Here is a 60,948-nt window from a genome sequence, read left to right as displayed (position 1 = left end):
TACAGGTGTGCCACCACATCCAGCTAATTTTTCTGTTTAATGTAGAGACAGGGTTTCACCATGTTGGCCAGGCTGGTCTTGAACTCCAGGGCTCAAGTGACCCACCCGCCTTGGCCTCCCATACTACTGGGATTACAGACACGGCCAACCGTGCCCGGCCAGGTGTTTTTAAAAATTGTGTATTTCTCAGCCAGATGTGGTGGCTCATGCCTGTAGTAGCAGCACTTGGGAGGCTGAGGCAGGAGGATGGCTTCAGCTTAGAAGTTTGAGACCAGCCTGGGCAACATAGTGAGACACCATCTCTACAAAGAAGAGAAGAAAATTGGCTGGGTGTGGTGGCGCATGCCCATGGTCCCAGCTGCTCGGGTCCCAGGCTGAGGTGGGAGGATTGCTTGAGCCTGGGAGGTCGAGGCTGCCATGAGCAGTGACTGCACCACTGCACTCCATCCAGCCTAGGCAATGGAGTAGTATCTCATCTCAAAAAAAAAAAGAAAAAATTGTCTATTTCTAAAAAGCTGTGTTTAAACCTCGTCATTTCCCCTCAAACAAGTAGCTTGTATAAAACTACTCATAACATGAACATGCTAAAGAAATTATTTTGAATGATGAAAATTTGTTTTGTACATTATATTAAAATTTATTTTCTATGTATACCCAAATTTTCAAGTATTAGATTTACTTATACAATTGGCTGGAATTAACAGTTGCAATACAGTTATTCTAGCTTTTCATATTCAATTTGAATGATCAGGAAAGTGTATGAGTCACACAGAATTAAATATTTTAGATAGTAAGAATCTTACACTTTATTAGATAATAAAACATAATTAAATATCTGCTTAAGTAACAAAACAGTTAAGAAACTGTTTGGGTTATAAGCGAAGGAATGTAAGTGTAAAATGTGTAGAAAGATAAGTATTTTCCAAATAAAATTCTAATAAAAGGCTAAACATTCTCAAATATTTTACATACATGAAGAATAAATTATTTCAGGTTAACATGTTTTTGCCTTAATGCCAAAAAAGCCACAACCAATTTGATGAACTTAAAGTTTTCTAGACATGAATTCTATTATAACATCTCTATATTTGTTTAGAATTTTGCAAAATTCTTAGATCACATGTTAAGGTGGGGGAAGATAATTGCTTGCCAATACTGACATGGTTAATTAACAGACAGGCTTGAAAGGAGGAGGCTAGAAAAGAAGAGGGAAGATTATGTCACTAAGCATAGCTACAAAGGGAAAAGCCACATGGAAGCGGAGACAAAGGCTATCCCGGCACACAGAGGCATGTTTGCTGTGGCTCAGGCTTTCTGTTTTTCAAGTGTTCAGAGACGAATTCCAGCAAGACTTCTGGTTTGAGTCAAGCCTTTCAACTGAGCTGCTTGGCATACTTAACGGAAAAAGCGAGTACATTCAGATTTAGTTTTGCTAGATATTAAGCTAGAAAACTGGATGACAGTAAAACCAACACAGAAACAAAAAGTTGTGTTTCCAGTAAAGAACCGTGCACACAAGCAGGTTTTGCTTATTAATGCAGGAAAGCATGGAAATCGGAGTTCAGACTCTTTAGAAAAGATAAAAGGCAGGGGAGGGGAGAGAATAAAAGGGGGAATGCAGAGGAGCCCTCTAAGAATGACGAGTGATTCGTGCAGGAGAGGAAAATACAGACATTCTGTCCACATGAGGTGCTGCTTCAGGCATTGGACGTTGTTCCCTCCACCTGCACCTAGAAGGATATGTGTTCCGGATCTCGCTATGTCCCGCTGTGCTAGACATAGGTTGCTAGCTAGAAGTTTTGCCAGCCATCTTCCCTCTTCCTGGTGCTAATGCCTAATTTCCTAAAGTAATTCCTGAATCCTTATAAGCCAGGGTAGCTCAGGAGGTTCTATTTACTTATTTATTTCTTTATTTTGAGACAGAGTCTTACTCTGTCGCCCAGGCAGATCTCATCTGCGTGCGAGTCTCATTGCAGTGAGCGTTGCAGTGGTGCAATCTCGGCTCACTGCAACCTCTGCCTCCTGGGTTCATGCGATTCTCCTGCCTCAGCCTCCCAAGAAGCTGGGATTACAGGTGTGTGCCACCACGCCTGGCTAATTTTTGTATTTTTAGAAGAGAGAGAGTTTCATCATGTTGGCCAGGCTGGTCTCCGACTCCTGTCCTCAGGTGATCTGCCTCCCTTGGCCTCGCAAAGTGCTGGGATTATAAGCATGAGCCACCGCGCCCAGGCTCAGGAAGTTTTAATGTTACGTCTAGTCGGCTCACAGATGCTTGGGCCAGAAGTGGGAAGGGCACACTTGTATTTTGGGCTCAAATAGTTTTCAAATAGAATACATTTGACCAAATAAAGCGAAAACAGTCCTGAACCTTCCGCACTCCAGATATGCATGCAATCCACACCATCAAAAGAAGAGTTCACTGTTCCCAAGGCCAAAAAGCGGCTACGCTGTACTGCAGAGAACTCTACAGGAAAATCGAACACCCAAATTAGGTGCCAGAATGATGCAGCCCGCTATCATGAGGAAGAATGACACGTGAGAAAACTTTTAGCAGATGCAAAAACGTCACCCCACCATATGTTATTTTAAAAATGTTTTATCAGGAGACAAGGACACTTCAGTTTTTAACCTACACAAGGTTAGGTAATGTTTACCTTGATACATAATTGCATATGGCCCTTTATGCCACTCACCTGGGCCTTTGATAATGAGGGCAATTGCTAAGTGTGCAGTCTCTTCTGGGGACTTTTCTCTGAAAGGGGGACAATATATTGATAACGTATTTTACTGATCAGTTAAGAATTTTTTATCTACTTGGAAAAGACTTATAATATTTCGCTTTGAAACTGCTATTTTCTTGCAAAAGTACTTGATTTTCGTATCATATGGAGCTCAGAATCTTTGGACTACACAAACATTCTCTAAAAGGGCAATGATTTATATTTTCCAAAGTTTAGACATGACATCCAAAGGACAAAAGGTAACTACTTTTTTACCAATGTGACTGGAACAGTGACGAGTAATGTATTCACCAAACTAATCAAAAAATCTGCCTATGGCTCCTCCACTGTACCTGTGTGCATATGTGTGTATGCAGAGAAAGGCAGAAAAGGTTCTATCAATGTCATTGTCTCCAAAATGCTTATTCTTGCCCATGTGCCAGTAATTTGAATAAGATGAGAATGGGCCAGGGGCAGTGGCTCATGCCTGTGATCCTAGCACTTTGGGAGGCCAAGGCAGGCGAATCACGAGGTCAGGAGTTAGAGACCAGCCTGGCCAACATGGTGAAACCACGTCTCTACTAAAAATACAAAAATTAGCCAGGCATGGTGGTGGGCACCTGTAATCCCAGCTACTCAGGAGGCTGAGGCAGGAGAATCGCTTGAACCCGGGAAGCGGAGGTCGCAGTGAGCAGAGATCACACCAATGCACTCCAGCCCTGCGACAAGTGCGAGACTCCGTCTCAAAAAAAAAAAAAGAGAAGAGAATGTGCTTTTCCAGAATAACCCCAGCTGTATCTAGAATTTGTTTTCAATATAAAGGTAAGGTAGGTATGAGAATGTTTTTAACACCAGAATTAGTCAATCTAGATTAGGATGCTGTGTGGCATGACCATTCTCAAATTTTGAAAGCCTGAGCTGGTTGTGGGCAGGGGGATATTCATTAATGACGTAAATTTCATTTATGAAATATGTATCCATCATCTAGGTATCTTACACATGGAGAGCTGAGGGCATCCCTTGTATAAAAAGTAAATGAAGACCAGAAGGAAGCAGACTTTGTCCTGCAAACTGAAGCAGAGTTCCGTGCTAAGAATCAGCAGGTTTTCTAGGGAGGTAATAACACCAGTGCAGTATTATTACAGTTCGCAGACCATGAAGGAAAGAGGGAGGGAGGAGGGAAAATCTTGCATTATAAGAGGTAAAAGAGTCCCCATTACAATTGCAATGCTTCATTAGACAGCTGATTTTTCTGGCTGGAAGGCACATTAAAAATAACCCTAACAATAACTTACCAAGACAATGGAAATCAAAAGAAAAGAAGGTAGAGGTACAGCTGTCTTATTAACATAACCACCACCTACAGCTGAAACAATACTCTGGTACAGGGACTACCTCATGTTAGAGACTGGGTATTTAGATAAAGAGGATCTGGTGCTCTTGGTTTAGCTTCAGTGATTTTCCAGCACTTATTAAAGCCACTGTACCCTGAACATGGAGACCCTCAAATCCTCTATATGCCAAAGATTTAAGTTGTAGAGAATTACACCAATGTTTGCTGTTGGTGTGAACCACAGGCAAGACCAAGCTCCCTGGTCTGGCTGAGTGGAGTCTTCCATGCACTGTGCGCCGCTCAGTTAGAAAGTCAACTAAGCGGAAAGGAGATGAGGAATGGCTATGGAATACCTGACTACTTTATCTTGGTTAAGTGTCCATAATTCACTGTAGCCTCCACCTCCCGGGCTCAAGTGATTCTCCTGCCTTAGCCTCCCAAGTAGCTGGGATTACAGGCATGCGCCACCACACCCAGCTAATTTTTGTATTTTTAGTAGTGATGGGGTTTCACCATGTTGGCCAGGCTGGTCTCGAACTCCTGACCTCAGGTGATCCATCCACCTCGGCCTCCCAAAGTGCTGGGATTACAGGCGTAAGCCATCGTGCCTGGCCAACAATCTGGTATTCTTAAGGCAAAACAGTAGAAATCTCTTTAAATAGACACTTTATTAGATCCACAGGCGATAAAATCCCAGAGCTACTGTTAGGCATGTAAATATAGACCCTGTAAGAAAAAAACAATTGAGAGTACTATTAGTTCTATTAAGTTACTTGAGGGAACGTCTTTTTTTTAAGAAAACACACACTTATTCACTTATTTACCAAGAAAACCTAGAAACTTAGATTGCTCACTGATGTGCCATATTCTGTGAAACACCTGCCTACTGAAAAAACAAATCCCATACCCCTTATTTTATTTTCTTGTTTTAGAGACGCAGTCTCATCTGGCACCCAGGTGGTGTGTACCATGAAATGGTGTGATTACAGCTCACTGCGCCTCAAACTCCTGGGCTCAAGCGATCCTCCTGCCTCAGCCTCCCAAGAAGCTGAAGCTACAGGCGGATGACACCATGCCTGGCTAAATTGTTTTGTAGAGACTAGGTCTCACTGTGTTGCCTAGGCTAAGAAAATTTTTCAATAAACGTTTCGAATCACAAAAATTCTGTGGTCACAAGGTCTACGTATATGCACTATATAGACAGGGACACACAATTTAATATAAAGTACAACACTTCACTGTTAAATACTGCTGTGACCTTAAAATATTTCATTAATTCAAGATGCTAAATCTGACTTGAAATAATGGTTAATTTGGGTGCAGGGGTGGTACATGAATGTTCATTCTCTCTTTTGGATCAAAAAATCTCGAAAGTAAAGTAACTCCTTAAAAGGAGTGTCGCCAATTGAAGCAGAAAGATTACAACTGAAACACCTTCCATTTTATCCATAAAATATTTCCTGTCTTGAATCTCATTAAAATCCCTAATAACTATACTTCGATTACAGTATCTTATCAAATTTCCAATTCTATCAATTATAAAGTACACAATTATTTACTTCTAAGAAAGAAAAAGTGCCAATTAAAGTATGATACTTCATCTATTGGAAACTGTAAGATGCTTTCCGATTCCAGAGATGTTAAAATATTTCAGAAAGTGTTGGAATCAATGAAACAGTATCTGTCAATGACTTATTTTATAAATTTATTTTTTTTTCCGGTTGATTTAAATAGATATAAAATAGCTTACCTGCTAAATATTTAATATTATCAAGCTTGTGTGACTCAAGCATGGTTTTGAGGCCAGCAACCTCAGTTTCGATCTTCCTATCTGTCTGGGTAAGGGCCCGATCTTGCTGGGCATGCTTTTAAAATGAAGAGAGTCACAGCGTTAGACCACAGCATGTCCCCTCTGTTCACCATCCTATAGCTCATTCCCAATGGGGCGTAGTCACAGGGAAACCTGGGTAAGACTACGGAGGCCTGGGCTTTAGTCTCAGTGCGAAAATCCTAATGCTACGCTGCATTCGTCAGGACCCTTAACCTCTCTAGGCCTTAGTTTTCTTTTATTTGAAAAAATGAAAACAGAACAAAATGAAACAACCAAACCAGTGGCCCTGCCTTTACCTGGACTGTTTAGAGAATCAAATGTGATAATCTATGTGAAAAAGCATTTGTAAGCTCTAGGTTGCTATATAAATGATGTGGCATTATGAGGCCAGTCTGTTCTCAAAGGCAACAGCTACGGCTCATCCTTCTAAATCCTCCTTAGTCAAAGATATACAGTAAACTCAAAAATGTTTTCAAGAAATGGAGTCTTAGATAATGTAAAAGTGGCAGTGCTTGTCTTGAGCTATTTCTAGTCATATTTTTAAAAAACTTTCTTCTTCCATGTTCAAATATCAAGTGTTTCATTGCTATGAGGCTTGGTTACCCAGGGCCAATTTGTGTCCTTCCCCAAATACAATACAGTTAAACTGGATACATAATCAACCCTCAAAGGCAGTGGGTTTGGCTGACCTTATAGGGGGTTGTATAACCGCATTAATGCATAAAAACCGTGGGAATACTTCACTGAAATTCCTAGAGCAACGGAATCTACCAATTCAGGCAGAGAAAGAAAGCAATAAATGCCTGGATGAGTAGAAAATTATGCCAGAGAAATATCCCAGGATTCTGGAATTCTCTCATGAAAGCCTCTTGGGTGTTTCAGAGGCCCCAGGTTCCATACAGTATGGAAAAGGAGTAACATATGCTATAAATTAAAAATAGAATAACACTTCTCCATTCCTCACTATTCTTCAATTAGTGAGATTTAAACTTCCTTAGTAAAACTTTCGTTCAGAAAAACAAACTTTCAAGCAGGGTGTGGTGGTGCGCAACTGTGGTCCCAGCTACTCTAGAGGCTGAGGTGAAGGAGGGTGCAGTGGAACTGAGACTGCACCACTGCACTCCAGCCTGGGTGACAGAGCGAGACCCCATCTCAAAAAAAAAAAGAAGAAAAGAAAAGGAAACTTTCATTAAGAAAGTTAAATCTTTCATAGGATAACTATCTTCCATTAAGATAACCAAATATTTTGTGAAGTGCAAAAAAAATCCTGTGGCATTCCACTTCTGCATATATACCCAAAAGAACTGAAAGCAGGGGTCCCAACAGACATCTGTGCACCCATGCCCACTGCAGCACTATTCACAAAAGTCAACAGGTGGAAGCAACACAAGTGCCCTTGACAGATGAATAAAGAAAATGTGGTATATACATATAATGGAATACTAATCAGCATTAAAAACGAAGAAAGTCCTGTCATTGCAACAACATGGATGAACCTTCAGGACATTGTGTTAAGTGAAATAAGCCAGCCACAAAAAGACAAACACTATGGTTCTATTTATATAAGGTATGTAGAATAGTCAAATCCATAGACAGTAGAAAGGAGGTTGCCAGGGGTTGGAAAAGGGAATGTATAAAGGGTGCAGAGTTTCAGTTTTGCAAAATAAACAGTTCTGTGATAGACAGTGGTGATGGTTGCCCCAAAATGTGAACGTACTTAATACCACTGAACTGTACACTTAAAAATGGTTAAGATCATAATTTTTATGTTGTATTTTAGCACAATGTAAAAAGTTCCCATGACAGTAAACCTGCATATAAGTTCCTATTATCATTACAAACAACCATGCATGGGATGAAGCAAAGATGAATACTATGATAAAGAAAAATCAAAGTCTCATTTCTTACCAATGCCACTATTTCTGTTCGCAATTCCAGCAGCTTCTTTTCGTTCAATGAATACTGAAATAAACACGTAACATGGGTCAGATTCTGATCTACTCCTCTCTCTTCTCCTTCTCTGGTGCCTTAAATATTCTGGTCTCAGTAACTCCTAGAATATGTAACACCAGAAAGTCAACTCTGGGATGAAGTAGCCTACCTGCCTCTTTATATCTGTTATTTGAAGTTTCTTTTTTTTTTTTTTTCATAGAGATGGGGTTTTGCCATATTGCCCAGGCTGGTCTCAAACTTCCAAGCTTGAGTAATCTGCCCACCTTGGCCTCCCAAGGTGCTGGGATTATAGGCATGATCTACCATGCTGGCTAAAGTTTCTTATGTATACTTACTCATTCCTCCAATATCTGGATTTCCTTAGTCATCTATCACTTCTCCCTGCATCTTTCCTGTGACGGCTTTCGGTCCCTCCCACTGTTGCAGCAGCACTCTCTGGGGACCAATTTCCACGGATGCTGAGTCATATGGTTTTTAGTTTTGAGAGGGTTGAAAATGGAGACTCAACTCAATTTAGGAGCTATCCCATCATAACTAGTAGCACAACAAGTCACTATTTGAGTCTCAACACAAGACAGGAAAAGTATGAAGTTGGGGAAAAAACAGCGGCAAGGATTATTATTCTATGACAAAGACATTGTGCTGTGATTATAAAACACAATGTAAATACATTAATACACTAACTCACCACATGTTGGGGTTTTTTTGTTTGTTTTTTTGTTTTGAGATGGAGTCTCACTCTATTGCCCAGGCTGGGGTGCAGCGGCTTGATCTTGGCTCCCTGCAACCTCTGCCTCCCGGGTTCAAGCAATTCTGCCTTAGCCTCCTGCACATGTTGGTTTTAATAACAATAAAAAAACCCACTTGGGCATAGTCATAATTCAGTGTTACTAAAGGAACTAATTCTACCCAGAGTTAAAGTATCTCACCTTTGGTTATTAATGTCAGTGAAAAGATTTACTGCAGTTTTGGAGACAATAAGATTGAAATCAGACTTACCTCCTTAGGAGTGGGCAACAGGATTTAATTGAGCAAATGACAATGAGTAATTTAAATGAAGACTTTTAAGACCTACATTAACCTTGTTATACAGAGAAAAAGTTAATGCTTTGAAATATATATAAACTTTCTAGCTGTAAAATGTTCTCCTGGGACTACTGAGAACTTAGAAGTAAAAAAAAGATAAGAGAGAGAGAGAGAAAAACAAAACCAAACACAAAACCCCCAAACCCTAAGGCGAGGAGTAGGTTGTAAAACCAAGAACAAGGCTCTTTAAACCTCAGGGTTTCAGACCAGGAGAGCCCTATGCATCAGATCACCACTAGAGGGCGGCGTGGAACAAGATTTTGTGCATCACTAAACCTGTCTTCATTAACTCAACATCGACTCACACAAAAGCAAAGCCTAAATCTTGATGCTGCCATGGTTTTAAAAATAACATCTACGTAGCTATATATCCCCATGCGCAAAAACTTTATATGCCATACTGCTTTTGGAACTGGCTTTAAATATCATAGTTAATTTTCAATTTAATATTTAACATTATAACTTTACCAAAAGAATGAGAGCCAAAAAACTCATCTTCACCAATGCATGTAACAAACACACTAGCTTTATAACTTACTACTACTTTGTGCTTCAGAGTAATCTAAGTTTTTGATTACCAAGAACAACCTCCCAGTTAGGGTACTAAATCACATAAATTCACTGGCTTGATGGGAGCTAAGCTATGAGGATGCAAAGGCAAAAGGATGATACAGCGGACTTTGAGGACTGGGGGGAAAGGGTGGGAGGTGGGTGAGGGGCAAAAGACTACACACTGGGTACAGTGTACAATGCTAGGGTGATGGGGCCACCAAAATCTCAGAAACCACCTCTAAATAACTTCATGTAACCAAACACCACCTATTCCCCCAAAACCTATTGAAATTAAAATAATAATGAAACACTAAAAAAAGACTGTAAGAACAATTCATAGTCACAGTTACTGTTCAAATATACCACGAAGACACTTTTGTGTCATGTAGAAAAAGTTACTGTCATGATGGATAGGATTTAATTGAAACTCTGTGCATTGGTTGCTTCCTGGAGATTAAGGTCAGTATCGTCATTCCAGATAAAATAATTATATGTAAATTATATTTATCAGCATAGTTAACTAGTAAATTCAAGTAAAATAAAATCAGGTTAAGTATTTTGAGTGCTGTATTATCAAATCTGCAAAATATTGTAAGCTTTACTTTTCTTATAAGAACACTGAATGGATCCACTCTATATATCCAATAATTTAAAAATATGAGTATTTGAAAAATGAAATTTTTTTTTTTTTTTTTTTTTTGAGACAGGGTCTTGCTCTGTCACCCAGGCTGGAGTGCGGTGGTGTGATCTCGGCTCACTGTAATCTCTGCCTCCCGGGTTCGAATGATTCTTCTGCCTCAGTCTCCCACGTAGCTGATACTACAGGCAACTGCCATCAAGCCGGGCTAATTTTTGTATTTTTGGTAAAGACAGGGTTTCACCACGTTGGCCAGGCTGGCCTTGAACTCCTGACCTCAGGTGATCCACCCACCTCGGCCGCCCAAAGTGCTGGGATTACAGGTGTGAGCCACCATGGCCGGCAGAAATTTTTTCATTTTGGTTTAAAGACGAAAACTATAATTGTGAAAAAATTTTCTGGAAAATTTTTGTTTGCTGGATGATGTCACTAACTTAAAATGAGCAAAATCTAAATGTTACATGATTGAAAAATGTACATATGTATCAGCCTAGTTATGTTATTAAAATGACTCCACATAAAATTTTTTAAAAATTCACTGGCTTTCATCTACATTCATGCCCTGTATTTCCTGATGTCCTTGATGTCGTTTTTCTCAGGTTGGTTAGCTACATGCAGTCATTTTCCTACATCAAGTGAATTTGGTTTTTCTTGAGTACACAACCCATAAAGACAAAGATAATCAAAAGAGTTTCTCCTCTTCTGGACACCAGTGACATGCTATAGCCATTAACTATTTTAGTAATACTAGGTGATTTAATCTTTATGGGTGGAGACGTTGTTGTAAGACTAGAAAGACAGGTAACACAGCCTTAATAATTGTTTTGTATAATGAAGCTCGGATTAACTCTTGAAATCCAGTGGCAGTTCCAAAATACAAGTAGGTTACTTTTTTGAGTTGCAGTATTAGCTTCATTTATTATTACAGCACATTTTAATTAAAAGCAAATTGTCAAAAATGTGAAGACAACAAATAGCTGTGAGTACTCAGTTTCTGCATGTGTATTCAGTTTTGTGTTGGTGCAAGATGCTCTCTGTCCTGTTTCTCATTATGCGGAGAATAAAAAAGGCACCCGATGTTACCAAATTCAAATAAAGTCCGAGCAAAAAGACAGCTGAAGATTCAGACAGGGTTAAACATCACTAGAGGCAACCTGACACATATCTTTATTAAAACACCCTTAGGCCGGGCGCGGTGGCTCACTCCAGTAATCCCAGCACTTTGGGAGGACAAGGTGGGCAGATCACTTGAGGTTAGGAGTTTGAGACCAGCCTGGCCAACATGGTGAAACCCTGTCTCTACTAAAAATATAAGAACTAGCTGGGCGGGGTGGTGGCGCCTGTAATCCCAGCTACTCAGGAGGCCGAGGCAGGAGAACTGCTTGAACCCAGGAGACAGAGGCTGCAGTGGGCCGACATGGTGCCACTGCACTCCAGCCTCGGCAACAGAGTAAGACTCCGTCTCAAAAACACCAAAAACAAAACAAAACAAAATACCCTCATGAACTTCTCACTGCATTTAAAATACAACATAGAATTTTTTTTTTTTTTGAGACTGAGTTTTGCTCTTGTTGCCCAGGCTAGAGAGCAGTAGCATGATCTCAGCTCACTGCAACCTCTGCTTCCTAGGTTCAAGAGATTCTCCTGCCTCAGCCTCCTGAGTAGATGGGATTACAGGTGCCCGCCACCATGCCCGGCTAATTTTTTGTATTTTTAGTAGAGACAGGGTTTCACCATGTTGGGCAGGCAGGCTGGTCTCGAACTCCTGACCTCAGGTAATCTGCCCATCTTGGCCTCCCAAAGTGCTGGGATTACAGGCGTGAGCCACCGCGCCCAGCCAGAAATGTTTTAATCTTGAATTCCAGTGTATAATTAATATTACTTAATATTAATAATTTACTATTATTCAAGCCTGAGATAATCAACTTAACTTTTCCAAGATCAAGACCTATGAAGATTTAAGTCAGTATTAAATAGATTAAGATTGCATTTAATTTCTTTATGAATGTCTATGTAACACATATGTATAATTTCTGAAACAAAGATTCAAATTGACTAATTTGACTAGGATTTTAATTTTAATGTTACTTTTGAAAGCATCAAATTTAAGTCTAAATCCAAAATGAATATAATGGAGAAAATACAGCCTAACACTGATAAACAGATATTTAACAGTACCTATGACATGTATATAAACTTAGGCTTAACCAAGCATTCCACTCCAAAAATAAATTAATTCATAATGTATTTTTAGTAAAGGAACGTACCAATTCTTTTACTCTGCTCTTTTCTAGGTTGAAGTCTAATTTGGTATCTGTTCGGACTTTGATCATTTCATCCTAAACAACAAAGAAGGACAAATCCAAAGTAAGAAACCCGAACTCTCTGAGGACGTGACAGCGGGACCACTGCCCCCACTGTCCCTATCCTAGGGGAGGCAGCCCAGGGAAGGACAGAGCCAGGGGCTTCCAGAGAAATGGACCTAGGTCTCCTGGCATCAGGGAACTCTGGCCAAGCCACATCTGAAGCCCATCCCAGGACTTCCCAGTTAGACACAAATAACCCCCTTCTATACTTATGCCAGTCTAGAGTGGGTTGTTGATTTTTTTTTTTTTTTTTTGAGATGGAGTCTTGCTCTGTCATCCAGGCTGGAGTGCAATGGCGTGATCTCCACTCACTCCAACTTCTGCCTCCTGGGTTCAAGCAATTCTCCTGCATCAGCCTCCCAAGTAGCTGGGATTACAGGCGCATGCCACCACGCCCTGCTAATTTTTATATTTTTAGTAGAGATGGGGTTTCACCATGTTGGTCAGGCTGGTGTCGAACTCCTGACCTTGTGGTCCACCCACCTAGGCCTCCGAAAGTGCTGGATTACTGGCGTGAGCCTTCGCGCCCAGCCTGTTGCTGCTTTTAACCTCAAGACTCCTCATACAATCTCTGAATGGAACTTATGAATAAAGCTGATCTTAAACAACTTTGGAAAGCAAAGATGGACTCAAAGCAGCCAAATATTAAAATCTGGTTTACACAGAGCCTTTTCTCTGATACACATCAAAATCTTTTCTTTAACATCTATGTTTTTGCTATTTAAAAAAACATCAAATAGCTGGCACAGTAAGCATTTAAAAATCATGTGTGTTTCTCTAAAGACAGTCTAAGAGAATTTAAGGGTTCCTTCCATGCAGCTACTTTAGAAAAACTTTGACTTAAAAATGACTTAATTCCTCCTAGAACGCAATTTTTTTTTCTTTTCTTTTCTTTTTTTTTGAGACAGAGTTTTGTTCTTGTTGCCAAGGCTGGAGTGCAATGGCGCAATCTCGGCTCACTGCAACCTCCACTTCCCGGGTTCAAGTGATTCTCCTGCCTCAGTCTCCCAAGTAGCTGGGATTACAGGCGCCCGCCACCATGCCCAGCTAATTTTTGTATTTTTAGTAGAGACAGGGTTTCACTATGTTGGCCAAGACCTCAGGTGATCCACCCGCCTTGGAACCCCAAAGTGCTGGGATTACAGGCATTAGCCACCGTGCCCAGCCAAAATTTTCTTAATGAATATGGTTACACACAACAATAATTCATTCATTGGCTGTATTCTTAGCTAAATCTTCCAATGTGTACTTTTGAGGCATATTACACAAACATTTCACATAGAATTAAATTTCAAAAATATCCATTTCTAATATTATACTTATTAATAAGTTTATATAATTACAAACAAGCCAACAAACAGGAAAGTGAATCTTACCATTACTTGTTGTTTTAACTGATGTAGTTCGAGTTTTATTTTCTAAAAACACATTAAAAAAATAAGTCTTTAGAAAGAACAACATAAAATGCAGTAATCAACAAATATTACAATATGTATTTATGCACAAGTTCTTCAAGTTTTTCCTCCATTCAGAACACCGTATTGATTGCAGAATGGCATTACAACACATGTATCCTGAAAAAAGTTTGAATTCATATTGAAGGCTACGTAAAGTTAACTCAGCTGTGTTTGGCACACACATTTGCCTTCAGTGACTCTGCTTTATTTAGTATCTCCTTCAGTTTATCTTTTAACCAATTCGACCCTCAATTAACTGATTTCAAGGACAACCTAGAGAATCTGAAACTTTACCACTTTACTTTTTGCTAGATGGTTTCTTACAAGGCTAGGGTCAACAGGCAATAAATGGCCTTCCCTATGGGACTTTAAAAATGACTGAAAATAAAAGATGCAGCAAGAGCACTTATTTACATGCTGATCCCATATGCTGTATTTAAAGGAAAGCAAGAGATATTTTGCAGCAGCAATTATTCAAAATAACCAAAAACTGGAAATAATTCTAATTTACATTATAATAGAATGATGGGGCATATTCACGTAAGACTACAGACAATGAAAAAAATGATCTCTTGCTACAGGATACACAGCATGATACCATCAAATGGTTCTAGAATAGGCGAAACTAGTCAATGGTGTTATCAGCCAGGACAGAGTTTCCTCTGCGGCAGGGGCAACTGAGAGGCATGAGAAGGACTTCCGGGACACTGGTCAAGTTTTCCTGCTCGATCTGACTGGAAGTACACACTGTTTGAAAATTCACTGAGATGTACACTTATGTGAGATGTTTTATGTGTATATATTTTATCTCAATGTCTTAATATAATCAACTTTCTAAGTGTGAGTGGCTGTTTTACCTCATTTTCTGCTCTGAGGGCTGAAAATTCACTCTTCTCCAAAATAATCATATCCTTTTTCACATTCGCAATCTGAGACATTATTTGCTGAAAAGTGATTTCCTAGGAAAAGAAAAACAAAACACATAATCTAGTCTACCCTAAAAAGTCCACTTCCTATCATCTCCATGTGCTATCTTCTCATTGAGAAACCAGGAGAATGTAGACACAAGAAGAGGTTCAGTAAAGTCATCCTTTATTCCAAAACGGGAAAAGGAAAAGGAAAAAAACCCCCACATATCCGGCCAGGCAAGGTGGCTCACACCTGTAATCCCAATACTTTGGGACGCCAAGGCAGGAGGATTGCTTGAGCCAAGGAGTTCAAGACCAGCCTAAGCAACATGGTGAAACCCATCTCTACAAAAAGTACAAAAATTAGCCAGTTGTAGCAGTGCACACCTGTAGTCCCAGCTACTTGGGAGGATTGTTTGAACTGAGGAGGTCAAGGCTGCAGTGAGCTGAGACTGCACCACTGCACTCCAGCCTGGGTGAAAGAGTGAGACCCTGTCTCAAAAAGAAAACACAAAACACACAAAAAAAGACAAAAACCACATATCTGGTTATCGTTACCAAGTGAATCACAGCTAAAAGGGTGGTGATCTGAAGACTTGAGAACATGATGCTACAATACTGTAATTCAGGCCATGTCTCCATTTATTAAAGTATATTTCACTGGAATAATTTTGAACAGTGAGCTTTCAAGCATAACAATTCTACAACCGTTGACTAAATAGCTCTGAGTAAGTATTTTTTATGCCACTGTAATCTTTTGCCTCTTCATCATGGTAAAAGTTACTATATACTTTTCAACTGGGTATTATCTAAAAAATTACATTCAAACATTACTACAAACAATACCCCATCCTCACAGTCCTAATGTGCTAAGCCACCCGACAAGGCTAACCTGCTGCATCTTGGTGACCATATCTTTGTAGACGACATCCATGTTGGCTTCCAGGATCTTGACCAGTGCAGACACAATGATTTCTGCTTGTTGAGTAGCAAACCCTAAGCAAGTACACAGGCAAAAAAAAAATCATGCTCGGAGTTACAAAAGCCCACAGCAAATGCACACATTCATGTGAATGTCCGAATCCAGGAGCAGGGGTACAGCACAGTGTGGTAGCAGGCAGGGAGGAGGGCCGGGCCACAAACTACCACGTGCTGGTCACTCAGAGCAAGCACGAAACATAAGCTGGCTTCCCCAGGTACCGGTGGCTTTGCTGACTGATTTGTAAGTCCTTCCTAGCTATCAAAAGTCATGTTTTCAGAAACTATTTAATGACATAGACAATGCCGGCAAGTCAATGTCAAGCGAAAAAAGGCAAGACTCAAAATTACAGATGCAATTCTTGTTTTTATAATTTAACAAAGATTCATAGTAATTTTTGTTTTCTTCTTCATGTTTCTCTGCATTATGTAGATGTTCTATGGTGGACAATATTTCTTTAATTTTGTAATGTGTACTTTATTAAAAAATAATTTCCTTAAATAGGAAAGCTCAGCGGTTTTATGTCTAGCATAAGGCAGTCAAATCATTGACTATATAGTCATCCAGCTGTTGGCTAACTTAATGTTAAAAGACAAAATCCGTTCTTTCATTTTTCCTGCACAATTCTCTTCAGTAACTAGTCTGGGGGACCCAAAGTGGAAAAAATATGTTCTTTGGTAGTCAATATATGATACTGAATTGAATGATAGAGGATTCAATGCAGTACTTGTTTTTTTTGTTTTGGTTTTTTTTTTTTTTGAGACAGAGTTTTGCTCTTGTTGCCCAGGCTGGAGTGCAAAGGCATGATCTCAGCTCACAGCAACCTCCACCTGCCAGGTTCAAGACATTCTCCTGCCTCAGCCTCCAGAGTAGCTAGAATTACAGGCATGTGCCACCATGCCCAGCTAATTTTGTATTTTCATTAGAGATGAGGTTTCTCCATGTTGGTCAGGCTGTTCTCGAACTCCCGACCTCAGGTGATCCGCCCGCCTTGGCCTCCCAAAGTGCTGGGATTATAGGTGTCAGCCACCACGCCTGGCCAGTACTTGGTACTGTTTTTAAAAACGTTGGATAGTAACTCATATTTCACATAAATTCTAATTAAATGCTTAAAACTGAGTGCCTGGGAAACAGTTCTATTAAATGCTTCTAGCTATAAGAATTTCAGAAGAATCTATTGATTCCTGTAATTAATTGTGTATTAGAATAAAGTAGTACTTAATTAATGGAATTTGTTTGGATGAGATGAAGCATCGGACTATAATGAACAAAAAAACCAAAGACACAGATTTAAAGGAGAAGGAAAAAACCTCCAAAGACCTATTGCCATCACTTTCATCAAAATCCTTTAATTTTTCAACATGTGCGTTGTGCACATGTCTAGGAAAAAAAAAAATAAAAGGTTACCCACCAAAATGTTAATATTGTTTAGCTCTGAATCTGTTTTCTTTTTTCTAGTCTGTCTTCCTAGTTTTTAAAAACTCAACCTAAACTTTTGTAAATTTTAAAGCTTTATTAAGAGGAGTTCACTGGCTGGGTGTGGTGGCTCATGCCTGTAATCCTAACACTTTGGGAGGCCAAGGCAGGAGGACCTTTGAGCCCAAGAGTTTAAAAAACCAGCATGGGCAACATAGTAAGATCCCATCTCCATTTTAATGTAAATAAAATTTAAATTTTTTTTTAATTTTTAAAAAAAGAGTTCATGTTTAAACATAATTAGTTTTGGCGACTGGACACAGTGGTTCATGCCTGTAATCCCAGCACTTTGGAAGGCCAAGGAGGGTGGATCACTTGAGGTCAGGAGTTTGAGACCAGCCTGGCCTACATGGTGAAACCCCGTCTCTACTAAAAATACAGAAAAATTATGCAGGTGTGGTGGTGTAAGCTCGTAATCCCAGTAACTCAGGAGGACGAGGTGGGAGGATCGCTTGAAACCAGGAGGCGGGGGTTGCAGTAGGCAGGACTGCACCACTGCATGTCCAGCCTGGGCGAAAGAGTGAGACTCTGTCTCAAAAAAAAAAGAAAAAGGAAAAGAAAAATAAAGGTAGAAAGAGAACTTATGTTGATTGTAAAACAAACTCTAAAGCCATATACTTTATAACCACTTGTGGGAGGAGAAAGGGATAAGAAAAAGTGGAAATCTGAAAACCTACTGAGTTATGAGGCAGAAATTAATTTTTTGTAGACACGAGGGAATAGGACAGAACCAGGGTCAGTGAGATCAGAGGCATATGAGAAATTCTGTTAATCTGAAGACACAGGTCTGGATAAAGAAAGGGTAGAATACGCCTTAAAAAGTCCTTCCTGGCCTCCTACTCAGCCAGTCATCTCAGACACCCGCCCCACTCATCCATGTTGGATTGAACAGCCCCTCCACACCACGTACTGCAGCGCGGTCCTCACACCACAGTCTTGAAAGATGCAAATAATCATGGGTTAAGGTTTAAAATCAAGAAAACTAGGAAGACTTCTGCTTATCAATTTTTTTGTTTGTTTGTTTGTTTTGTTTTGGTACAGACAGGCTCTCACTATGTTACACAGACTGGCCTTGAACTCATGGGCTCAAGCGATCCTCCCGCCTCAGCCTCCTAAAGTGCTGAGATGACAGGCATGAGCCACCTCGCCTAGCCTTATCAGAGTAACTTTACATGCTCCCCTCTCACTTCTACTTTTCTCTTTTAAATTCTGAACTGAAAGAAGTTTTGGCGAAAAAAGCCTACTGTTTGACAGGAAAAGTTAAAATTACACAGCATATGACAGTTTTTCCAAAGTTCAGTCATGCATATTATCTTGTTTAATATTCAAAAAGATCTTTGGAATTCTTATTACACTCATACTACAGATGGGCAAATAGAAACAGAGAAGAGGAGAAAGGCTTCCTAAGCTATGCGACCAGAAGTCTGCAGAGTTAGGCTCGAGCCCAGAGCCGCTCTCTCCCACAAAGCACAGAATAATTCATTCCATCACTTTGTCTTAGGCATGTAAAGCACCTCTACAGAGAATAGCTTTTCTGACACAAACATGTATAACTGAACAAATAACTATACAATGAAGTAAAAACACAGGAAAATTTATTTCACAAGCATAATTTACACTATTTTGAAATTCTGATTTTTGAGAATGTGTCACCATATAGAGAATTATAATCAGTGTATTTGTCTAAATATGATTTAGTACGAGAATCTTCCCTACATTTTAAGTCTAAAGTGCATTTTCAATGAACGCCATATATACCAGAGCAATCTTTTACCTTAACAGCAATAAGGGAGAATGTTAGCCAGATTATTAAAAAGAAAAAAGAGGACCAGGCGCGGTGGCTCACACCTGTAATCCCAGCACTTTGGGAGGCTGAGGCGGGTGGCTCACAAGGTCAGGAGTTCGAGACCAGGCTGGCCGACATGGTGAAACCCCAACTCTACTAAAAATACAAAAATCAGCTGGGCATGGAGGCACTTGCCTGTAATCCCAGCTACTCAGGAGACTGAGGCAGGAGAATCGCTTGAACCCAGGAGACAGAGGTTGCAGTGAGCCGAGATTGTGCCATTGCACTCCAGCCTAGGTGACATGGCAAGACTCCGTCTCAAAAAAAAAGGAGAAAAAAGAAAAAAGAACAGTAAATTGAAATTATCAAGAACTGCTACTTGACAACATTTCCATTTCACAGGATTTTAAAAAGCACACAAGATGCACAGTAATAAAACTATCACTTCTGTGCTTCAGACACTGTTGTCATAGGAATCATTCCTCAGCTTTGCTGACTTGTGTCTAAATTTTTACCTATAACACTGTACTTCCATGGTGATGTTACAGAAATACACTTCACTTTGACAAAGAGACAATGTATGAGAAAAGTCTCCAGTGTACTGATGAAACAAAAATGTCCTCAAGCAAAAAAAGAGGACTTAAAAAATGGAGATTAATTAAAAGATTACCCATAGGCTTGAAAGTCAAAGAGATATAAAAATCAGCCAGACGTGGTGGTATGTGCCTGTAGTCCCACCAACTCGGGAGGCTGAGGTGGGAGGATGACTTGAGCCTGGAAGGTAGGTTATAGTGGGCCAAGATTGCGCCACTGCAATCCAGCCTGGGTAACGGAGCCAGACCCTGTCTCTAAATAAATTAATTAATTAAATTAAATACAAATAAAAAATAAAAGTCAAAGAGAAGTATGAGAAACTAAATGAAACCATAAGAGAAGTCATAATTTAAAGTGTTTTTCTAAGGCACTAAATGACAAATGAGAGAGGATTACCATTGTCTTCCAGTAAGCATACTAAGGCATGAGTGTCAAAGTAGAGCCTCCTACTCCCAGAAGAGGTGAAATCTCTCCTTCTGCGCTCCAGCTGCAGGTGTCCAGCAGACAGGCTTAGCTCTAGGGTAGAAAGGACAGTAAGCTCAAAACAGACTTAACGCAAAACAGAAGCAACTCAGCATCCTGAGAAAATAAGGTATACCCCAAAGCCTACCTGGTATTTCGTAACAGCTTCACTGAGATATACCATTCACCCAATTTCAAGCATACAATTCAACAGGTTTTGGCACAGAGTTGTGCAAGCATCCCACAATCAAATTTAGAATATTTTTTTTACTCTCAAGACAAACTGTACCCCTTAGCTGTCACCTTCCAATTCCCCCAGCCCTTCTCCACTGCCCCCAACCATACCCAGGACAAGCACTGGTCTATTTGCTGTCTCTTCTGTTTATCTACTCTGGAGATGTCACAGAAACTGAATCATATAATATATATAGTCTTTTGTGACTGGCTTCTTAGCATGTTTTCAAGGGTCATCCATGTTGTAGCACGTCAGTACTTTCATTTCTTTGTATAGTTGAATACTCCTCCACTGGATAGCTATATTAAATTTTGTTCATCCATTTATCAGTTGAAGGATGCGTGGGTTGTTTCTACTTCTTAGCTATTATGAATTACATGGACGTTATGTTTTCAACGATCTTGAATGTATACTTAGGAGTAGAATTGCTGGATATGATAACTCTATGTTTGTTTCAGCAGCCGCCAGACTGTTTTCCAAAGCAGCTGTACCATTTTACCCCCCCTCTAGCAGCACACATGGGTCCCAACTTCTCCCCATCCTCACTAATCCTTGCTATTATCTGGGTTTTTAAAAAATTATAGTTATCCTATTGGGCGTCAAGTGGTATCTCACTGTGGTTTTAATTAGCATTTCCCTGATGACTAATGATGTTGAGCATCTTTTTATGGGCTTGCTGGCCATTTGGATATCTTCTTTGGAGAAATGTGTATTCAAGTCAGCTATGGTTTGAACGTGTTCCCCAAAGTTTATGTGTTGAAAACTTAATCCCCAACACACCAGTGTTGAGAGGTGGGTCCTTTAAGAGGTGATTAGGCTATCGGGATGGCTCTGTTCATGAACGGATTAATGCTGCTATCTCAGGGGTAGGTTTCTCATAAAAGAATGAGTTTCCCACCCTTCCCTGATACGTGTGCTGTTCTGCCTTCCGCCACGTTATGAAGCAGCAAGAAGGGCCTGGCCAGATGTGGGCCCCTCAATCTTCAACTTCCTAGCCTCCAGAACTGCAAGAAATGTATCTGTTTTTTTTTTTTTTTTTTTTTTTTTTTTTTTTTTTTTTTTTATAAATTACCAGTCTGTGTTATTCCCTTACAGCAGCACAGAACAGACTAAGGCAAAGTCCTTTTCCCATTTTTAATACGGTTGTCTTCATATTACTGAGCTGTAAGAGTTCTTTATATATTCTAGATACAAGCTCCTTATCTGATTATGATTTGAAAACATTTTCTCCCATTCTGTGGGTTGTCTTTTCACTTTTTGATACTGTCTTTTGAAGCACAGAAGTTTACTTTTGATGAAGTCCAACCCATCTGTTTTTCCTTTTGTTGCTTGTGCTTTTGATAACATATGTACGAAACCACTAAGAAATCCAAGTACATGAAGATTTACACCCATGTCTTCTAAGAGTTTTACAGTTTTAGCTCTTACATTTAGGTCTTTTACTCATTTTGGATTAGCATTTTAAATGGTGTGTGGTAGTGGGTTCAGCTTCATTCTTCTCCATGTGGGTATCTAGTTGTCCCAGCACCATTCCCTCCGCTGAAACGCCTTGTCACTCTTGTTGAAAATCAGTGAGCTGTAAGCATGAGGCCTTGTGTCTGGGCTCTCCACTCTAATGCATTGATCTATATGTTTGTCCTTATGCCAGTGCCACAATTTCTTGATTACTTGTAAGTCTGTTTTAACTTTGACATCAGAAAGTGTTTGTTGTTGTTGTTGCCCTTGATTTTTTTTTTTTAAGGCAGGGTCTCGCTCCATTGCCCAGGCTGGAGTGCAGTGGTGCAATCATAGCTCACTAGAGATTTGACCTCAGCCTCCCAAGGTGTGGGTTTTAAACTTTGTTGTTTGTCAAGGTTGTTTGGTTATTCTTGTTTTCTTGTATTTCCATATGAATTTTAGGATTTGTGTGTCAATTTCTATAAGAAAACCACTTGGGATTTTGATAGGGATGTGTTAAATTTGTAGATCAGTTTGAAAAGTACTGCCACCTTTATATTAAGTATTCAGATCAATGAAAATGGATGTCCTTCTATTTATTTAGGAAAATTATACTTTAATGTACCTTAGACTTTAAGTACATTGCACTTTTTATATGTTGCTGGATTTGGATTGCTAGTATTTTGTTAAGGATTTTCTCATTTTTAATCATAAGAGATATCAGTCAATAGCATTCTTTTCTTGTAATGTCTTTGCAAAAGCCTATCTTTAGAGAGCTAGTTTCCAACAATTTTTACATTACCTTTTCTATAAATTTTTGTGCATTTAGCCTAGATCCAATCCATTTTGTAAACTTCTTGTTTGAAGGTACTCATCTGAGGGAGGTGGTATAGTATATGGTTTAGTTTCTTGGCTTTTAGATTTTATGAATTGCTAAAATCATTTTTTTTTAATTGGGCCAAGTGAACTAGTTCATGGTTGTAAATCTAATACTTTTGAGAGGCCAAGGTCGGAAGATCACTTGAGGCCAGGTATTCAAGACCAACCTGGGCAACATTGCAAGACCTCGTCTCCAGAAAAAAAAAAAAAAAATTAGCAGAGTGTGGTGGTGTGTGCCTGTAGTCTCAGCTACTCCTAGCTACTTGGGAGGCTGAGGCAGGAGGATGGCTTGAGCTCAGGAGTTTGAGGCTGCAGTGAGCTATGATCGCACCACTGTACTGCGGCCTGGGTGACAAACAAAGATCCTGTATCTAAAACAAAAATATTAAAAGGTCGGGCACGGTGGCTCTCGCCTGTAATCCCAACACTTTGGGAGGCTGAGGCAGGTGGATCATGAGGTCAAGAGTTCAAGATCAGCCTGGCCAAGATGGTGAAACCCCGTCTCTACTAAAAATACAAAAATTAGCCATGTGTGGTGGCGGGCACCTGTAATCCCAGCTACTCGGGAGGCTGAGGCAAGAGAATTGCTTGAACCCAAAAGGCGGAGGTTGCAGTGAGCTGAGATTGCACCACTGCACTCCAGTCTGGGTGACAGAGCAAAACTCCATCTCAAAAAAAAAAAATAAAAATAAAAAATAAAATAAAACATTATTTGGGTTGCCAATTTTTAATTGTCATGAAAGAACATTTAAATATAGCTGCTTACTACTACTATTAAATATTATACTAAAAATGAAATTATGACACCAAAAGAAAAAAAAAAAAAAAAGCACAATCTACAGAACTTCCATTTAATCAACTTAGTATATGAAAATCTTGCTACGTATTTGTCACTACTTTTCAAATTTTGCCATTAACTGGCACCAGTCTGAGGTCTGGTGTTGTAGAAGGCTGGTAGGAGCAAGAAGGGTCACCTGCCAACTCAAAGGTCAAAGGTTTCCCCAGCAGGCCTCTGAATGACCAGAAAGATGCTACAGCTGATCAGCTTCCACTGTCAGTCCTTCGCCCCTGATTACCCTACAATAAAATCGAGAGTAAACAAAAATGTGATGTGAACTGAACCCTACAGATCTGACACTTCGCTGCAGCCTATGGGAGTCGTTCCCAGCCTACTTACAACTTGGGAAGAGGAGAGTAACTGTGGTCATTGTAAGCATCAAGATGAGAGCAAGAGATGCAATAATCCATATCTGTATCAAGAACCATTTGCAGACTGACAAAATATAAAGTGCAATGACTTATGTGTGTTTGTATGTGTTTGTTGGTAAAACTGGGCCCTTAGATTCGAAGAACCACTGTGCTATGACACGAGGTCCTTGACCTGGCATACAAAGCCCTTGCTATTTATGACCACACTTATCCTTTCAGCTTTCTTTCTAGCAACCTAAGCTATTCTATTTCCTGCAATTCCATGCTTAAGCACGGCTTGCTCCTCTTTCCCAACTGTTAAACTTTAAGCATTCTTTTTACCTTTCTTCATTAAATTGCCAATTTACTGAGTATACATTATGTTTCAGATGTGGCATTTTCTTTTTTACATTTTATGGTTCTCTCTGCTTCCTCCACCCAGCTAAGGGAGCAACCTTTATTGCTCCCATACCTGTGTTCTCAGTTCAGTACAGATAGCTCATCATAGCACTTAATACCTTATTTCCTCATCTGTATTATCTATTTGCCCAAGCTGCCCAAGAGCAGCCAGTCTTGGTCATTTTTTATCTTTAGCATTTGGCAAAGGGTCTAGCATACAGCAGGCTAGGAATATATATATATATGTGTGTGTGTGTGTATATATATATGTGTATATATATGTACATATGTGTGTGTGTGTGTGCATATATATAGTAATTGAACTGTAATGACTTCTACAATCTGGATTATGAAACTGTCTAGAGGGAAAATTTGAAATGAATTCCGTTCTCCTCAGTTCTTCCCTTTTCACACAAATAAGCTCACTTAAATCTGGTATCTCTTTTTTAGTTTATTTCCAGTCCTGAGACAGAAACTGGCCTCCATGAGAAGAGACCCAGGATGTCTGCCCAACACAGAAGAGACCTAGCTTGAGAAAGTGGGAGTGAATGAATGAAAGCACTTATCTAGGGGACCTCTTAAGGACCACCTCACCTGCCCTAGAACTCTATTGGACTTTCCCATGTGTCAGGGAGCTTGAAAACACCTGAGTCTGGAATGGCTTGTGAAGAGTGACAGGGTTACTCTAGACCCAAATTCCTTGTTTCTAGTAAGAAAATAACCATTCATGTATTTAGAACATAACCTCTTCATCCCCACTCCCACATAAACAAAACAATCACACGACTACTTTGTAATGCCAATTTAGATACTACCGTTTTTTGTTGTTGTTCTTTTTCAGAAAGATTGGAACCAGAAACAGCAAGCTTATTTCCAAGAAATCCTGCCTCTGAAAAGTCGACAGAAGGGCTGGCCACTTGCCAGTGGGCACTCCAACCCCTGCTGAGGGAAGGATATGCCCTCTTGCCTTCCGTCAAAGGGCAGTACCTGAGGACGCCGCCTACTCCTAGAGTCCTCACTGATCATAAGGAAGCAAGTCAACTGAGCTGTGTTAACGAGTAACATGCAATTCCCCTTTCTAGGGACTTTCAGCATATCAAGAGGATATTAAAAACCCACAATTACAATAGAGGTCCAAAGTTAGCCTTGGACAGGACGTGGGAACCAAATACAAACTTCCTACTCATGATATCCTTAAGTAGCCCAATTGAGAACCTCAGGTACCAAGCAAACAAGTGGTCGGGAAACGCTCTTTAGCTGGTTAATGAGCATACACCCCTCCTTAGCTGTGTCCCTGCTCTGCTTCTGTTTTTATGCGTCCATACTTATTTTTTATGATGACTGAAGAATGAGATTGCTGACACTAAAACAACAGTACCACCTTACGGATTGGTCAGCAAATCCACGAGAAAGAACACTCTCTTTTTGCCCCATACTCTTGTATTGAGAGAAAAACAAATTGGAAATTACTAGCTTGTCAGAAAAAGCACAACAAAGGGCACAATCTAAGACCAAACTCATCTCCGACTCCTAATTCCTGAAGGACAGTGGCACCGAGTTCACTACTCATTCCCCACTCTGTATATACAGTTTCCTTCACTTTATTGCTCTACTAATCAGTTTTTACCCCAGCCAATGATATTCTTAAATTTTAGATATAGTCAACATTTGCTGGGCCTATCTGTTGAATAGGAAAAATGTGTGGTTAGTGATGGCTACTAATGAACATGTATAGACTGCCCAAAGTGATAATTTTGCCAAGTCTGTTGATTATTCGAAATGATTTTTTTCTTTATTCAACAATATGCTATCTAATAAGTTGATCTTGTTTACTTCCCTCATCTCCAGGGCAGTGATCTCTCTCACCTCCTTTTTAAATAGTCATGCGCCCCACAACTACCTTTCAGCCCAGGACAGAGGGGCACACACGACAGTGGTCTATGAGACTATAATACATATTTTTACTGTACCTTTTCTGTATTTAGATGCGCAAATACGATTGTGTTCAGACTGCCTCTAGTATCCAGTACAGTAACATGCTGTTCAGGTTTATAGCCTAGGAGCACTAGGCTCTACCTGCTAGTCTAGCTGTGTAGTAGGCTGTAGCATCCAGGTTTGTGTAAGCACACCCTACAATATTCACACAAGGAAGAAGTCGCCTAATGACTCATTTCTCAGTAGGCGACTGTCCTGAAGGGATACACGACTCTATTTAATTAAATGCTACCTTCTCAATGAAATCGATTCTGATCACCCTATTTAAATTCACGACTGGAGACCCATTCCACTTCCCAAGCCTTATCCTATAATTTTCCTGTACCATTTATCAAATTATGAATATATAAAATTATGTATAAATTATATATACATTAATTATGCATACGTATATCCATACACATTTACTGCGTCTCCTCCGCCAGAATTAAGCTCCACAGGGAAAACATTTTGTGGACTGACATATCCCACACATCTGGAAAAGCGCCAGGGACAGGGTAGACGCTAGGACTCCACGAATTAATGATTCTATCAGAATTTGAAATCAAACTGTAAAGCCATCCCTTCATTTCTCAGAGCTTTGCTCCCCAAACATACCCACCCCTTCCCCTTGAGCGGCCAACAGGCTGCGCCCTGCCAAACAGAACGCCTGGAAGGCGGTGCCCAGAAGCAGACCCTAGGAGTGGGCGGGCACCACCTCCCCGCCCCAGCACGCACCTCCCTCCAACTTTAGCGCCCGGGATTCCCAGGAATTCGTCTCTTCTGGGCTAAGCCCCGCCACCGCGGCCGAGCAAGGCGGGCGCGGACCTTCGCCCCACGGTCCGGGCAGATGCCGGTGCCCTTGGCTGACTCGCCTCCGGCCTGCCCGGCCTTTCCTCGGGAAGGCTGTAGCTGAGGTCCCCGCCCCACCCAGCCCCGCGAGACTAGCCCCCTCTCCTTTCCCACCTGGGCCTCACCTCTCCTGCAGGAAACAAGTGCAGGCGCCGGGCCTTTGCACTGGGGAAGGGCGCCGGCGGCAGCGGCGACGCCCGGACTGAGGCCCGGTGGGCACCTCCATGCGCCGCTGCGCCCGGCCGGGGGTGCGGCATACCCGAGGCGCGAGCGCTCCCAGTCCCCGAGCTGCCGGCGCGGGGCTGCGGCGGCCAAGCGCGGGGAGGGCACTAGCAGGAGGAGGAGTAGCGGCGAGGCACGTGACACGCAGCCGCGGGTCGCCGGGGCGCGAGGGCGCAGCGCCCCCAAACCGTCGCAGAGCGCAGAGAGGAAGCGGCGTGCTGAGGTTTCGCTGCCTCCCGGTCTTCCGCTGAGGCCCGCGGGCAAGAACAGAAGCCGCCGATGGCCGGGCAGGCGCTGGGTCCTCTGGCCGCCGACCGAGCCGCAGTCCATCCCCGAGCCCTTCACTGGCCCGGGCGCGCGCTCCTGCCTCTCGCTCGCGGCGCCGGTCACGCGCGGTCCCAGCCCAGAGTCGGACGGCTGGAGCGAGCTTGGGCTGCAGCGCAGGCCCGCCCTTTCCTGCCGGGCGCGCGGGTGGGGCTCGGGACGGGCGCCCGGGGCGGGGCGGTGGGAGCTTGCGGTGGCTCTCTGGGACGCGGGGCCGAGCCGGTGTGGCTAGTCTCGGGGCGCTGCAGGGACCGTGCGAGCCCCCGCCCCATTCGCTAGGCGACGGCAGCGACCGGGAGGAGCCTGCGGGCACTCCGGAACTGGAAGGAGTTTGTTGCTGCGACGATTTGCATATTCACTGCACTGCTGTCCTTATAAAGGAATTAATTACTCCGGCGCCCTTCAGAGTCCTGTGAAAAGTCCCAGACCAACAGGCTGCCCTAGATTTCACTGATTATCCTAAGTTCCCCAACATGTGGTTCTGGGGAACATTTTAAGGAATTATTAGCAGGGCCCAGGGAAAGGCCCTCACATAATACATTCAAAACTAAATTTTCAGTTTTTGTTTCCGGATTAGAGCACCAAAAACATGGAAAGGTCGCAGTCTGGGAACTTAAAACGTGGGGCATGATTGTTAAAATGAGACCTGTCAGGTATATTTGAAACTGATAATGTTTAGTTTCGTGGACTTTTTGAAGGCCTGTTACACCATTCACAGATAACTGGTCCCTTACGTGAACTTGGAAGATGTTAGTTGAATGAATAAATGAAATGCATAAGGCATCAAGCTAGGAGATTTTATTAAAAATAAAAAAAAACCAAAACAAATTGTTCTTATCCTCCAGAAGCTGTTTTCCTATACAGCCATATGTGTACACATACGTGATGGAAGAAGAATGTGTTATGAGCCATGAGAGATGTATAAAGTGCTGGGCAGAGAGGAACGTGCATGTGGATGTGAAAGATAAATGTCTATCAAAATTTGAAGAACTAAAAAACAGGATTCAAGTCATAGGTTGGTGCAAAAGTAGTTGCCGCTTTTGCCATTGCAAGTATACTTGCAACTACTTTTGCACCAACCTGAGAGACACTTTAGTAAAAGGAGTATACATTTATAAAACGGGTAGAAAAAGCAGTTTAGCAATGAGTATCAACAAAATTTGTAAACTTTTCTCAAGTCACCTAACTAAAAATGGGGATAATGGGAATAATCCAAAATATTAAAAATCTACTAGGTTTGACCATACAAACTTGTCATTTTTAAGGGTCAAAATGTTTAATATTGGTAATTTCACATATGCACAAAAGATAGTCATTGTATCATAATTTGTGATTGGGAGAAAATGGGAAAAACTAGTGCACAACATTAGAGGAACAATTAAACTGTGGCCCAAACTTTAATGTTAGTCCTTTGTAATTTTTAAAAATTGAGGTATAATTTGCATACAATAAATTCCACAGACCTATATGTTGAACGTGATGACATTTAGCAGTTGTATACACCACCCAGTCAAGATCTAGAACATTTTCATTGCTCCAGAAAGTTATTTTGTGCCAGTTTTCCAGACAATCCACCACCACCCCATGGCAACTATTTTCCTTTTTTTTTTTTTTTTTTTTTGAGATGGAGTCTTGCTCTGTCGCCCAGGCTGGAGTGCAGTTGCGCAATCTCAGCTCACTGCACCCTCTGCCTCCCGGGTTCAAGCAATTCTCTTGCCTCAGCCTCCCGAGTAGCTGGGATTACAGGTGCCTGCCACCACGCCTGGCTAATTTTTGTATTTTCAGTAGAGATGGGGTTTCACCATATTGGCCAGGCTGGTCTCAAACTCCTCACCTTGTGATCTGCCCGCCTGGCCTCCCAAAGTGCTAGGATTACAGGCGTGAGCCACCGCGCCCAGTCAACTATTTTCAAATTTCAATGACCATAGATTAGTTTTGTCTTTTCTTGAATTTCATATAAATGGAGACCTACAATACCCACTGCCTTGTGTCTTTCTTCTGCTTTGCGTCTGACTTCAATATCAATGAGATTCATCCATGCTGTTGTATCAGTAATTAGTTGCTTTTAATTGTTGAACAGTATTCCATTGTATGACCATACCACAAGTGGTCATCCATTCTCCTATTATTGGCCATTTGCTTTGTTTATAGTTTTTGGCTATTATGCATAGGGCGTTATGAACATTCTTGTTTAAGACCTTGTGTGGCCGGGCGCGGTGGCTCAAGCCTGTAATCCCAGCACTTTGGGAGGCCGAGATGGGCGGATCACGAGGTCAGGAGATCGAGACCATCCTGGCTAACATGGTGAAACCCCGTCTCTACTAAAAAATACAAAAAACTAGCCGGGCGAGGTGGCGGGCGCTTGTAGTCCCGGCTACTCGGGAGGCTGAGGCAGGAGAATGGCGTAAACCCGGGAGGCGGACCTTGCAGTGAGCTGAGGTCCGGCCACTGCACTCCAGCCTGGGTGACAGAGCGAGACTCCGTCTCAAAAAAAAAAAAAAAAAAAAAAGACCTTGTGTGTACATACATTTTTATCCCTCTTAGGGAAAGTATCTGGGTCAAATTGCTGAATCATATGGTAGCTTAACTTTAGACACTGCTGAATTGTTTTTCCAAAGCGACTGCACTCTTTTACACTCTTAGCAATAGATGAGAGTTTCGGTTGTTCCACATCCTTGCCAAATTTTGGTATTTTCAGTCCTCATAGAATGGTGCCTTATTGTGATTTTAACATACATTTCCCTGATGCCTAATGATGTTGACTAACTTTTCGTGTATTATTGTTACCGGCCATATCGAATACAATAACATATGTAAAGCACTTAGCACAGTGCCTGGCCTATGATAGGAGTATAATGAATGTCAGTTCTAACTACAGGTTGGATAGCATCCACTTTTCCTTGGATGTGACACCTGTTGTTTTGTTTTCCAAAGCATTCCCTTTCTTTTGGTCTCAGCACCCTAGTTTTCCATGGGCAGTCGCTCTTCTCCACTCTCAGTCCATGCGGTTTGGAGGGACTGATTGCTCTGCAGACCACAGGCATGGGCATGTCACCCAATCAAAGTTAATGAGCAGCTGGGCATGGTGGCTCATGCCTGTAATCCCAGCACTTTGGGAGACCAAGGCGGGCGGAACACTTGAGGTCGGGAGTTCGAGACCAGTCTAGAGAAACCCCATCTCTACTAACAATACAAAATCAGCTGGTTGTGGTGGCACATGCCTGTCATCCCCGCTACTCAGGAGGCTGAGGCGGGAGGATTGCTTGAACCTGGGAGGCAGAGGTTGTGGTGAGCTGAGATTGCACCATTGCACTCCAGCCTGGGCAACAAGAGCGAAACTCCGTCTAAAAAAAAAAGCTTCTATTCTAGGATTATTTGTTTGTTGGTTTGTTTGAGATGGAGTCTCACTCTGTTGCCCAGGCTGGAGTGTGGTGGCTCGATTTTGACTCACTGCAACCTCCAACTCCTGGGTTCAGTGATTCTCCTGTCTCAGCCTCCCACGTAACTGGGATTACAAGCAAGCACCACCATACCCAGCTAATTTTTGTATTTTTGGTAGAGACAGGGGTTTCACCATGTTGGCCAGGCTAGTCTCAAACTCCTGACCTCAAGTGATCTGCCTGCCCCAGCCTCCCAAATTGCTGGGAGTACAGGTGTGAGCCACCAAGCCCAGCCCAATTCTATGGTTCTTAATAGGAACTACTGGGAAGAGGTCGTCTTATTTTATTGTGATGTCTAGATATAGGATGATTTGAACCATGAGCTCCTGGGGCTACCATGTGGCCTAAGACTAAAGCCATTATGGAGAAAAGAAGGCTGAGAAATGAAGAGACAGGTCCTTTTGAGTGTCTGATTCTAGCTTAGGCTGAAATTGGCATTTTATTTATGTAATCCAATAAGTTGCTTTTGCTTAAACCAGCTGGGACAGGGCTTCTGATTACTATCCCGGATACATTCGTATACATTAGGATAAACTAGACATATTAGACTTCTGTCTATGTATAGAGAGACTAGATACAGGGGTCTAATGGCCAATGAAGAAGAAGTATCAACTAATTAATGGATCAGGCAGGAGACAGACAACCCCCATGTGAACTATGACAAAGTTGGACTTTATGACAAAGTTGGATCGGTGAAGATACTTGGATCTGGGGCCAAAGTGAGGCCCTCTTACTCTCTCTCCATATCTAAACTTAGGAATCTCCCATGAGTTAAGCTGAATTCACAGAGCAGACTGACTTAGCCATCATCTGTGAGAACTTTAGGTGGCCTTATATATTCTAGGTGTCATCAGGAGAAAAGAGATGGAAGATGACCAGAGCTATCCCTGAAAGATGCCCTGGGCCTGTTTTAGCAGGTAGTAACAGAAAGGTCAAGGGCTCATTGTCTCTGGTGCAAGCAGGTCAAAGAGAGAACAAAGGAGTTGGAACATTCCTGAACATTCCTGTGACTTTTAGCATACTGATACTCTTACTAGTAAACTCTGATAGGGGAATGTCAGCTTCCACTAATCAAATTACTATTCTCCCTAATAAGGATTCTCCTTCTGGGTAAAATGGAATAAGCACAACCCACCCTGTCTTTCCACCTGAATGCAGCCATAAAAGCTGGACAGAATGCACAGAGCAACTGTTTGAGGACTCTGAAAAGTAAATAATAGCAGGTACATCAGTGAAGAAGACAAAAATCAAAGTACCACAGAACTGATGTTTAGTTTAGTATTTTTTCCAATGTGTGAGTTCCCCTAGCTTGAACTGTCAACCCAGAGTTCTATTACTAGCAAAAATATCCTTCGGTAATGAAGTGATGAAATAAAGAAATCCTCAGATGAAGGAAAACTAAGAGGAGTTGTTTTTAGTAAGCTTGCACTAAAAGAATTGCTGAAGGAAATTCACCATATAGTAGGGAAATGATACCAAGAAGAAACTTGGAGCATTAGGAATGAAGGAAGAACAACAGAAATGGCAAATATCCAGATAAGTATAATATTCTTCTCCTCTTTAGTTCTTTAAAATATGTTAAATGATGGAAAGCAAAAATTCAAACAACGTCTGGCGAAATTTTTAATGTTTATAGATGTATATAATAACTACAACATAAAGGGGCAAGAATAAAGAGACCTATATGGTAGTGGAGTTTTCATATTGCACTTACAGTGGTAAAATATTGATTCTAAGTAGATTTAGAAAGGTTAAACATGTCTACTGTAATCCCTAGAGCAACCCATAAACATACTATATAAAGAGATACAGGGTGGGCACAGTGGCTCATGCCTGTAATCCCAATACTTTGGGAGGCTGAGGTGGGAGGATGGCTTAAGGTCAGGAATTTAAGACCAGCCTGGGAAATATAGTGAGACCTTGCCTCTACGAAAGAAAAGAAAGAAAAGAAAGGAGGGAAGGATGGAAGGAAGGAAGGAAGAAAGGAAGGGAGGGAGGGAGGGAGGGAGGGAGGGAGAGAGGGAGGGAGGGGAGAAAAAAATTAGCCTGACATGGTGGTGAATGCCTGTAGTCTTAGCTACTCAGGGGGCTGAGGTGGGAGGATCACTTGAGCCCAGGAGTTTGAGGCTGCAGTGACCTATGATCAAGTCAAAACACAAAATAGATAAAATGAAATATTAAAAAATGTTCAAATAACCCAAAAGGAGATAGGAAAGGAGAAATAGAAGAACAAAAAAGAGAGATAAAAACTAAAAGCAAACAATAAAATATTAGGCATCAATCTAAACATATCAATAATTACATTAAGTGTAAATGGTCTAAATCACTGGTTGATGAACTTTTTAAAAAAGCCATATAGTAAATATTTGGCTTTGTGAACCACATGCAATCTCTTCTACATACTATTCTGTTTCAAAAACAGGTGGTGGGCTGGATTTGGCCCATAGGCCATAGTTGGCCAACCTTTGGTCTCAACATGCCAATTAAAACAGAAAGAATGTTAGAATGGATTAAAAAAAGAAGAAAGCATAACCTTTGTATACTGTCTACAAGACACTCACATCAGCTATAATAATATAGGTAGGTCAAAAGTCAAGGATGAGGAAAGGAGGATGCTCCTCAGGAGGTGAAAATCTTGATAAAAGTTTTTTCTAATGTGTGCTAAGATGGGAAATTGAGAGAAGTAGAAGGGATTCTCCCTGATCCTTTTTCTTCCCTTGTATGAAAGTTAGACTCCTGAAAACGTCTGCATTGAAGAACATAGCCCTGAAACTGGAAGTAAAGAATGCCTCTGAGTTTTATCAGTAACCTTAACCAAACCTGAGCTCTTTATGCCACAGTAAAGGCCACTAGACACTTATTCTGAGCCTACTTACTCTTATTTTACACATACTGTTAACTATGTTAGCCTCTCCACCAATGTCATGAGATGAGAAAAAAAGATAGAAAGGAGAAAAAATCAGAAACTAATGTGTAAAGTAGAGTAAGAAAGGTGTGTGACAGTACAATTGCCACTGGACCATATAACGGTAACCACGAGGACCTAAGGAAGGTCAAGATATAACTAACTTCTCCTGTTTAAACATTTCATTCAGCACAAATCTTACTTAAAGGAGAACTTTCTTTTCAATCTGTGGATTCCATTTTTCTTTCAGAGAATGTTTTCTTTATGTATATTTACATACATTATATATTATATAAATATATATATTATATATAAATATATTTTAATAGAGCTGGGGGTCTTGCTATGTTACCCTGACTCATCTTGAACTCTTGAGCTCAAGGAATGTACCCACCTTGAGCTCCCAAAGTGCTGGGACTACAGGTGTGAGCCACTGTGCCTGGCTTTGTTTTCCCATATTTTTGATAATTTTTCTGTTGCTTCGTTGAGTTTTTACTTCAAGGGACAATTATCTATATATTGGGTCACTTTTTAAAAACGATGTCTTTCATTTTCTTTAATCTAGAACAATCTTTAAGTTATTTTCTGGGAAGGGTGGGGAGGGAGGTTTTATGACAATGACATTTTTGAGGAGTCCAAACAAGTTGTCTTGTGAAATGTCCCACAATTGAAATTTGTCCAATTATTTGCTTATCATTAGATTCAGATTACACATATTTTGCAAGAATAGCTAGTGTGTAGTGTTCAATGCATCACATTGGGATGCATACTGTCTTAGGCTTTTCTATTATTTATCGCGCTAAATTTGAGCGCTTGTCTAAGGTAAGTGTTCAGCAAATTTCTCCATTGGACCTGGGTCACTTTTATTTTCCGTATCTATTCATTTTTCTTAAATGACTTTTTGGGTTTTATTTCCTTATGCTCACTTCATTTGTCTCAAGACTTTCCTTCTCGGGAATAATTTAATTTTTTGCTGTATCAATTTTGTTCCTTACTGATAAGCAGTCCTGCTCCTGATATTTGTAGGAATAAGAGCAAGAAAATAAATGCAGGCCCATCCTCCATATATTTAAATATTTAGAAGTTATAAGCCAAACTAAGAAATTATTAAATTAAAAAATATGCTCTATTCTTGACAGATATACTTTCATACTAACAAAATGGAAAATATATGTAAAAGCCACGGTTTTTACGTGACTGAAATTTGGCAAAATATTAAAGGTGACGCATGTAATTCTAATTGGGCACATTTGAGTGTTCTGTTCATGGCCCGCAATGGTTAGGTGTGTACTAAAAACTTTTATAGTTCATATGCTTTTTGTCTATTCATAACATTAATTTTTCTTTCATTTTAGCAAAATCACTCATTATGTTGTTATTGAGAGGTGACAATGTGCCAGCAGCCCTCTCTCTCAGCGCCTCCCTGGCCTCAGCGTCCACTCTGGCGGCGCTTAAGGAGCCCTTCAGCCCGCCCCGACACCGTGGAAGCCCCTCTCTGGGCTGGCTGAGGCCGAAGCTGCCTCTCTCTGCTTGTGGCGAAGCGTGGAGGGAGAGGCGGGGTGGGAACCAGGGCTGCGCACGGCGCTCGCCTGCCAGTGCGAGTTCCGGCGGACGCGGGTGCGGGTGCGGGTGCGGGCTAGGGTTCACCAGGCGCCGCACACTGAGCGGCCGCCTGGCGCCCGCTGGCCTAGGGCAGTGAGAAGCTTAGCACCACGGGTCAGCAGCTGCGGAGGTTGCCCGGGTCCCCCAGCAGTGCCGGCCGGCCGGTGCCGCACTCAAATTCTTGCTGGGCCTTAGCTGCCTCCCGGCGGGTCAGGGCTAGGACCTACAGCCCGCCATGACTGAGCTCCTCCCCCTGCGGTGGGCTCCCGCGCGGCCTGAGCCTCCCCGACAGGCGCCGCCCGCTGCTCCGTGGCACCCGGTCCCATGGACAATACAAGGGCTTAGGAGTACAGGCGCGGGTCGGAACTGGTGGGCAGCTCCGCCTGCAGCCCTGGTGTAGAATCCACTGGATGAAGCCAGCTGGGCTTCTGAACTGGATGGAGACTTGGAGAATTTTTGTATCTAGCCGGATGATCGTATGTGCTCCAATCAGTACTCTTATCTAGCTAACCTAGTGGAGACTTGGAGGACTCGCACTCTATGACGCTATGTCTAGCTCAAGCATTGTAAATGCACCAATCAGCACTCTGTGTCTAGCTCAGGGTTTGTAAATACACCAATTGGTACTCTGTATCTAGCTAACTCCGTATCTAGCTAACTAGCACTCTGTGACTCTGTGTCTAGCTCAAGGATTGTAAACGCACCAATCGGCACTCTGTCAAAACGGACCACTCAGCTCTCTGTAAAGTGAACCAATCAGCTCTCTGCTAAATGGACCAATGAGCAGGATGAGGGTGGGGCCAGATAAGGGAATAAAAGCAGGCTGCCCCAACCAGAAGCAACTGTTTTGGGTTTTTTATGTGCTGTGGTGGGGAGAAATTTTTTTTGCTTTATTGTGGTAATTGTTATTGGTAGTGGTTTGGGTGCGTTCCATTTTTAATGCGCTTGAAACATTTACTGTGTAGTTTTGTAGTTTTCTTGTAAATCAGCATAGACCTGGAATCCACCAGGAGAGATGAATAACTCTGGATTGTGCTGGTTTTAAGAGCTGTAGTATTCTCCGTGAAGGTCTACGGTCTCACTCCTCACAGGCCAGTGAACGTACCGGAAGGAGAGAAGTTCCACTCCAGACACAGCTGAACGTCTGAAGCAGCAAACTCCACATACAGCTCCTTTAAAAACTAATACTTTCCGTGAGGGTCTGCAGCTTCTTTCTTGAAGTCAGTGAGACAAGTTGCTAATTCGGGACAGTATAATGAAGGTTTTCATATTTAAGGACGTTTTTTATTTTTATTTTTTTTTTTGAGGCATTCTCCGTGTGTTGCACAGGCTAGAATGTAGTGGCGCGATCTCAGCACACTGCAAGCTCTGCCTCCCGGGTTCACGCGATTCTCTTACGTCAGCCTTCTGAGTAGCTGGGATTATACGTGCCCACCACCATGTCCGGCTAGTTTTTTTGTTTTTGGTAGGGAATGCGTGTTAGGATGGTCCTGATCTTCTGACCTCGTGATCCGGCCGTCTTGGTTTCCCACAGTGCTGGGATTATAGGTGTGAGCCACTGTGCCCAGCATCTTTGATGTTTTACATATATATAATGTGAAAATATAAAAAATGGCCAGGTGCAGTGGCTCATGCCTGTAATCCAGCACTTTGGGATGCTTAGGCAGGCAGATCATGAGGGCAGAGGGTCAAGACCATCCTGGCCAACGTGGTGAAACCTCATCTCTACTACAAATAAAAAAAAATGCCTGGGTGTGGTGGTTGCGTGCCTATAATCCCAGGTACACAGGAGGCTGAGGCAGGAGAGTCACTCAAATGAGAGGTTGCATTGAGCCCCGTGCCACTGCACTCCTTGGTGACAGAGCGAGACACCATCTCAAAGTATCTGATAAGAAATTTAAAAGACAATTTGATTTTCATGGAAAACAAAATAGATGTAAAAAATTAAAAGCTTTACATTGTTTTAATGATTTTTGAATTTTTCTTCTAAAATTGAAATTTGAAAACTTATGAGGCAGAGTCCTCTGTCATCCAAGCTGGAGTGCAGTGGCACAATCATAGCTGGCTGCAGCATTGAGCTCCTGGGTTCAAGCAATTGTCCCATCTCAGCCTCCCAAGTAGCTAGGTTTACAGGTACATACCACTATGCCAGGCTAGGTTTTGGAATTTTTTTTGTAGCGGAGGGTCTCATTGTGTTGCCTATGCTGGTCTTGATCTCCTGGCCTCAAACAATCCTCCCACCTTAGCATCCCAAAGCACTGGGTGACAGGTGTAAGCCACTGCATCCAGCCTCAAATTTCTCTATCAAAAGAGATAGGCAGGGTGCAGCGGCTCATGCCTGTAATCCCAGCACTTTAGGAGGGTGAGGCAGGCAGATCACCTGATGGGACAGGAGTTTGAGACCAGTCTGCCCAAGATGGTGAAACCCTGTCTGTACTAAAAGTACAAAAATTAGCCGGATATGGTGGCAGGCGCCTGTAATTCCAGCTACTTGGGAGGCAGAGGCAGGAGAATGGCTTGAACCCGGGAGGTGGAGGTTGCAGTGAGCCGAGATCCTGACACTGCACTCCAACCTGGGCAACAGAGTGACTCTGTTGCAAAATAATTATTACATTGAACAAAAATAAAAATTATGTAAAGTTGATATTTAATAATTTAAAAATTTAATACAATAATAGTAAAGATTTTTGTATTGTAAAACTATTTGTAGTGTTAATGTTTAAAGTCCACATAGTTACCAATGTAAATAATTGGAACTACACTTCACGTTATTTCTTGTCTGTATGTAGGTACACATTTAAGAATAATATGTAATATGAGTTGTATAATGTTGCAAAATGCTCCTCAGATGCCATGTATAACAGTTGTGAATATGCTGTAATATTTTAGTACCTTCAAAACCAATGAATTAGATACAAAAAGACATGAGAGAATGAATACTTGGCCTTTTGGGAAATGATACTTTCTTCCGTAAGAATCTATGGGATTCATGCTGAGACTCTGTATTTGACAAGCAAGTGAATTGGTCTGTTATCCTCCCTAAACTCTTCAGCTCAAATCTTTCTCATTCTCCTGAGTAGTGTCCATCTCTGATGTTGGCAAAGGCGCAAAAATCTTCATGGCCTTTGGCATTCTTCAGTACCTCAGAAGAAACCTTTCCTTGGGGCCTGAGGGGTGTGAATTATGAGAGTAGGTTTGGAGTTGTGGGTTTTGCTGTGCCAGCACAGAACATCAGAGATGCCCATGTGTTCTTTAATAAATTTATCTTCCTCAGTCCTCTAAAAAGCAGGGCCCAGAGCCTGTGTCTCTTTTCTCTGTGTGTAATGTCATATGTAAGAAGCAGAATCTATGAGTTATGATGAGTATTCTTTTAGTCTTTGATCTGTTTACTTAGAATTTTAAGTTTCTCTCTTCCTATTGCTTTGTATTTCATCTTGTCTTTAAGTTTTTATTTATAGAATTCATATTTTTTTTAGTTGCTTTACAGAGAAGCCATTATAGAGAATTTCCTTCTCTCCTTTGAGTTATATTTTCTTTGACACTGGGTTCCGTATCTTTTTTTCTTAGTCTGGTTGTTTCTTTGTCCTCCTTTTAAAAAAGTAATAAATTTTCATAATGCACACAGTATTTTTTTCATCATCTTTTTTTTTTTTTTTCTTTTTTTTTGAGACAGAGTCTCACTCTGTCGCCCAGGCTGGAGTGCAGTGGCGCTATCTTGGCTCACTGCAAGCTCTGCCTCCCAGGTTCATGCCATCCTCCTGCCCAGCCTCCTGAGTAACTGGGACTACAGGCGCACGCTGCCACACCTGGCTAATTTTTTGTATTTTTAGTAGAGATGGGGTTTCACTGTGTTAGCCAGGATGGTCTCGATCTCCTGACCTTGTGATCCGCCCACCTCGGCCTCCCAAAGTGCTGGGATTACAGGCGTGAGCCACTGCGCCCGGCCTTTCATCTTCTTCATGTTTAATGTAGGGAAGTCTATCCAGACTTTCAGTTTGTTTGGGTGTAATTTCTCCTCATATCCTTTCTCATTTTTATGTAAGACCCATTTGTTTTGCCCTCTGGACTGTGGCTGAAGGACATAGTTCTAGTGCTCTGTCAGCTTTTTTGTATCTGTGCATTGGTGGGAAAGAGGTAGCTGGAATTTCCAGTATCCTTTCATTTCTTTTCTTTTTTTTTTTTGAAATGGTGTCTTGTCCTGTCACCCAGGGTGTAGTGCAATGGTGTGATCTCAGCTCGCTGCAACCTCCACGTCCCAGGTTCAAGCAATTCTCCTGCCTCAGCCTCCTGAGTAGCCGGGATTTCAGGGGCACGCCACCACGCATGGCTAACTTTTTGTATCTTTAGTAGAGACAGGGTTTCACCATGTTAACCAGGCTGGTCTCAAATTCCTGACTTCGTGATCTGCCTGCTTCAGCCTCCCAAAGTGCTGGGATTACGCCACCACGCCCAGCCTCTAGTATCCTTTTTAGAGAAACTGGGCTCTAATGCCTTTTTGAGGTTTTAATAAGTATCTTGTGTCAGACTTTCCTTTTCTATGATGGGTTGGATGTGAAGGGGGAGGATATGGAGGAGTAATTATATTCCCATTGGAAGCACAGATTTCCCTGGAGTGTGTATTTCTATTTCAGAGATTCAAAGCTGACTGCTGAATCTCCCATCTCTTCTGTCTTCTTCCTACTAACAGGTCAAAAATGACATTTTGAAAATTGGTCTTGCATCAAAAACCAGGATGTTTTGAAATGGAAGAAATTGGATTCAGGGAGACCAAAGAAGCTACTCTTACGGTAATGCATGTGAGAAATGAATTAGGTGAAAACATTGTATATGAAGAGAAAAAGATGAACTGTCATAATTTGGAGAAGAAAAAAACCCATAAACTTACAGTGGCAGAGGAGACACCCATAACAAAGGATTGGGAATAGATAACATTTATTTAACCTTAGGGACTGAAGGATTCATAATGCTATCTGCGGCATGCTGAAAACTGTATTGATTCTTCTGAATGTGCAGAGAAAGATGACCTCAGTTTGGGCATCATGTAACTTTTTTAAAAGTGAAAAAGTATATATCATATACTATATCTTAATTTGAGATATATATGTATGTATGTTTAAATTTAGAACCATATATTAAAATTTTTGCAGTGGTTATTTCTGAAAGGTGGTTTATGGATGGATTAAATTTCTTTCTTTGTACTTTTCTGAATTTTTCAACTTTTCTACAAATTACTATAGTAGAATATAATAGCAAAAGCTGCAAAAAAGGAAGAAAAAGTTTTATAATAGAGAAAAAGTTGCAAAAAAGAGAGACATTCAAGTTTATAGTCCTATATTTTAGGCAAATTGCCATGAAACATTGTTAAACTTTAAACAAAAAAAAAAAAAGAGGTAAGATTTGGTGTTATTGAGCACTTCAAATGTGGCTAGCTCAAACTGAGATAGCTCTAAGTATAAATTACCAAATGGATTTCAAAGGTTTAGTGCGAAAAGAGAATATGAAATATCTCATGTATTTTTAAACATTGGTTACATGATAAAATAATTTTGTTAGATTAAATAAAGTATATTATTTTCTTAGTCCATTTTGTGCTGCTATAACAGAATGTCTAACGCCGGATAGTTTATAAAGAACAGAGGTTTATTTTTTACAGTTCTTGAGGCTGGAATCCAAGGTCAGAGGGTGGCATCTGGTAATGGCCTTCTCGCTGCATCATCCCATGGCAGAAGGCAGGAGGGCAAGAGAAGGTGTGGGAGAGAAATAGAGGGCCAAACTCATTTTTCTAACAAGCCCTCTCTTGTGATAACTAACTTACTCCCACAATAACATTAATCCACTCACAAGGGCAGAGCTTTCATGACCTAATCACCATTTATTAGGCTGTACCCCCAACACTGCTGCATTGGGGATAAAGTTCTGATACATAAACTTTGGGGAACATATTCAAATCATAGCAATTGTCAAAATAATTTTGTGTTTTTCTTTTTCCTTTTTAAAATGTACCTACCAGAAAGTTTAAAATTAAATATATGACTGATGTTTGTGGCTATATATGTATTGGATAGTGCTGGTCTAAAATATCATCCAATTTTTAATAAACCCATGAAACCCAAGTGACTTTAAGTGCTTTACCTTTCCCCTAACATCCTCTTCAGTATTATCCAACAAAACGACTTTATCCTTCATCCTAAGTACTAAAGTCATCTTGTTCCTCTTCCTGTTCCTCCCAAGGTTCTAGTGACTTTGGTGTATTTGGGAAGAATACAGAATCTATCCACAACACAGGTGGGTTTGCAACTGGAACCTGTCAACTCATCCCTGTGTAGATTTTTGAAAGTACTGCCACTGATGATGATTATTATTTTTGAGATGGAGTCTTACTCTGTCACGTAGGCTGGAGCGCAGTGGCGTAATCTTGGCTCACTGCAACCTCCGCCTCCTGGGTCGAAGTGATTCTCCACCTCACCCTGCCGAGTAGCTGGGATTACAGGCATGCACCACCATGCCTGGTTAATTTTTGTATTTTTTAATACAGGGTTTCACCATGTTGGCCAAGCTGGTCTCAAACTCCTGACCTCAAGTGATCCACGCGCCTTGGCCTCCCGAAGTGCTGGGATTATAGGTGTGAGCCATCACACCTGGCCTACTGCCACGTTTTACTCCATCTCCAAAACAATGCTAATACAAGGCTATTTCAATTAACAGATGTTTCTGAAGTTTCAGAGAATAATTATAGCATAAGCAGAAAACTGCTTCAGATTGTGTATCACTCCTTGCTCTTCTTGTACCTTTTCCTGCTATTCTTCACTAGAGGGGATTTCTCACTGCTTCAAGAGGCAGTGCCCTTCCTCCCCTCCCTTCTTTCTTCTAGAGTCCAGTTCCCTCTTCATAGCACCAGCTGACAACTCCAGAATTTCTTGAGACTTTATTATGTGGAACATTTTGGCCAAATATTTTTCTTATAGCCTCTACCTAGGTTACCTTGCACTTCAAAGTCAAATAGGCACCTTTTGGTGCTTTCCAAAAGGCTACCCTGCTCAAATTCCCATGAGCTCTTTACAATAACACCATTTTATTTGGTTACACTAGTTTTGTTTATACAAAGGTGGTATAACTATCATTATGAGCCAAGCTCTGTTGTATTGACAGTTCTCAGGTAACAGAAAGGCTTTAGGCCTGGAATGCTGTCTGTCCTCCAAAAATTAAGATCAAATGGCTGGTGTTATTTGCAGATCAATACAGTGCTTATGAGCATGACACTCTGACACTTACTGGGTGACCTTAGGTGAGTTTCCTTGTCTCTCTTATTGAATTATCCCATGCTTAAGAAGAACTCTGTCATCATCATCATCATCATCATCATAATAAGACTATTATCTATCTCTTAGGTGAGGATTGAAATGAGATCATGGCCAGGTGTGGTGGCTCACACTGTAATCCCAGCACTTTGGGAGGCCAAGGCAGGAGGATCATGAGGTCAGGAGATCGAGACCATCCTGGCTAACATGGTGAAACCCTGTCTCTACTAAAAATACAAAAAATTAGCTGGGCATGGAGGCAGGCGTCTGTAGTCCCAGCTACTTGGGAGGCTGAGGCAGGAGAATGACATGAACCTGAGAGGTGGAGCTTGCAGTGAGCTGAGATCGTGCCACTGCACTCCAGCCTGGGTGAGAGAGCTAGACTCCGTCTCAAAAATAATAATAAAATAAAATAAAATAAATTGAGATCATGAATCATCAACATTTATTACTGTGCTTGATCTGTAGTATGAGCTCAATAAATAGTACCTACGTTGGTTATTAATATTGCACATGACTCCAAGGAGTCCTAGGTAATAAGAAATTTATACCTCCATAGGGTATCATATCCCTTAGAAATGCTTTTGGTTGCAAATAACAGAAAACTTGAACTTTGGTAGCTCAAACAATTAGGAATTTACTTAATTTTACAGAACATCATTGGAAGTTGGCAATTCAGGGCTGATATAGTGCTCAGCAATGTCCTGAAAGACCCTGACTTCTTCTGTCTTTCTGCTCTGTCCTGCTCAGTGAGTGGTTTTCATTTTTAGGGCTGTTGGATTCATAGGCACAAGATGGCTGCTGCATCACAAGGCCCCACAACCACATTCCAGGCTGGAAGAAAAGAGAAAGCTGAAGTAGCCAAATCCTCATACTAAGGCTTTGTCTTTATTTCAGGAAGGGATGGCCTCCTCAGGGCCTTCTGCTCACATCTTATTGGTTGGAACTGTGTCATTAACCCGCCTCAGGTGTAAGAAAGGCTAGAAAGTCACGTTTGGCCTCTCTGCTTCAACAGAAAAGGAAAACAAAGCAAAAGTAGGGAAATGGGTATTGATCCAACCTGTAACATCAGTTAGAAGGAGGCAGTATAATTTGGCATGCCAAGAGGGCCAGCTTCTAAGCAAGTAGCATCATTTCCCCTATTGGGGGAACATGCCCCCAATATTTCAACGTAGGTTCTTTCTACTTTCCATAAGTGTTGGCTGGCTGAGAAATAAAGAGAGACGGTACAAAGAGAGGAATTTTACAGCTGGGCCACCAGGGGTGACATCACATATCAGTAGGACTGTGATGCCTGCTTGAGTCTCAGACCAGCAAGTTTTTATTAAGGGTTTCAAAAGGGGAGGGGGTGTAAGAACAGGGAGTAGGTACAAAGATCACATGCTTCAAAGGGCAAAAAACAGAACCACTAATAAGAGTCTAACAAAGATCACATGCTTCTGAGGGAACGGGACAATGGGCAAAAGCAGAACCACTGATAAGGGTCCAACAAAGATCGCAAGGCAAGGGCAAAGCAGAACCACTGATAAGGGTCTATGTTCAGTGGTGCACGTATTGTCTTGATAAACATCTTAAACGATAGAAAACAGGGCTCGAGAACAGAGAACCAATATGACCACAAATTTACCAGGGCAGAGTTTTCCCACCCCTAGTAAGCCTGAGGGTTCTGCAGGAGACCAGGGTGTATCTCAGTCCTTATCTCAACTGCACAAGACAGACATTCCCAGAGCAGCCATTTATAGACCTCTCCCCAGGAATGCATTCCTTTCCCAGGGTGTCAATATTCCTTGCTAGGAAAATAATTTAGCAATATCTTTCCTACTTGGATGTCCGTTTATAGGCTGTCTGCAAGAAGAAAAATGTGGCTCTTTTTGCTTGACTCCGCAGGCAGTCAGACCTTATGGTTGTCTTCCCTTGTTCCATAAAAATTGCTGTTATTCTGTTCTTTTTCAAGGTGCACTGATTTCATATTGTTCAAACACACATATTTTACAATCAATTTGTACAGTTAACACAATTATCACAGTGGTCCTGAGGTGACATACATCCTCAACTTATGAAGATTACAAGATTAAGATAATAAAGACAGGCATAAGAAATTATAAAAGTGTTATTTGGGAACCGATAAATGTCCATATTAAGATGAAATCGTCACAATTTATGTTCTTCTGCCGTGGCTCCCACTGGTCCCTCCATTCAGGGTCCCTGACTTCCTGCAAAATTCCCCACCCTGGGAATGTAAGGACTAGAGTTGCAACATATGGGAACATACATAAGTGTTCTGCTTCCAGCCAGGCCCTTGAGAGGGGAGAAGGCATTCTGCCCCTTTTTGCTTTTCACTACCACTTATCAAGGGAGTGTTATGTAACTAGGACTGAACAGCTGAATAACATTGATGCAGTCATTGTCTTCAAAGATGGAGGAACATATGCTTGTCAAACTGTATGATATTACATCCATAGAGATATGCATGTGATGCTGTGGGAAAACACAGAAGAGGGGGCCTCTGGCTCAGATTGGGAAATCAGGGAAGGTGGCCCAAAGGAGGTGGCACTGGAGCTATGTTTGGAAAGATAGCAAAGATCTGGGATGGTAAACAAGGGAGTGGAAAAATATTACAAGTAGAGGTAACATGTGCAAAGACCCGGAGGTAAGGAGACCATATAGGTGATTCAAAGAATCCTGAGGAGTTTATTAGGACTGGAGCTTAGAGTTCATGTTGGGGTCTAATGAGAAAGAGGACTAGAAAAACAGGCTGAAGCAGGCTCAAGGGTGCCTTGTTTGCCAAACCAAGAAATGTATATGGCACCAAATGTATATGGCAGGACTTCAAGTCAGGGAATAATGTGATTAAACTCACATTTAAAATTACTTTAGCAGCCTATGTAAAAGCTAGACCAGAGGAAGGGAAGATGAGATCAGAGGTAGAGTGATTAGAAGGTAATTGGGAGAACTGAGGAGGAAGGCTGAGCGTCTGAACCACTGTAGTGTTGGAGACCATCGCATCTAGAGGAAATTTGGGAGATGCTGAGAAGGTCAAATCAATAGGACTTAATAAGTGATTGGATATATATGTTCATGAGGATTCAGGGATGACACCATGTTTCTGGCTCAGGCAACTGGATTGATGTGCTGCCTCATGATGTCAAAGGGATTACTGAAGAAGAACAAAGTAATTTTTGAGGAAGTATTGACTTTGGAGAAGTTGAGTTTGAAGTGCCTGGAGAATGTGTAAATGAGTATGTCTGGTAGGCAGCTCAGAGATACAAGTCAGGAGAGTGGTCTGGCAGGAGATACAGATTTACCATCTGCAAATAAATGATGGTTGAAGTCTCTGAAATGAGTATGCACACCACCCCCCACCCCCAGGGGAGTTGTATCAGAGTCACCACAACCTCAAAGCCAAACCTTCCCTCCCCTTCCTTTCCTTTCTTTTTTTTCCCTTTTCTTTGAGACGAGTCTTTCTCTATTCCCCAGGCTGGAGTGCAGTTGTGTGATCTCAGCTCACTGCAACCTCCACCACCCGGGTTCAAGCAATTCTCTGCCTCAGCCTCCCAAGTAGCTGGAACCGCAGGCTCCCGCCACAATGCCCGGCTAATTTTTGCAATTTTTGTAGAGACAGGTTTTCCCTACACTGGCCAGGCTGGTCTCAAACTCCTGATTTCAAGTGATTCACCTGCCTCGGCCACCCAAAGTGCTGGGATTACAGGTATGAGCCACGGCATCTGACCAATGCCACCTTTTTGAGGCATGGCTTATCAAGAAATATTTAAGGAAATGAATGTGTTAATTATGTCTCAATAAAACAACCATAAAGTTAATCTGTATGAATGGTACAAATCAAATTAGAAGAAAATTTACATTTTAAATAAGAGTAATTAGGAACTCAAAGTCACTAGGTGTGCAAGGCAGCCTCCAGGGTGATTCTCAGTATTGAATTCTGCTTCTTGGTATTCATGTCTTGTGCATGCTTCCCCATCTTCTAAGGGGACTGCCTGTGTGGGCTAATAGCATATGGCAGAAGCGAGAATACGTCACTTGGGTCATTTACTCTGCGGGAAGATAGCTGCTACGGCATGAGCAGCCCCATGGAGAGGCCTACACAGTGAGGAACTGAGGCCTCCTGCTGACAGCCCTGTGAGTGCGCCATTTTGAAAGTAGAGCCTCCGGCCCAGGCCGACCTTGAGCTGACTGCCGCCCCTGCCAAAATCTGACTGCGGCTTGGCCTGAGATCCTGGGCCAGAACCGCCCAGTTAAAGTGCCCCTGATTCCTAAGACTCAAACACTATGTCAGATAATAATGTTTACTGCTTTAAGCCACCAACCATACAACTAAAGATAATTAATAAAATAGGACATAATAATTTATATAAAACAATTATGTCTTGTTTTCATGGAAATGAAATTCTTTATGACAATTTCTATGCTTACTTGCATTAATATTTTATTTTCTATAGAAATGATTCTAGATTTTACAACCTTTCTTTTGACATAGTAGACCTTCAGTAGGTTTTAAATAAATTTTAGTTTTAAGAAGCTATATTCTCCAGCGGGGAGAAATAATTTAAGGCTCAGCTTTCTTATATTAGAATTTATAGCATATTAAAGCAACATATAGTAACAAGCTGCTGAATTTTAATACACGTTAAAATTTTGCACTTATGACAATTTCATAATTAATATAAATGATTGCTATAAAATAATTAGCCTAACATTACTTATTAATTTCTAATTTAGTTCCATATAATAGTCACTACTTTGAATTATTCATGGTAAATACTATTAGTGGTTATATTATGATGGTAGATTTAAAATGTGAACTCAGCAATGCCATCTGATACAACAAAATGACAAATGATATGAACTACAATATAAAAAAGCAAATATAACCAGTACACTAATATCAAAAAGCAATTTATTAGTAATTTTATGGCAATTGCTGATTAGCCCATCACTCATGAAAGGAGCAACTCATTTAGAAACTCAGGTTATTTTAGTTATTGCTAGATCACCAATGTTTTCTTTTTTAAATAAGCTAAAGTGGCATTGTTTATATCTATCCTGTTAGAACAAGGTACTTTATTTCCATTTGCTGGAAAAATTTTATACTGGAGGTACACATTCTTATTTGGAGGAAAAAAAGCCAAAAAAAAAAAAAATCACCCACCAAACCCCACAAAGAAATAAAGACACCTGTTATGTGAATGGCATGTGGTGATCTCATGAAATACACAACCTAAACGCATGTACATGGCAGCCCTGACGGTGCAGGCTGAGAAAAAAAGTAGCAGACTGGGATCCACTGCCTTTTAATGTGAGGAAGAAATGAGAATGACCAGTGGGATGCTGCCAGAGTCCTCCTGAGTTGGAGTTTTGAATATAACTCTCTGGGTTATTTTCCCTCCCTCCCTAAGGCAGCTACAAAATTAGAAGAACCTGCTAGCCTTGCTTTAACCAAATTCTTTAAGGAAATCCCTTGAGTGTCTGCGATAAGAAAACACTGCACTGTAAACATCTTTGAGGCTCAGGGTGCACCCAATGAGAAACAGCACTTTGAGGAGCGGAGCAGGGCACTTCGGGATCAGCAGGTTTGCTGTCATCTTCAGAGCTTGTGGCAGGTCTGAAGAAGTACCACATGCCAGCCCACCCGACAGCAAAGGAAGGGTCCTAGTAGTTAAGAAAAGGTGCCCACTGATGCCAGCCACTGGGAGACACTTGGGTAAGTGGGTGTGAGCATCCTGTGGGACCCTGTTACAGCCTTGTCCAGTGAGTTATTTGGGAAAGCAACTTGTGGGGATGAGTTCAGAGCTGGGGAGGAGGAGGAGGAGATATTCTGAAGTATAATGAATAGGTCTTCTCCTCTCCTTTTTGTCTTTTTTCTTTGGGGCATTTCTTGAAAGAGAATCCCCGGGGAAATGGAAACTTAGAGTGCAGACTTTGTGCAGCCCAAAGTGGAAACATCTCTTCCTGGAAAAAGTTTATCAAAGCTAAACGACATTCAGGAGGTGGTTTTCACACATGTGAGGGTTTGGGTCTAGGGACTTGAGGGCTTGGCATGGAAGAGCTTGGTAACATATACCCTCTTAGAATGAGTAAGCATGTGTGATAGCAAAGACTTGGAACCAACCCAAATGCCCATCAATGATAGACTGGATAAAGAAAATATGGCACATATACATCATGGAATACTATGGAATACTCTGCAACCATAAAGAAGTATGAGATTATGTCCTTTGCAGGGACATGGATGAAGCTGGAAGCCATCATTCTCAGCAAACACAGGAACAGAAAACCAAACACCACATGTTCTCACTCATAAGTGGGAGTTGAAAAATGAGAACACATGGACACAGGGAAGGGAACATCACACACCGGGGCCCATAGTGGGGTGGGGGGGCAAGGGGAGGGAGAGCTTTAGGACAAATACCTAATACATGTAGGACTTAAAACCTAGATGATGGGTTGATAGGTGTAACAAACCACCATGGCACATGTATGCCTATGTAACAAATCTGCACATTCTGTACATGTATCCCAGAACTTAAAGTAAAAAAAGAAAGAATAAAAGAATGAATGAGCATGTGTGAATAGCTCCTACCCGCAGAGAGCACTTCGAGGGAGAACTGCATGGGGGGACTTCTAGTGCAGGATGGTTGAGTTAAGTGAATTAGCAACATTCAATACCTAAGGGAAATTGGATGAAGGCTTGTGATTGGTTTAAGATTGACAGGAACATTTCCAGTCACTTTCGTCATTTTCCCTGTATATCCCAGCCCTGGGGTATCAGGTGTTTGACAAAATTCAAGGGACTTATGGATTTAGAGCTAGACTTAATTGTGGTCCTTTGAAGGTAAGAATGATGTAGAGGTTTGTGTATCAGATGCCTTTTTTGTACCCCCTCATATCCTTTCAGGCTTGACTCTGATTGTAGTCAGGGCTGGAGCAAATAGTTCTGTGAGAGCTTTGACTCATTTCCTGCTGACAGCATCTTACCTCAAGCACCAACTACATATACCTTTTTTGTTCTGCCCCAGGTTTCTCCAATCAATGGTATGGGATGACAGTGAATGTTTGCTCTGTGTGCATGAATGTGAAACCTACTAGACGCAAGGAGCAAGGCTTCTTGAATCACCATGTGGAAGGCTGCCTGCTGAACAGTGCATGACTGGTCCATGACATGAGTTGAGAAACACACCCCTCATATATGAGACCACTGAGATTTGGAGGTTGTTTGTATACGTGTTAGCCTACCCTGACTAATACACCACTGTACAACTCCAGGGGGAGCCACTCACGTAACAAGGATGTGAATGGTGGCCCTTCAGAGCTACGCAGTACGTAGCCTGCATGGCTGCACAGTAGCCTTACTTGCCTTTCCAACAGAAAAGCCAGAAACACACTTTCCTAGTATCCCTTGTAATTAGATATGTGATCTAACCTCTGCCCTGCAAATGTAGACATGTGCCAGAGTGAGACTGGGAAACAATGTGAAGGCAAGCACCATTTTCCTGGTAATGATGATGGTGGAGGCATCGAATTTCAGGGGAGGCAGTAAGAGCAGTTTTGGCATCTAATGCACAGCACCAGGTATGATCAGCAGGGCCTTTGCTGGTGTAGTGCTGTCATATGGTAGTACATTGGGCATTTTTCCTGGTTATGTACTCTCCAAGCATGACTGATTCTCCTGCAAATTCTGTGACCTACCTAAGTATCTTTATGAAATTAAATTTCTGCTTAACTAGCTAAACTGGTGTACTATTTAGGATGTAGGTTCAGCATCTAAAAACACAAGCTCTACAGATAAGATTGAGATCTTTTTTTTTTTTTTTTCTGAGATGGAGTCTCGCTCTGTCGCCCAGGCTGGAGTGCAGTGGCGCAATCTCAGCTCACTGCAAGCTCTGCCTCCCAGGTTCATGCCATTCTCCTGCCTCAGCCTCCCAAGTAGCTGGGACTACAGGTGCCTGCCACCACATCCAGCTAATTTTTTTGTATTTTTAGTAGAGAGGGGGTTTCACCGTGTTAGTCAGGATGGTCTCTATCACCTGACCTCATGATCCACCCGCCTTGGCCTCCCAAGGTATTGGGATTACAGGCGTGATCCACAATCTTAGACGATGCCTGGCCTAAGATTGAGATCTTTTCTCTCTCATGTATCCATACAGGGTTGATATGGTGGCTCCACAGTGTTGGCAAATCCACTGACTCACCACTCTTAGACAACTGTCATTGTCTGCCAACATGGGTTACCAACATTCTGGCATTCTACCCAGTCAGAAAAAGAAAGGGAAGATATGCCTCTTCCCTTTATGAACATGACCTGGATGTTGAACACATCGCTTCCCCTTACATCCTCCATTGGCTAGAACATAGTTATATGGCCAAACCTAGGTGCAAGAGTGTCTGGGAAATGAAGTGTGAAAGTTGTCAGAATCAAAATGGAGTCACTAATGTTAAGAAAACCTTGACAAATACAGCCTGAGAAGGCCATGAAGAGAAGATTCATAAATTAGCCAGGCATGGTGGCACATGCCTGTAATCCCAGCTACTAGGGAGGCCGAGGCATGAGAATCACTTGAACCCGGGAGGCAGAGATTGCAGTGAGCCAAGATCACACCATTGCACTCCAGCTGGGGTGAGAAAGCAAGACTTGTCTCAAATAGAAAAAAAAAAGATCCTCACACTTGTTCACCTGATAAGGAAAAAGACTACAAAAACCACAACCTTGAACAAAGGCCTTTGCAACCTTATACAAAAAATACTTCTCCGAGGACATCTGCCCAGTAACTACCTGTCCAATCTCAGACTGGCATTACCCTTTCAATTGATCATTGTAGCCAAAGATAATATTTCAAAACAATTATGTAATCTTCTTTATTATTTTCTTTCTTTCTTTCTTTTCTTTTCTTTTTTTTTGAGATGGAGTATCGCTCTGTTGCCCAGGCTGGAGTGCAGTGGCGCGATCTCAGCTCACTGCAAGCTCCACCTCCCGAGTTCACGCCATTCTCCTGTCTCAGCCTCCCGAGTAGCAAGTAGCTGGGACTACAGGCACCCGCCACCACGCCTGGCTAATTTTTTTTGTATTTTTAGTAGAGACAGGGTTTCACCGTGTTAGCAGGATGGTCTCGATCTCCTGACCTCATGATCCACCTGCCTTGGCCTCCCAAAGTGCTGAGATTACAGGCATGAGCCACAGTGCCTGGCCTTCCTTATTATTTTCTTTAAAAACATTTGTCAACTGGGTGTGGTGACTCATACCTATAATCCCAGCACTTTGGGAGGCCCAGGTGGGCGGATCACCTGAGGTCAGGAGTTTGACACAAGCCTGGTCAACATGGCAAAACCCTACATCTTCCAAAAATACAAAAATTAGTCAGGTGTGAGTGCATGCCTGTAATACCACCTACTCGGGAGGCTGAGGCAGGAGAATCCCTTGAACCCTGGAGACGGGGGTTGCAGTGAGCTGAGATTGCACCTCTGCACTCCAGCCTTTGCGGCAGAGTGAGACTGTTTCAAAACAAACAACAAACAAACACCTTTCTCTTCCTTTGCCTCCCTGAATATGCACATAGTTTACGATGGCATGCATATTACCATTGCAATGCTTTATTCCCAGATAAACATCATTTCCTTTTAGAGCCTCACTCTGTTTGTTATTTAGGTTAATGTTACTTTCAATGTTCAGAAATCTTTGTTGGCTTCCAGAAATAGCAATATGCAAAGGATCTGAGAATAAGGAAGAATATGAAATGCTGGGTAACAGCAAGTAGTTTGGCATGACTGCAGCTTATGCTGGAATGGGAGACCTATTAGTGAAAGGTGAGGCCAGAGATTCAGCAGTGCCTATATGCCAAGATAAGGAGTTTAGACTTTATCATGGTGACATTTTGGGCAAAGACAAGAGATGATTACTTTGCATTTTAGAAAGGTCATTGTATTTGCCTTTGCCTAAGTTCTTGCACAAAAGAGAAGCTGACTCCGGCTGATTAGGCAGAAATAGAGTTAATTAAAATACCATTGCATCATAGAAGTATTAGGAACTTGGTCTGAAGTTCAGTTTCCATGAACAGTGTCCCAAATCACATGGCAGACCTGGTTTGATGGGAAAGCTGTCCTTCCGCTGTCACTGTCATCATGGAGCATTAGTTGCTATAGTTTGCACTGCTGCCAGCAAGTCAGCACAACTGAAATTTCCACAAACTACAGCCACTGCAGCCATTTCTGCACCTAAGGAATCCAAGTTTGCAGACACTGCTGTTTCTGAAGGCTGGATACCTTTACCACCAGCAAGGAGATTCTACATGGATCCTCCCGCCCACTCTGGTCTACTGCTGAATCAGATTCTGATTTAGACGTCTGATTGGTGGAGCTTAGGTTACAATGTGCCTGCGAAGAAGCCTTTTGGGTAGCATTTTCTGAGTTAACATAGAAAGGATGTTTCAAAGGTACCGGCTGGCCAGAAAACATGATAAATGCCCACGTCATAACTTTTTCATGTGGTCTGGCTTTCCAGAAATACACTGTTTGGACCCAGACATTTATCTTGGTCTTGGACAAGAGCAAGAAGGTAGCAATTCTTTTTCTAAGCGCAGGTGTTACTTGTCTTTCCAGTTTCACACTTTAAAAAACAATGACAAGTTTTAACTCAAATTTCATTGCCAGGCATTATGCCAGGTACTTTTATTACATTCCCTCTCAACTCTTTGTGCATCAGCTCCCCACTATTAGACAGATGAGCAAACTGAGACTCAGAAAGTTTAAATGACTTAAAAAGGCCAGGGAACTTGGAAGTGAGGGAACCAGGATTCTAACCCAAGTTTCCTGACTTCAAGTCTTTTTCCATTATACTTGGTTGCATATAAACCCCTGGAATTTTCTAAAATTAGAAAAAGATTTTAATAAGTTTTACGAACTTATTGATTTCCTTATTGCTGGTAGATGGGAACTCATGGATTTGGCTTATATAAAAACAACATCTTTCTTTTTAAGTGAGCACAAGGAGCCTTCCACTCATTCCATGAGGTGTTTCTTTTTGTTGTTTTGTTTATTTGTTTATTTTTCAGTTATTCCAGGGCCCCTGGAAACCTCTAGGTACCATCTTTTCTTAGAGCAGATATAAACCCACCTACCACCCCTAGAGCTGTCTAGGCAGTAACCCTCGTGGCTGCTGTGGATGATGGGCCTAACTCATGGTAACTCATGGTTGGTGATAACTGGGCCTTTTGGGAGGCACAACTGTGAATGCAAATTTGGGATTTAGTGCCAAACACTCTCCCACCCTCAAATGTTTACACCCGTATACTTATGAAAAATAAGCATGATATAGTAAGTTTCTTATGACAAAAACAATTTATTCATTGCTTATCATACTGACATTTTGGCCTTCCCAATTTGTTACTCTTGACATAATTTTTTTTTCTTTTTTTTTGAGTCAGTGTCTTGCTCTGTCACCCAGGCTGGAGTGCAGTGGCATGATCTTGGCTCACTGCGACCTCTGTCTCCTGGGCTCAAGCCATCCTCCCACCCCAGCCTCCTAAGTAGCTGGGACTGCAGGCATGCGCCATCGTGCCCAGCTAATTTTGGTATTTTTTTGTAGAGACAGGGTTTTGCCATGTTTCCCAGGCTGTTCTCGAACTCCTGAGCTCAAGCAATCCTCCTGCCTTGGCCTCCAAAGGTGCTGAGATTACAGGTATCAGCCACTGCTCTCAGCTGACATAATTTTTTTTAAGAAAATCATGGTTTTAGTGTATAGTAAGTCTCTTTATTTAACTTGTAAAAAATGTTTTACTGATCTGTGAAAACTGAAAGATCATTTTACTGAAAGGAAGGCCTGTTCTACTTGGAAGTATTTGTGTATGTTTGTGTGTGTGAGACAGACTTTTATATTGCCAGAAAAAGAAACACACACACACACACACACACACACACACTTCCTTAGTGAACAACACTGCAAACTATTTCTTTTAATCTTGATAATTTGACTGAAGCCAGGTCCAGAAATCTCACTGTTGTCTCCAAGGGCTAATCTGTTCCATTTCAAGATGCCTGCCTATTGCTTCACTTTAGATTCAGCCAGTTCTAAGCAGGAGCCTGCCCAGATCCTGACTTCCCAGCTGTTACCCACTTTGGGGTTTGGGGCCTGCAGAAGATGAATGTCCAACAACACAATTTATAAATGTTCAAGTTAATGTGACAAGTTCAAAATACATTTTTTTTTTTGAGACAGAGTCTCGCTCTGTTGCCCAGGCTGGAGTGCAGTGGGGTGATCTCTGCTCACTGCAAGCTCCACCTCCCGGGTTCACCCCATTCTCCTGCCTCAGCCTCCCAAGTAACTGGGACTACAGGCGCCCGCCACCACGCCCAGCTAATTTTTTGTATTTTTAGTAGACACGGGGTTTCACCATGTTAGCCAGGATGGTCTCAATCTCCTGACCTCGTGATCCGCCTGCCTCAGCCTCCCAAAGTGCTGGGATTACAGGCGTGAGCCACCGCACCCGGCCCAAAATACATATTTTTTAGCAGACAGCTCAGATGACATCAGGCTGGAATATATTTCACGAGTGTGGCTTCCCCAGTCCCCAGTGTTCTCATGGGATATGTGTGAGGCTGAGTTATGAAATCTTGCCAAACCAGAGCCAGGTTTTCGAGTCCTGGGAAGCTCTGGTGGGGATTTAGCAATCCCCTCTATCACCCCAAGCAAGTCTCCCTCAAATGCTGGCACAGTTGCCTTTTAGAATTGCAACCACATCATTTGAATCTAATATTTAGGTCCCAAGTACTATTTTTTATGATGCTATTAATGCCATTTTGCTATAGTGTTTCAAAGATTACATATTGTGAAAATGACTAGTCATCACACAACTATATCTCACCCGCCTCAAGATGACCTGTCTGAGACAAGCGCAATGATTACCAGGCCCAGGAGAAACCCAGCACAGCTGGCTTGTCAGGGCATACACCCTCCACCCACAGTCCCACTTCTTTTCTTGACTTGACTCATCAACTCCTCTAATACTGGGCTGGGATCAGAGCAAGGAATCAATTCCTTGCTTATCTACCCAATATTGTTATTTTTAAAACTGCTGTTCTCTCTCTGTGAGAATAAAAGTGTCTTCCGGGGATAAAGGTGACTGAAGTGGAATAGATGCGGCTCCAGGAGAATGTCATCTAGAGCCCCATTGATTGTAGCATCCTGGTCTTTGAGGAATTTAGTCGATCCCGTATACAACCTGCTGAGTCTGTGGGTGTGCAGGAAAGAGTTAACAAAACAGCCCCAAACTGCTATCCTTGAAAAGGTCTGCTTGCCAGGCTGGCCCTTGGCTGGTATCTGAGAACTCAGACTTTAGGAGAGTTCTCACTGATAGGAGTGGCTCAATGTGCTTAAGCTATTTGTAGAAACAATATGGTTTATGACAAATCTTTGCTTTGCTTCTGGGAGTCTGGAATTTCAGTACATGTCCAGCAGAGGCTGTCTGCAGGACCAGTACCCCTCGCAAAATTCTCTGAGCATTGAGTCTGTGATGAGCTTCCCTGGCAGGCACTATTTCACACCTGTGGTCACGACTCACTGCTGAGGGAATGAACATATTCTATGCGATTCCAATAAGAGAGGATCTGGAAGCTTCTGCCTGGTTCCCCCCATGTCTCACCCCATGCACCTCCCTTTGCTAATGGCGTTTGGCATCCTTTTGCCCTAATAAATCATAGCCATGAGTATGTTTATATTTATATGCTGAGTCCTGTGAGTTCTCCTAGTGAATTACTGAAACCGAGGGTGATCTTGGGGACTTACCACACACAGGGCAGTAAAAACTCCTCAACAGCAATGTAATGTCCACCACATATGCAATGACTTAAAACCTATCTATCCTATAGAATGCAAGCTCCATGAGTTCAGGGGCTATGTTCTGTTCATCACTATCTTTAGTACATGGTACAGTGCGTATAACACAAATGGTATTGACTACCTTTTCTGAGGAACTGACTGACTAAACAGGATGGGAGGAGCAGTTCTTAGCCAGTGAACTGTGGGCAACTATATGCTATGGGTTTGAGCCCAAATTTGACTTCATTTTTGATCATGTAGATAAGTGACCCAAATTGTGGGACAATATTTTAGGCTAAGTACCACATCATACATTGTGCAGCCATCCCTGGCATAGGTCTAGCTCATATTCATATGTTACGAAATGTGATCCTGCCTATTTTCATTCACCTATAGCTCCCCCGTGTACTGGGTTGGAATAGTACCTCCCCTAAGTTCATGTCCTCTTGGAACCTCTGAATGTGACCTTATTTGAAAATAGAATCTTTACAGATATAATGAGTTAAAATGAAGTTAAACTGGGTAAGTGCGGTGGCTCATACCTGTAATCCAAGCAGTTTGGGAAGCCAAGGTGGGCGGATCACCTGAGGTCAGGAGTTCGAGACCAGCCTGGCTAACATGGAGAAACCCCGTCTCTACTAAAAATACAAAAATTAGCTGGGCATGGTGGCGGGTGCCTGTAATCCCAACTACTCAGGAGGCTGAGGCAAGAGAATCACTTGAATCCGGGAAGCAGAGGTTGGAGTAGCCGAGATCGCACCACTGCACTCCAGCCTGCCTGGGTGACAGAGTGAGACAACAAAACAAACAACAATAAAAAGAGGTTAACCTGGATTAGGATGGCCATAATCCAATGATTAGTTTCTTTTTAAGAAAAGACAGATGCAGGCAGACACAGAGAGGAGGAGGCAATGTGAAGACTCATAGAGGTGTGGTAAAATGTGGAACTTGACTCCAGAGGTGGGGCTCAGACACCAGACCAGCCTGAGGACTAACTAAAACAGGGCCAGGGCAAAAGCGCTTTCAATCAGTCAGGACCACCTGGGAGTTACCGCCTCTTTCCATGGCAATGACCCAATGATTACTTCTTTCCTAGAAATTTCTGCATAAACTATCCCTTAATCTGCATGCAATTAAAAGTGGATATAATTATGACTACAAAACTGCCCCAAGCTGCTACTCTCTGCGTGCGGAGTAGGCCTGCTCTGCAGGAGCGGTCACGAAGCTGACACACTGCCTTTTCCATAAAGCTGTTTTCTTCTACCTCTGGCTTGCCCTTGAATTATGTCCTGGGTGAAGCCAAGAACCCTCGCGGGTTAAGTTCCACTTTGGGGCTCGCCTACCCTGCATCAGAGAGAGAAGGCCATTTGAAGGGGGAGCCAGAGACTGGAGTGATGCATCTACAAGCCAAGGAATGTGAAGGATCGCTGGCAAATGCCAGAAGTTGAGAAAGAGGCGTGGGACAGATTCTCTCTCAGAGCCTCCAGAAGGAACCAACCCTATTGACACCGTAATTTCAGCCTCCTAGCCTCCAGAACTGTGAGAGAATCAGTGTCCATAGTTTTAAGCCACCCAGTATGTGGTATTTTGCTATAGCAGTGCTAGAAGTGCTGATACAGCCCTTAAATACTGAGCCTTGTATGTGATGAAGATTATTCTTTTTCCTTTGCACTCCTGGGAAACAGGCAAGTATTGTTGAATCACACTGGTGTACACTTTACATTTTTGCCTATATAACTTAACTTAATACTGATATCTGTAAACATAGGCCTTTATTCTTGTGTACAAGCTCCTGTCTCTAATGAACCTGCCTAGATGGTTTTCTTCAGCCAGGTTTGATGTTAAAAAGAAATTACTCTACCAAAACCAATTATCTTGTGTAAATATATCTGGACAACTCTTTGGAACTTAAGTATTCTTTTTTTTTTTTTTAAATTTGTTTGGAAGAAATGACACGATATAAATCCAACAAGCATATATTCACCAAAGTACATTAGAATTATTTTCCCCTCTGTGAAATCAGTGAAGACATTTGTAGAGAGTGGGAGAAGAATCCTGCAAATGCCACAGCAATAAACAGATCAGAATAAACTTCAATTTGAAAAAAATATTCAGGGGCAGCTGACCAGCGGTGGGAGAGGGGAGGTGAAAATAAAAGCACGTTTATTTTTATGCATTAATAGATGGATAAAATGTGGCTCCAAAATGCAGCCCTGCTTGGGTGATGCATCCTACTGGGATCAGAGTACAACGATGTTTTCAATGACATTCTTCTCCTGCCGTTGGCTAATCAACAACATTTACTAAGTGCTTATTCTGTGCTTATGACAGGTTAATGATCATCATTATCATCATGAGATAAATTACCAATACGAGATTTTTCTTTTCTTTTCTTTTTCTTTTTCTTTCTTTCTTTCTTTTTTTTTTTTTTGAGACGGAGTTTCGCAGTTGTTGCCCAGGCTGGAGTGCAATGGTGTGATCTCAGCTCACTGCAACCTCTGCCTCCCGGGTTCAAGTGATTCTACTGCCTCAGCCTCCCGAGTAGCTGGGATTACAAGTGCGAGCCACCATGCCCGGCTAATTTTTGCAATATGAGATTTTTTCTACCAAACTTGCTTCATCCAACTCAGGCTAGAGGACATTCCAAATTCATTCCCGTAGGGAAGAGCTGTTACAGTAGCAATATGAACCAAAATAAGAGTCAATCTTAGTTTTTCAGTTTTTTTTAGAATAGAAATTTTTCCTTGTTTTATTTACTTACTTATTTTTTAGAGACGGGGCCATTGTTTTGTTGCCCAGCCTGGATATGACCTTCTGGGCTCAAGTGGTCCTCCTGTCTCAGCCTCCCCGCTAGCTGGGAAAATAGGCATGAACCACCATGCCTGGCTTAGTTTTTGGATTTTTTTTTTTTTTTTTTTTTTTTAATTTGAGACAGGGCCTCACTGTGTCACCCAGGCTGGAGTGCAGTGGTGTGATCTTTGGTTTACTGCAGTCTCCACTTCCCAGGCTCAAGGGATTCTCCTGCCTCAGCCTCCCAAGTATCTGGGACCACAGGTGCCCACCACCATGCCCAATTAATTTTTGTATTTTTAGTAGAGACGGGGTTTCACCTTGTTGGCCAGACTGGTCTCGAACTCCTGACCTCAAGTGATCTGCCTGCTTTGGCCTCCCTAAGTTCTGAGATTACAGATGTGAGCCACTTTGCCCGGCCAGTGTTCGGATTTTAAAATAGACTTTTACTTTCAGAGGGCAAGAATGGCGGATCACTTGAGCCCAGGAGTTTGAGACGGGCCTGGGCAATGTGGTAAAACCCCATCACTACAAAAAATGCAAAAATTAGCCCGGCATGGTGGCACATGCCTGTAGTCCTGGCTACTCTGGAGACTGAGGTGGGAGGATCCCTTGAGCCCAGGAGGTTGAGACTGCAGTCAGCCAAGATCGCACCACTGCACTGCATCCTGAGTGACAGAGCGAGACCCTGTCTCAAAACAACAACAAAAAAGACTTTTGTTTTTAAAATATGGGTTTTACTATTATTCAGGTACGGTGAGGCCAGCAGATGAGGAGAGGACCACCATTGAAAAAGATTGTTAAACTTTCTGATCCCAAGGGGAGGGGGTGCGACCCCCAAGGAGGGCCACAGGGGGAGCACCAGGATCAGTCAGGAGGCAGCAGGAGTGAGGCAAAAACACGGGCAAGGATTGGCTAGTTTGAACAATTTCAGGGGACTCTGGGGTGGAGGGACTGCCCTGAGGTGTCTGGTATCTGGCCCCGTATTGGTCCCAAGTATGGAGGAGGTAAAGGAGGTGGTGGAACGAGTGGGCTCTAGATGAACGCGTTTGCATGTGAAAGGCACACTCAAGGGAGAATCATTTACTGTCTCTAGGAATTGGCTAACCCTGGGAGGGGCAGTCTCTCCAGGGTCAGCAAGACCCAGTGAAACTGCATTTGCAGAATTACAAACAGTGAGAGAAATCTAACATGACTGACTCCATCTTGCTTCTAATCTCACAGGCTAAATTGCTTTTTTGCTTATTCTAGCACAGAGGCCATGATAACTCATGGCTATGGATAACTCATAAGCAATGAGAAGAATTTGGTTTATAGTTAAACTTGGAGGCCAGGGAAACTAACCCCACTCTTTGTCCGGAGATTGAAGCTGCATTCATAAGACAAGGTTAGACTTATGGACTTTGCTAATGAATAGGCAGAGTTAAACAATGACCTGTCA

At 41.9% G+C, this 60,948-nt stretch overlaps 1 protein-coding gene across 5 annotated transcripts; it reads right to left on the bottom strand.

The window, feature by feature from the left end:
- Window positions 1-593: 593 nt before the first annotated feature.
- LOC105482453 (mitochondrial calcium uniporter regulator 1) lies at window positions 594-27,764 on the bottom strand. Of its 5 annotated transcripts, none has more exons than XR_011624024.1 (9): window positions 27,230-27,757; window positions 20,075-20,194; window positions 15,736-15,839; window positions 14,793-14,894; window positions 13,855-13,896; window positions 12,380-12,451; window positions 7,793-7,937; window positions 5,804-5,918; window positions 594-4,779 (listed from the first exon to the last, which is right to left on the bottom strand). XR_011624024.1 is itself a non-coding variant. In XM_011742565.2 (9 exons), the coding sequence occupies exons 1-9, from the start codon at window positions 27,654-27,656 to the stop codon at window positions 4,724-4,726; spliced, it is 1,092 nt and encodes a 363-aa protein (XP_011740867.2). In that variant the 5' UTR covers window positions 27,657-27,740; the 3' UTR covers window positions 594-4,723. The 5 variants fall into 5 exon arrangements, 4 of the variants coding, with proteins under 4 accessions (XP_011740867.2, XP_070953697.1, XP_070953700.1 ...); XM_011742565.2 differs by having other exon boundaries at window positions 7,793-7,846; window positions 27,230-27,740; XM_071097596.1 differs by lacking the exon at window positions 5,804-5,918 and having other exon boundaries at window positions 27,230-27,764.
- Between the last annotated feature and the right edge of the window lie 33,184 nt (window positions 27,765-60,948).

This window comes from Macaca nemestrina, chromosome 5, assembly GCF_043159975.1.
Source record: "Macaca nemestrina isolate mMacNem1 chromosome 5, mMacNem.hap1, whole genome shotgun sequence".
Lineage (NCBI taxonomy): Eukaryota > Metazoa > Chordata > Mammalia > Primates > Cercopithecidae > Macaca > Macaca nemestrina.
The sequence above is the reverse complement of the archived record's forward strand: the minus strand, read 5'-3'. Positions and strand labels throughout refer to the sequence as shown.

What these genes read in the sequence shown, in the direction of transcription:
- LOC105482453 (XM_011742565.2), bottom strand. Translation starts at nt 27,656, where the DNA reads ATGGACTGCGGCTCGGTCGGCGGCCAGAGGACCCAGCGCCTGCCCGGC. An exon ending in AGAGCAGAGTAAAAGAATTG is followed by an intron (nt 7,847 to 12,379) that starts GTACGTTCCTTT and finishes TGTTTATTTCAG; the next exon opens with TATTCATTGAACGAAAAGAA. An exon ending in TAATATTAAATATTTAGCAG is followed by an intron (nt 4,780 to 5,803) that starts GTAAGCTATTTT and finishes TTTTTCTTACAG; the next exon opens with GGTCTATATTTACATGCCTA.